This window comes from Saccostrea cucullata, unplaced genomic scaffold (genome assembly GCF_032062105.1).
Source record: "Saccostrea cucullata isolate Sc308-1 unplaced genomic scaffold, CSIRO_AGI_Scuc_v1 ctg5321, whole genome shotgun sequence".
Taxonomy (NCBI): domain Eukaryota; kingdom Metazoa; phylum Mollusca; class Bivalvia; order Ostreida; family Ostreidae; genus Saccostrea; species Saccostrea cuccullata.
Genome location: NW_026920019.1, coordinates 44,855 through 98,209, shown reverse-complemented (window position 1 = coordinate 98,209; position 53,355 = coordinate 44,855). Strand labels below are relative to the sequence as shown.

General features: G+C 32.5%; 3 protein-coding genes across 3 annotated transcripts; all 3 read right to left on the bottom strand.

Moving 5' to 3' along the window:
- Positions 1-414: 414 nt before the first annotated feature.
- On the bottom strand, positions 415-24,476 carry LOC134241776 (uncharacterized). The gene is made up of 14 exons (XM_062723798.1): positions 24,407-24,476; positions 22,414-22,611; positions 22,031-22,259; positions 11,188-11,307; positions 10,844-10,898; positions 10,687-10,737; positions 9,732-9,835; positions 9,052-9,129; positions 7,890-8,411; positions 7,277-7,348; positions 6,539-6,601; positions 5,004-5,072; positions 4,265-4,327; positions 415-524 (listed from the first exon to the last, which is right to left on the bottom strand). The coding sequence occupies exons 2-14, from the start codon at positions 22,456-22,458 to the stop codon at positions 430-432; spliced, it is 1,566 nt and encodes a 521-aa protein (XP_062579782.1). The 5' UTR covers positions 22,459-22,611; positions 24,407-24,476; the 3' UTR covers positions 415-429.
- On the bottom strand, positions 1,461-3,620 carry LOC134241711 (uncharacterized). Its single transcript, XM_062723735.1, has 4 exons — positions 3,344-3,620; positions 2,730-2,801; positions 1,973-2,053; positions 1,461-1,489 (listed from the first exon to the last, which is right to left on the bottom strand). Exons 1-4 carry the CDS (start codon positions 3,597-3,599, stop codon positions 1,461-1,463), a joined length of 438 nt encoding a protein of 145 aa, XP_062579719.1. The 5' UTR covers positions 3,600-3,620.
- Positions 24,477-33,161: 8,685 nt separating the features above from the next.
- LOC134241731 (uncharacterized) lies at positions 33,162-33,726 on the bottom strand. Its single transcript, XM_062723759.1, has 2 exons — positions 33,340-33,726; positions 33,162-33,306 (listed from the first exon to the last, which is right to left on the bottom strand). Exons 1-2 carry the CDS (start codon positions 33,695-33,697, stop codon positions 33,239-33,241), a joined length of 426 nt encoding a protein of 141 aa, XP_062579743.1. The 5' UTR covers positions 33,698-33,726; the 3' UTR covers positions 33,162-33,238.
- Between the last annotated feature and the right edge of the window lie 19,629 nt (positions 33,727-53,355).

The window sequence follows — 53,355 nt, the reverse complement described above, 5'->3', positions numbered from 1 at the left end:
TCAACCATTATTCGTGTAATTATTTCAATAGTGGTCGTATTTCAATAGTGGTTACTAACTATGTTTGCTATTGAAATGCACTTCAACCACTATTAATATAATTATTTCAATAGTGGTCGAATTCCAATAGTGGTTACTAACTATGTTTGTTTTTGAAATGCTCTGAGGGACTCTCAACTACTATTGATATAATTATTGCAATAGTGGTCGTTATTTCAATATTGGTTGCAACACTGCTAATCATAAATTTATTGTTGAAACTTGTAGATTTTCTAAATGATTTATTTTACATTATATTGTATCTATTTTTGCATGTATCAATTGTATTATTTTTCTTTTAGCATGACATATTGTATTATATAAGGATAAGAACCCAGTGAGTTATTTAGAACTTGTTTCTGATCCTTTTGATTGATATCAATACTATGTTCAAAACAAAGTTAAAAATTTACCTTCTTCCATATCCAACATATATTTCAAGGTTCCAGGTTTTTCTGGTTTTATGTGTTCTACTTCTTTTGCTCCTATCATTTAATTATAATCGTTATCAAAATCCAATATTCAAAGTACAACAGCCTAACTACCACAAATTGAAAAACGAATCTGAACGATACTCGATATATACAAAATAAAATGTAAATTGGGTTTTCCTGTTATAGCACATCTTCATGCACACAATCAGATCTTTTTTTAAGCATAACGCACTTGTTTTACAGGATGTAGCAGAAATGAATAGAAATTCAGTTTTTGACTCGCATTTGTATGCTACATGTACAGGTTTCTCCTTTTTAATTATTTTCATTCAATTAGTTTAAGGTTCATAAACCCTCTGTTCACTCATATGAAATTTTTCTTCAACTCTTTTGATTTTCCAAAGGAAATGTATATGCCGAATGAAATACAAAAAATAATAGCATGGCTTGCGAGGCAAAATTTGACAAAAAGGCACTTAAACTTGACAGATTTATAAAGAAATAATAGAAATTTGTGTAATTAAGAGTTATCTCTCTTACCAGAGTATCAATGTACCTTAATTAGAGGAATGCGTAAATTTGCAAAATGACCCTACCTTTGTAAACTTTGAGTTCACATGCCTTCCATGTGACTGTCTTTGGATGTATTTGAAAGATACCTAAGAATGTTTGGTTCAACAAAATTTTAGAAATGCAATTCCTAAAATGTTTGCCTCTTTCGGAAAAATCATTTAACAGTTTCTCCATACTCTTCTCATCAGCAAAAGAAAAAACGAAACAGACACATCCATTGATGATTTGAACCTTTGTTGCATTATATCTTTGCTGGACTGAGGATATTAATTCAAACATTTCCACTCCACATTTTATTAAAGTTGTTGAAGTTGTAAAGATTATAACAGAAAACAAATAAAAGCTGAAGAGTGAAGACCAAACATTTGAACATCAGTCGAAACCGGTCAACAAAATAAATTAACTGCTGCATTCTCACAAAGCTTTGGTGATCTGTTTTATATCTTTTAAGTGATATTTTATAATCCAGATGTCTATGTCATTATTCGTGTAATTATTTCAATAGTGGTCGTATTTCAATAGTGGTTACTAACTATGTTTGCTATTGAAATGCACTTCAACCACTATTAATATAATTATTTCAATAGTGGTCGAATTCCAATAGTGGTTACTAACTATGTTTGTTTTTGAAATGCACTGAGGGACTCTCAACTACTATTGATACAATTATTGCAATAGTGGTCGTTATTTCAATATTGGTTGCAACACTGCTAATCATAAATTTATTGTTGAAACTTGTAGATTCTCTAAATGATTTATTTTACATTATATTGTATCTATTTTTGCATGTATCAATTGTATTATTTTTCTTTTAGCATGACATATTGTATTATATAAGGATAAGAACCCAGTGAGTTATTTAGAACTTGTTTCTGATCCTTTTGATTGATATCAATACTATGTTCAAAACAAAGTTAAAAATTTACCTTCTATTGTGTTATTACCCAGCCCTGATTCAGCTGTAGCTTCTAACATTGGTAGTGCCTCTAGGTCGTCTAACTCGATATCTATTTGAGAAAATTTCAAGTTATTTCGACTTTTATCTGTCTTCTTGCCATTTGATCTTTTTGTAAAGATTATAACAGAAAACAAATAAAAGCTGAAGAGTGAAGACCAAACATTTGAACATCAGTCGAAACCGGTCAGCAAAATAAATTAACTGCTGCATTCTCACAAAGCTTTGGTGATCTGTTTTATATCTTTTAAGTGATATTTTATAATCCAGATGTCTATGTCATTATTCGTGTAATTATTTCAATAGTGGTCGTATTTCAATAGTGGTTACTAACTATGTTTGCTATTGAAATGCACTTCAACCACTATTAATATAATTATTTCAATAGTGGTCGAATTCCAATAGTGGTTACTAACTATGTTTGTTTTTGAAATGCACTGAGGGACTCTCAACTACTATTGATATAATTATTGCAATAGTGGTCGTTATTTCAATATTGGTTGCAACACTGCTAATCATAAATTTATTGTTGAAACTTGTAGATTCTCTAAATGATTTATTTTACATTATATTGTATCTATTTTTGCATGTATCAATTGTATTTTTTTTTCTTTTAGCATGACATATTGTATTATATAAGGATAAGAACCCAGTGAGTTATTTAGAACTTGTTTCTGATCCTTTTGATTGATATCAATACTATGTTCAAAACAAAGTTAAAAATTTACCTTCTTCCATATACAACATATATTTCAAGGTTCCAGGTTTTTCTGGTTCTATGTCTTCTTCTTCTTTTGCTCCTATCATTTAATTATAATCGTTATCAAAATCCAATATTCAAAGTACAACAGCCTAACTACCACAAATTGAAAAACGAATCTGAACGATACTCGATATATACAAAATAAAATGTAAATTGGGTTTTCCTGTTATAGCACATCTTCATGCACACAATCAGATCTTTTAAGCATAACGCACTTGTTTTACAGGATGTAGCAGAAATGAATAGAAATTCAGTTTTTGACTCGCATTTGTATGCTACATGTACAGGTTTCTCCTTTTTAATTACTTTCATTCAATTAGTTTAAGGTTCATAAACCCTCTGTTCACTCATATGAAAATTTTCTTCAACTCTTTTGATTTTCCAAAGGAAATGTATATGCTGAATGAAATACAAACAATAATAGCATGGCTTGCGAGGCAAATTTTGACAAAAAGGCACTTAAACTTGGCAGATTTATAAAGAAATAATAGAAATTTGTGTAATTATGATTTATCTCTCTTACCAGAGTATCAATGTACTTTAATTAGAGGAATGCGTAATTTTGCAAAATGACCCTACCTTTGTAAACTTTGAGTTCACATGCCTTCCATGTGACTGTCTTTGGATGTATTTGAAAGATACCTAAGAATGTTTGGTTCAACAAAATTTTAGAAATGCAATTCCTAAAATGTTTGCCTCTTTCGGAAAAATCATTTAACAGTTTCTCCATACTCTTCTCATCAGCAAAAGAAAAAACGAAACAGACACATCCATTGATGATTTGAACCTTTGTTGCATTATATCTTTGCTGGACTGAGGATATTAATTCAAACATTTCCACTCCACATTTTATTAAAGTTGTTGAAGTTGTAAAGATTATAACAGAAAACAAATAAAAGCTGAAGAGTGAAGACCAAACATTTGAACATCAGTCGAAACCGGTCAACAAAATAAATTAACTGCTGCATTCTCACAAAGCTTTGGTGATCTGTTTTATATCTTTTAAGTGATATTTTATAATCCAGATGTCTATGTCATTATTCGTGTAATTATTTCAATAGTGGTCGTATTTCAATAGTGGTTACTAACTATGTTTGCTATTGAAATGCACTTCAACCACTATTAATATAATTATTTCAATAGTGGTCGAATTCCAATAGTGGTTACTAACTATGTTTGTTTTTGAAATGCACTGAGGGACTCTCAACTACAATTGATACAATTATTGCAATAGTGGTCGTTATTTCAATATTGGTTGCAACACTGCTAATCATAAATTTATTGTTGAAACTTGTAGATTCTCTAAATGATTTATTTTACATTATATTGTATCTATTTTTGCATGTATCAATTGTATTATTTTTCTTTTAGCATGACATATTGTATTATATAAGGATAAGAACCCAATGAGTTATTTAGAACTTGTTTCTGATCCTTTTGATTGATATCAATACTATGTTCAAAACAAAGTAAAAAATTTACCTTCTATTGTGTTATTACCCAGCCCTGGTTCAGCTGTCTCATCTAACATTGGTTGTGCCTCTAGGTCGTCTAACTCGATATCTATTTGAGAAAATTTCAAGTTATTTCGACTTTTATCTGTCTTCTTGCCATTTGATCTTTTTGTAAAGATTATAACAGAAAACAAATAAAAGCTGAAGAGTGAAGACCAAACATTTGAACATCAGTCGAAACCGGTCAACAAAATAAATTAACTGCTGCATTCTCACAAAGCTTTGGTGATCTGTTTTATATCTTTTAAGTGATATTTTATAATCCAGATGTCTATGTCATTATTCGTGTAATTATTTCAATAGTGGTCGTATTTCAATAGTGGTTACTAACTATGTTTGCTATTGAAATGCGCTCTTAACCACTATTGATATAATTATTTCAATAGTGGTCGAATTTCAATAGTGGTTACTAACTATGTTTGTTTTTGAAATGCACTGAGGGACTCTCAACTACTATTGATATAATTATTGCAATAGTGGTCGTTATTTCAATATTGGTTGCAACACTGCTAATCATAAATTTATTGTTGAAACTTGTAGATTCTCTAAATGATTTATTTTACATTATATTGTATCTATTTTTGCATGTATCAATTGTATTATTTTTCTTTTAGCATGACATATTGTATTATATAAGGATAAGAACCCAGTGAGTTATTTAGAACTTGTTTCTGATCCTTTTGATTGATATCAATACTATGTTCAAAACAAAGTTAAAAATTTACCTTCTTCCATATACAACATATATTTCAAGGTTCCAGGTTTTTCTGGTTCTATGTCTTCTTCTTCTTTTGCTCCTATCATTTAATTATAATCGTTATCAAAATCCAATATTCAAAGTACAACAGCCTAACTACCACAAATTGAAAAACGAATCTGAACGATACTCGATATATACAAAATAAAATGTAAATTGGGTTTTCCTGTTATAGCACATCTTCATGCACACAATCAGATCTTTTAAGCATAACGCACTTGTTTTACAGGATGTAGCAGAAATGAATAGAAATTCAGTTTTTGACTCGCATTTGTATGCTACATGTACAGGTTTCTCCTTTTTAATTACTTTCATTCAATTAGTTTAAGGTTCATAAACCCTCTGTTCACTCATATGAAAATTTTCTTCAACTCTTTTGATTTTCCAAAGGAAATGTATATGCTGAATGAAATACAAACAATAATAGCATGGCTTGCGAGGCAAATTTTGACAAAAAGGCACTTAAACTTGGCAGATTTATAAAGAAATAATAGAAATTTGTGTAATTATGATTTATCTCTCTTACCAGAGTATCAATGTACTTTAATTAGAGGAATGCGTAATTTTGCAAAATGACCCTACCTTTGTAAACTTTGAGTTCACATGCCTTCCATGTGACTGTCTTTGGATGTATTTGAAAGATACCTAAGAATGTTTGGTTCAACAAAATTTTAGAAATGCAATTCCTAAAATGTTTGCCTCTTTCGGAAAAATCATTTAACAGTTTCTCCATACTCTTCTCATCAGCAAAAGAAAAAACGAAACAGACACATCCATTGATGATTTGAACCTTTGTTGCATTATATCTTTGCTGGACTGAGGATATTAATTCAAACATTTCCACTCCACATTTTATTAAAGTTGTTGAAGTTGTAAAGATTATAACAGAAAACAAATAAAAGCTGAAGAGTGAAGACCAAACATTTGAACATCAGTCGAAACCGGTCAACAAAATAAATTAACTGCTGCATTCTCACAAAGCTTTGGTGATCTGTTTTATATCTTTTAAGTGATATTTTATAATCCAGATGTCTATGTCATTATTCGTGTAATTATTTCAATAGTGGTCGTATTTCAATAGTGGTTACTAACTATGTTTGCTATTAAAATGCACTTCAACCACTATTAATATAATTATTTCAATAGTGGTCGAATTCCAATAGTGGTTACTAACTATGTTTGTTTTTGAAATGCACTGAGGGACTCTCAACTACAATTGATACAATTATTGCAATAGTGGTCGTTATTTCAATATTGGTTGCAACACTGCTAATCATAAATTTATTGTTGAAACTTGTAGATTCTCTAAATGATTTATTTTACATTATATTGTATCTATTTTTGCATGTATCAATTGTATTATTTTTCTTTTAGCATGACATATTGTATTATATAAGGATAAGAACCCAATGAGTTATTTAGAACTTGTTTCTGATCCTTTTGATTGATATCAATACTATGTTCAAAACAAAGTTAAAAATTTACCTTCTATTGTGTTATTACCCAGCCCTGGTTCAGCTGTATCATCTAACATTGGTTGTGCCTCTAGGTCGTCTAACTCGATATCTATTTGAGAAAATTTCAAGTTATTTCGACTTTTATCTGTCTTCTTGCCATTTGATCTTTTTGTAAAGATTATAACAGAAAACAAATAAAAGCTGAAGAGTGAAGACCAAACATTTGAACATCAGTCGAAACCGGTCAGCAAAATAAATTAACTGCTGCATTCTCACAAAGCTTTGGTGATCTGTTTTATATCTTTTAAGTGATATTTTATAATCCAGATGTCTATGTCATTATTCGTGTAATTATTTCAATAGTGGTCGTATTTCAATAGTGGTTACTAACTATGTTTGCTATTGAAATGCACTTCAACCACTATTAATATAATTATTTCAATAGTGGTCGAATTCCAATAGTGGTTACTAACTATGTTTGTTTTTGAAATGCACTGAGGGACTCTCAACTACTATTGATATAATTATTGCAATAGTGGTCGTTATTTCAATATTGGTTGCAACAATGCTAATCATAAATTTATTGTTGAAACTTGTAGATTCTCTAAATGATTTATTTTACATTATATTGTATCTATTTTTGCATGTATCAATTGTATTATTTTTCTTTTAGCATGACATATTGTATTATATAAGGATAAGAACCCAATGTGTTATTTAGAACTTGTTTCTGATCCTTTTGATTGATATCAATACTATGTTCAAAACAAAGTTAAAAATTTACCTTCTTCCATATCCAACATATATTTCAAGGTTCCAGGTTTTTCTGGTTTTATGTGTTCTACTTCTTTTGCTCCTATCATTTAATTATAATTGTTATCAAATCCAATATTCAAAGTACAACAGCCTAACTACCACAAATTGAAAAACGAATCTGAACGATACTCGATATATACAAAATAAAGTGTAAATTGGGTTTTCCTGTTATAGCACATCTTCATGCACACAATCAGATCTTTTAAGCATAACGCACTTGTTTTACAGGATGTAGCAGAAATGAATAGAAATTCAGTTTTTGACTCGCATTTGTATGCTACATGTACAGGTTTCTCCTTTTTAATTACTTTCATTCAATTAGTTTAAGGTTCATAAACCCTCTGTTCACTCATATGAAATTTTTCTTCAACTCTTTTGATTTTCCAAAGGAAATGTATATGCTGAATGAAATACAAACAATAATAGCATGGCTTGTGAGGCAAAATTTGACAAAAAGGCACTTAAACTTGGCAGATTTATAAAGAAATAATAGAAATTTGTGTAATTAAGAGTTATCTCTCTTACCAGAGTATCAATGTACCTTAATTAGAGGAATGCGTAAATTTGCAAAATGACCATACCTTTGTAAACTTTGAGTTCACATGCCTTCCATGTGACTGTCTTTGGATGTATTTGAAAGATACCTAAGAATGTTTGGTTCAACAAAATTTTAGAAATGCAATTCCTAAAATGTTTGCCTCTTTCGGAAAAATCATTTAACAGTTTCTCCATACTCTTCTCATCAGCAAAAGAAAAAACGAAACAGACACATCCATTGATGATTTGAACCTTTGTTGCATTATATCTTTGCTGGACTGAGGATATTAATTCAAACATTTCCACTCCACATTTTATTAAAGTTGTTTGAATGTTTGGATCTTGATCTATTGTTCTGATAAACTCAATAAGAAGATCCGTTTCTTTTGCATCTTCTAGGTCATTAATCATGCCTTTGACATGCTGTTTGATTTTATCCTTAGTCCATGTTTCGGCAGGATTTACCAGACTCTTTGTGAGAAAATTCATTGAGCATTTCAGCATTACTCTTTTGTTCTTTTCCGTTGTATCTACATCTATCTTAGCCATCGCCTGGTGGTTACTGTCTGAAATAAATAGCAATAACTTAAAAAGTCTAAAGAAATTCTGTCAGGGGTTCTTTTCTCTCTCTTTTTTTCCCTTAAATTAAAGCTGCAACTTTTATAAAAATTTTATAAAATTTTCCTTGTTATTGAAATGTTCATAATTATGTTGCATTGCATTAAAATAAATGATCAAATTAATAGTAAGTGCATATTTGAAAATCACAATATGAAAAATTTCCACATTTTTAAAGCTTTGAGCACATGTACATGATGTGTTAAGAAAACAATATTGATTATTGTTTGTTTTCATACTGCTACATGTAATTTTAATAACAGCTTTTGAATAAATACCTAGCTGATGCAAAACATGGAAATTTGACTCCACAAAGTTGGTATATAATTGATTGGAAAGAATCACAGTATAAATCTTAAAGGTGCATAGACAAAAATTTGAAGTTAATATTTTCTGTATAACATTACGACTTACATATTTTAATAACATTTCACATGAAAATATATTCAAAAACTTATTTTATCGAAAAATTATTAAAACTTCCAATTTTTGGACACATGCAATTGTGTACATTTCAAGGGTATGTTCAATTCCCTAAACTCTGTACAGAGTACTAAGCGCGGAATGTTAGTGTATATCTTGTGCTACTTGTGCTACCATCATCTTGTAATTCATTTTCACCTCTTGGTTGCGGTAGGTTTTGATTAACTGGATTGGCTTCTGGGGCTGCAATGATAAGTAAAATAAAAACATCAAGAATTCTGGAAACTGATGCTCACTAGTACGATCTCCATTCTTATGCAACAGACAGACAGACAATGGAAAATAGTATATACTGCTCTAGATCTCCTTTGAAAAAGGGGTATAAATTAAATTCTTAACACTTAAAATATATCCTAGTGTAAAAAAAAAAAATTAAAGGTTCCTTTGCATTATTTATCATTATCTTTTCAATAGAAAAGAATAATTTTGAACTTTAAAAAAAAATATCATTATCAATGTCTTTTAGCTCTATTGTTTGAAACAGACCTGAAATAAAGGGTATATATTATTATTCTAAGTTAAAGAAATTAGAATGAAAAATTTGTCTGAACACAAAAAGAAAAGAACAATGTTTGATCAACCCTTTGAAGTTATTAAACATAAAATAATGCAATAGCTGAATAAAAAGTATTTTCTTCTATTTGAAAAATCTATCTTAAAGTAAATATTACAAGACCGCTCTTTAGATCTAATACCTGATGCTCTGTCAATATCAGCTAACACTGATAATTTATAATTGTATGTTTGAAAAATTCAAATCAAATGAAGAATTTTTTTCAACAAACCTCGTCTTCTTCTTGGGCGGCGCATAAAGTAAATTAGTAACAGTACAGTAGCCGTACCCCCAATTATGAGAATCACGACAACTATTACTATGACGACCGAGTTCCTGAAAGATTGAAACACAAGGTTAAATCTTTAGGCGAAAGATACTTAGTGTATAGCAAATAAGTAATTCAGAGGATCATTGATTTTAAAAGTTTAAAGCAATGAAAACATTTCTCTGACTATTTTATTTTTTTTTTAACTATTATCAAGAATGTTATTCTAATATACAGCTCTCATTCACGGTTATCTTTTATACTTATCAACCTGCCCTGTCAATCTAATACTGAGTATGAATCAAATGATTTTCATTAAAAGTTTAGAAATGTTCAAATGCAATAGGACAATCTCATCTCTCTTCCTCTACCTACATTTGTATCTTTTAACATGTTCAAAGGGGCATATTAGACACAGTTTCAGCTAAAATTTCAAAATTTATTTTTCCATTTTTACAAATATTTAACAAGGGTCTTTCTAATATTCCATCAAAAATGTGAACGCCAGTTGTCCAGTTACAAGACAGATTTAGAGCTCCAAACAAGCCTAGTGTCATGTTTTTGTTTACACAGGTTAATATACTAATATATGTTTGTTCAAAGTAGATATTTCAAATAAAAGTTAATTTTAAATACGAATCGACAGTTACTATTGATTTGCTGAACTTCATTTTGATATTAATATGACATTTTCTAAAACAAAAAAAAAAAAACCCCGAGCCTTGTTTACATTTTGAGGAACTTAAAGTTTTGTATCTTGTTTGTTAATCAACAAGTGATGTTCAAATTTTTACTAATCAATAGATGGTGCCTTAGGTAGAAATTGTAAACATTAACACTGGGGTTGAAAAATCAGTTGAAACTGTGTTCAGGTCCCTTTAATGCTTAGCCTTACTTCTTTTGAGTTTCTATAACTTACATGTCATCTGATTGCTCCTTTATTTCACCTTTGGTGATGGAATTGCTTGTTCTATTAAAGTAGTAGATATGTATCATCAATTTGATTTTTTTTCAAAATTATTTTAAACTTATTACTATACATCATTTGAAATATTGCATAAATAAAAGATTGATACCTTTTTGTGGCCTCTGTAGTATAAATCTGTTTTTCTGTTGGGATGCAGTGCCGATCTGCTCAAAAATATAGTTTCATTTGTGAGATTATATTTGTAAAAAATCTTTCCATAAAAAAAAAACGCCAATGACACTAGTTAATTAATTATTATCCTTTTGTCCTGCCCAAAAATGTTGATATTTCTCATATAATATTTTGCATTTAAAATATCAAAAGGTTTGTATTAAAAAAAAACTTGAAAAATGCTAATTTCTCTAGCTGCTTTTACCTTTTGAGTTAGCATATATTTATCAATAAAACTATTACTACGATATAACTGAAGATAAAATCAAAATAAAAACATACACTTATATGAAGTGGTAGAGTGGTAGGAGAATGGGCATCCTGCTGTGTCATTCCCACAAGTCATGTTGTCTACCCTCATAATGCTCTGGAGAGTGGTGCTGAACATAGCACAGGCATGTCCTAGAAAGAGTGTGAGACAACATAACAAATGAAAATTATTGTTATTTAAATATGCAAATACACATAATTAATAATATGAACAATTTGGTCACCCGAGACTGATACACATGAAAATTCAATCAGTGGTTTTGGTATATTTGTTACAATCATGTTCTGTTAATTAACAAGATGATAAAAAAAGGACTTTCTCAAGAAATTCAATCATTTTTTTTATTTCAATTGCAAGCTTATGACAATTACAAAGAACTTCAACCGGAAAATTCCGACAAGAGACAATTGACAGTTTATATGAAGATAAATTAATTAAAACACGACTGTATATACCCCTCAATAATATACAATAATCACTGTTTTGAGGTCAATATGATAATTTAGCAAACTGAAGTTTGGAATTTTTAAAAATCTTCTTAGAAAAATCGTTGCATTTTAAATGCTGTTTGAAATTTGATATTTTTTTCCAAAGACAAGCAAGGGCACCGCTAGGCGGAGCAAACCCTCGTGACAGCATCTTCACTGCTAATGGCAATATCTCATGAGAGATAAATTCTCTCGAGGGACGTTAAACATGTTAAAGATTGATAGTACAATGTATTCAGTTTAATGTCCCTCTAACAAATTTTTTGCTCATATGAAGGCCTTGTAGCAACCTCTAATGATAAAACGCCGCTTAATGATACAAATAGCATTAAGAGTTGCAATTGCAACGCTAAATGCCATAAATTATTGCATTAATAGCTGACATTATCAACCGCTAATGCTAAATCGCCGTTAAATGACAGAATTATATCATTAAGCGTCACAAATGCAGTGCAACATCGACGCTTAAAGAAACAAGCAAATATCGACATATTCGACGCTTAATGATACACACTGATGTATCATTAAGCGTTGCAGTTGCAACCCTTAATGATATAAAATTTCGAAATCGCTTGTAATATCTAAGAGAAACACACATCCACCTTTCCTGAACAATGCGATATCACTTGTGAAATTACTTATATATGCCCTTGTGCTATATAAATAGTAATTATTTAAGTTTTACTGTGTTTTCTATCTAGTCAAGGGAGCGTCTTAAACCCCGGATGTTTAAGAGATAGCTGGAAGAATGAGATACAAACAAAGGGATAAATAAAATAATATTCAAATCCTTTAAAAAACTGAAAATCTGAGAATACAGAGGCAAACAAGCAATTAAATTCCTTTTAAATTTATACAATGATTTGAATAGTCAACCTGAAATATATATATGTTTTAGATTTGATACAGCTTAACACATATCACTGTTAACGTTTCAGATATACGTATTGAGATTTTCACTATTGCTTCGTTTCTCCAAAATCCGAAAAAGAGAGACATCAATATTGACATCTTATGTTTAAAGACCCAATTTTTTTATCGTACGGTTACCTGAGGAGGGGGAGTGGTCAAAGAAACAGTGATGTTATTTACCTGGAGACCCCCAATACCCAAGATGTCAAAAATCTGTGTATATGTAGCATTACACAGGAAGTCTGTGTTCGGTAATCAGGGGTCAACATTACGTGTTTTGTGTCTGGTTTTGAGTGAAACTACGTAAAATAATTATTTTAATATGGAATTTATTTGTAAACTAAACGCTTTTATCGTAATCATGATAATGTTTTGAAGGGGGAAAAAAATAAGATTCATGTATATCGTTTTAGAAAATGTTTTCCTTACAAGAAAAATTCACCAGTAAAAACTACAAATCTTTTTTTAATCTTCAATAAAAGAAATCACTTGATTAAAAAAGTCTGACAATTGAAATAAAAAAAATACTGATCCACCTATTCGTCGTGCATGTGAACATGTATTTACCGCGATCGGAATGTTTTTTTTTTATGGCCAACAATGTTGTTAAAACTTATCCATATTTTTTATTTTTCGTGTGTTAACAAAATTTTATTTTTAGAAAGATTTCTTTTCAGAATCGATTTCTATAGTTATCTTCACATTTTCATTACGTATATAAGCTAGAGGAAATTTGACATCAAATTTCTGTGCTACATCGTGCGGATTGTAGCCGTAGTGCAAAATAAAACATCTTTTAAAAACTATGCTTTGTCGTTTATTAGTGCTGAATATTTTTCTTCTATCCCATTTCTAAAAAAAAAAATAATTTAGTTCGTCGGACTTCTAATTACGGCGGTAATTAGAGCCGGTTTCTGTGGACGCGGTCTTTTTTTCTACAGATAAACGTGGACGATATAACACTTACAAGTAACAAACAGAAACAAACAGAAATGAAGATAGAAAAAGAAATATTTTATTATGTCAATCTACTTTCAATTATTTTTTTAAATAAAATTCAAACATATTGGAGTTTTCTAATCCGCATGTATACTATGCGGGTACATGAAAGCGTTTGACGCGTGACCAGGTAATTGTTTTCAAAACATGCAAACTCAGATTATCAGGAAGCACAGGTAGCTGAGCTGTCAATCAAATCAGAAGCTATTGTTTTTTTAATGATTGACAGGCGGTAAATTATTGATCTTGAATCAGGTAGATTTTGGGGGCGTCAACATAAAATTGGGTGTTTAAGGATATATAACAAAAAATACAAGTACATGGAATACATACAATATTATATATTTTGTTGAGAAAAAGGTTCATTTACGCTTTAATAGTGAGCCGTGTTACCTGAATACATCACTGTTGCATGATTATTTTATAATCAATTTTGAATTCTATTATTTATCAAATTACAATATACATATGAGGTTGAAGAGGCTGTTTTTTTTTTTATTCTTAATGACGCATATTTCATTTATAGTATATTTTTTTCTCTTTCGTTTACATCTGACTAGTATTAAAATGAAATAGATTAAAATGAATATAGTTCTTTTTTTCGGTACAAGAGAGACCCTCTCTATTAATACTAGTATTCATTAGAAGCATTTTTTTTCACTGCAAATGGGTATTGAAAGGTCGCATGAAAGGTCCGACTATGTTTTACTTGAATTGGTTAATACTTTAATAAAGTACAAAATATTCTCGTCTCATACAACTACGGCCAGATTGGGAGAGGATCGTACATTTTGACAGTGGTTAGCGACGTTCCAAAGTTTTCACATTAGCAAATCATAGTTTCAAAGTTTTTACACTGCTTCTCTAGTTAATTATATTGAACTATAGTAAACTATGTAGTTTTCTATAGTATTTCTTGTTAGGGACATGTCCGCTATCTAGCATCAGCCGTGAGTAAAAAAAAACTGTCTAAATTTCACACTTATTAGCTCACCTGAGCCAAAGGCTCAAGTGAGCTTTTCTGATCAAAATTTGTCCGTTGTCTGTCGTTGTCGTCGTCGTTGTTGTCGTAAACTTTTCACATTTTCATCTTCTTCTCAAGAACCACTGGGTCAATTTCAACCAAACTTGCTTCAAAGTATTCTTGGGTAAAGGGGATTCATGTTTGTTCAAACAAAAGGCCACGCCTTTTTCCAAGTGGAGATAATCATGAATTAGAGAAAAATAATGGTATTTTTTTTAAAAAAATCTTCTTCTCAAGAAACACTGGGCCAGGAAAGTTGAAACTCATGTGGAATCATCCTCATGTAGTGTAGATTCAAGTTTGTTCAAATTATGACCCCCAGGGGTATGGTGGGGTCAAAATGGCCGATCAAATTTTTACAAAGGAATATATAGGAAAAATCTTTAAAAATCTTCTTCTCAAGAACCACTAGGCCAGGAAAGATGTACTTCATGTGGAATCATCCTCAGGTAGTGTAGATTCAAATTTGTTCAAATCATGACCCCCGGGGGTAGGGTGGGGCGAAAATGGCCGATCAAAGTTTTACATAGAAATATATAGGACAAATCTTTAAAACTTCTTCTCAAGAACCACTTAGCCAGAAAAGATGAAATTCATGTGGAATCATCCTTAGGTGGTGTAGATTCAAGTTTGTTCAAATCATTGACGCCGGGGGTAGGGTTGGGCCAAAATGGCCGATCAAAGTTTTACATAGGAATATATAGGGAAAAAATCTTCTTCTCAAGAACCATTGAGACAGGAAAGATGATACTCCTGTGGAATCATCCCCAGGTAGTGTCGATTCAAATTTGTTCAAATCATGACCCCCGGGAGTAGGGTGGGGCCAAATAGCAGATAAAAGTTTAACATAGGTATATATAGGGAAACCTTTTAAAATAGTCTTTTCAAGTACTTCAAAGCCATGCTTGTTGAAATTTATAGGGAATCATCCTTAATTAGGTAGTGTAGATTCTAGTTTGTTCAAATCATGATCCCCTTGGGGGTTAAAATTCAAGCCCCCTTCCCCACCCACCACCCCCAGTAAACTTTCATTTCTGATCTGATATGTGCATTTTCCTAAACAATTGCTCAGGTGAGCGATGTGGCCCCTTGGACTCTTGTATTAAGCAGAACCGACTTACAGACGAGTAGAAATGGCACATGTATACCGAAATAGACCATTCTTTACTGACAATTGCAGTGGAGACAGACTGAAATCTTTCTAGTTAGGAATAGAATTAACAACTTTTGAAGAATATAAGACATTATTGTTTCTAATTATTCCAAACATAAAGTACAATGCTTTGAAATGCTTGGACTCTTGGTATTTAAAGCATGGCATCCTTGGCATACAAGGAAAGAAAGAAACACAGACGTCTTTCTGTATGCTGTCTAATTGGCAAAAATAAGCACGAGCTAGAGTTTTTATTGCAATGACATTTAATTCATTTTCATTTTTTATCGTTATAAAAAAAAAACAAAATTTGATTGGAAATAATAACTTGAAGACCCTGGGTAGCACATGTAATATAATGATAAAAAGAAACGTAAGTTGCATATAAAGCAAGTCTGTGGTGAAATTTTCTAAGTAAAGAGGAAAAAAATAAAAAAAAAATAATTAAAAAATCCCTAATCTTCCCCAAAACATTAAAGGGGCTTGGACACAGTTTCAACTGATTTTTATAAAACCAATTTTAATGCTTACAATTTCTACCTAAGGCATCGTCTATTGATTAGCAAAAATTTGAACATCATTTGTTAATTAACAAACAAGATACAGAACTATAAGTTCTTCATAATGTAAACAAGGCTCGTGCCTTGTTTTTGTTTACATATAGAAAATATCATAATTATAACAAAATGAAGTTCAGCAAATCAATAGTAACTGTTGAATCGTATTTAAAAGTAATTCGTATTTGAAATTATCTACTTTGAACGAACATACATTAACTTGTGTAAACAAAAACATGACTCATACCTTGTTTACATAACAAAGGTTTGGAGCTCTAAATCTGTCTTGTATCTCGACAACAGACGTTCAAATTTTTTATGATCATTAGAAAGACCCTAGTTAAATATTTTTAAAAATAAAAAAATTAATTTTGAAATTTTAGCAGAAACTGTGTCTATGCCCCTTTAAAGAAATATTTAACGTAAGTAGGGTTCTTCTCTGGTGTCTGACTAGATGGAATATTCAAAGTATATTTATTTATATTTATTGATATATCATATATTTAGATGTAAGAGGTTTATAAGACTATATTTTTCTTTCCTCATCACAATTATACAATTTGAAATAGAAATGGTAATCTGCGGTTGAAAACTAGCAGGACTTTATTTTTGGCCTAATGGCGGCGCATGAAAATCCCTTTTTTCCTGCACTTAAAATTATTATAGAACAAAACTAGATGAAATTTTCAAATGTAAGTTATATATATTAATAATAAGGGACTAAAGTTTCAAAATATATCAAATAAATAAGATTTTTCACACATACTAGAACTATGTTTGCTTTTAAATGCTTCAAATCCAAGTACAGATTTGATCCAAAGATCCGTAAAAAGTGTTATCTTAGTAAACGATCAAAACTATTAGTTTTTGTATCATTTTGTATTTTTATGTGCCAACTTTACTATATGTGAAAATTGGAAGAATTTAAATATATGTATAGGAAGCATATAAAAATAACAAATAAATCCTAAAAATTTAAGAAAATTAGAGCATATATCCATTTTATCTAAATTACCCATATATACCTATATGGCAGTCTCTTTTTGTGCAAAAATAAAAAAAATAATAATCTTTTGAACTACAAGTAGGGATTGCATTATTGGAAACAGTAATTTTTAGCTCTACTGGTCAGAGACTAGAAGAGCTTATGCTATAGTGATGCGTCCGTCCGTCTATATACGTATATAGCTAGCTGTCTGTCTGTAAACAATTTTTTTTTAAAACGCTAGTCCTCCTACAGTTTTGGTCTGATTTCAGTATAAAATGGCACACAAATATACTTCACTAAGATACATAGGATATTTCATCGGTTTTTTGATTTCGATGAACAGTGTTGCCATGTTTATTAAAAATAGAATTTTCTGTGAAATTTCTTTAAAACACTACCTTTCCTACATTTTTTGTCTGATTTCAATATAACTCACACAAGTAGACTACACTAAAATACATAAAATAGTGCATCAGTTTTGATTTTGATGAACAAGGTTGCCATGATAAGTAAAAATAGAAATTTCTGTGAAATTCCATTTAAAACGCTACTCCTTCTACAGGTTTGGTCTGATGGTGATGGCTTCTTTTCTCATCCTTTGTTATAAGTACAAACCAGAAGAGCTACATTCTTGACAGAGATATCTGGTTTTAAATTAATGTTAAGGTCAGACGACACGTTCCTCAAAAATATATAATTTTTCTTAAGAGATTGTCATTGCAGAATAGGTACTTAAACAAGATTCCTCGCAAAAAATAAGAGTACCTTACCAGCCATTTGGACAAGATACCAAAGGTTCATATTTCTTATATAACCCTTATGAATAATACTCTGAACGGCCTATCTCACCATTTTTGGTGTACCTATATTTTAAAACATTTTGAAAACAATGTAGAAATCAGAAGAGAATGCCAAATATGAATATTATTTATCTTATTCCAAGAGATACAAAACATCTTATAGATCTGTATCTTATAGCATATTTTTAAGGAACGTGTCGTCTGACCTTAATTTCCAGGATATGACCTTGACCTAACCCTTGCCTCTAATATTAAACGGTCAAATTTATTCTAACTGATACCATCACAAATATTGTCCTCTTGATTCTGTGATCATTTCATTAATTTTTAAATACAAGAAATGCGAGAAGAATCCTACCTTAACCAACATAAAATATCTATTAATGTAAATAACCCCTACCCCATCCCATCCCGACGCTTACAAACAATCTTTGTCTCATTACTTCTCCTTAAATTGAACACTTCCATTAAACTACAGCGTAGTTTGATCGGCGTTTTGTTTTATTTTGATGAGAAAGTCGGTGATGTTACATTAGACGACAAAGTGAAATAAGTTTTTTTTTCACGGCTGGTGTAGAAAAACGAACATATCCTTAAAAAATACTACAGTTTACTTAAGTTAACTATAGTACCAAAGTAAACATTTAGAACTTAAATTTACTATTAATAGTGAAAACTTTGGAACTTTGTAGTAAAAACCTTGATTTACTACAATGAAAACTTTGGAATTTAATTAACAATAGTAAAAACTTTGAAACTTTGATGTAATGACGTTTTGACTCCTATTCCTAATATTTCATTACATTTCAAGGTTAAGATTGAGAAAAAGGTTCCAACATTTTTTTTGGGAGAAGGACCATTTTTCTAAAAGAATAATATACAAGAAATGAATACTAGTATATGCATTAATAGAGAGGGTCTCTCTTGTACCGAAAAAAGGACTATTCATTTAAATCTATTTCATTTTAATATTAGTCAGATGTAAACTTAGTCTTATATATCGAAAGAAAAAAATTATCTCTGTCGAGACTGTAGCTCTACTCGTTTGTACTTACTAATAATAAAGGAAGAAAAAAGTAGCAATTGGGGCATAAAACTTTATAAAAGCAATAAAAAGAATAATGGTCCTTAATTAAGTCTATTTTTTGTGGCAAGATTGCAATAAAACTATAACAGTAGTTATAGCTTTCAATAAAATTTTACAGAATTTTTAATATTAGTTACCATGGCAACATCAATCAACACACTCAAAATACGAAACTGATAATAGTGTATGCCAGTATAGTCTACTTGCATGCCAAATTATATTACAATCTGACTAAAACTGTAGGATCAGTAGCATTTTGAATGAATTTCACAGAAATTTCTATTTTAGTAACCACGGCAACACCATTGATCGAAATCAAAAAACTATATCTTTAAATGTAGTCTACATGTGAGCTAAGTTATTTAGAAATCAGACAAAAAATGTTGGATAAGTAGCATTTTATTATATTATTTCTATCTTTAGTAACAAAGGAAGAAATCAAAAACCAATGCAGAAATTAAGTATCTTAGTGTAGTCTATTTGTGTGCTAAGTTATATTGAAATCAGACCAAAACTGCAGGAGTAGTAGCATTTAAAAAATTGTTTATAGACAGACGGACAGACAGACAGGCAAATATACTACAAAATGAAGTATGCGTCATTTAGAATTTTAAAAACATAAGCTTCATCAACTTCATTCGACATGGTTTTCATAATTTGACAATTATATACATGTACTAGTTTTCAAAATTGATTCTTAAATAATCATGCCACAGTAATGCATTCAAGTAAAACTGATAGCAAATAAAGGATGATGAACCTTTTCTCAAAATAACATATTATTCAATGTATTGCATACATTTGCATTCTTTGTGTTTAATATCCTTAAACATAAATAGTCAATATTGATGTCTCTCTTTATCGAAATTTGGAGAAACGAAGCAGATTAAAAATACAATTATAGTGAAAATTATGAATTTATTTCTCGATACGTATATCTGACACGTTAACAGTGACATGTGTTAAGCTGTATCAAATCTAAAATACAAAGTCTGGAATATTTAAACATATTCTATAAATTTTAGGTTGAGTATTGAAATCATTGTATCAAATTAAAAGGAATTCTGTATTTTCAGTAATAAAAAAAGGTTCTTTTAAAAGGATTTGAATATCATTTTATTTATTCCTTTGTTTGTATCTCTTTCTTCTAGCTATCTGACTATCTGTCTCTTAAACATCCGAGGCTTAACGACGTTCCCTTGACTAGATAGAAAACACAGTAAAACATCAATAATTACTATTTATATAGCACAAGAGCATATATGAATATTTTGACAAGTGATATCGCATTGTTCAGGAAAGATAGATGTGTGTTTCTCTTAGATATAACAAGCGATTTCGAAATTTTATATCATTAAGGGTTGCAACTGCAACGCTTAATGGTACACCAGTGTGTATCATTAAGCGTCGAATATGTCGATATTTGCTTGTTGCATTAAGCGTCGGTGTTGAATTGCATTTGTGACGCTTAATGATATAATTCTGTCATTAAGCGGCGATTTAGCATTAGCGGTTGATGATGTCAGCTATTAATGCAATGATTGATGGCATTTAGCGTTGCAATTGCAACTCTTAATGCTATTTGTATCATTAAGCGGCGTTTTATCATTAGAGGTTGCTACAAGGCCTGCCGGTGGAGAGCTGCACATTCTTTTTCTATAATAGGAACTACCGGTCACGGTAGCCTAGTGGTAGAGCGTTCGCTTCGTGATCGGGAGGTCCGGGTTCGATTCTCGTTCGCGGCGCCGCGTCATACCTAAGACGTAAACAAAGGTAGTGACTGTTCCTTCGCCAAGCGCTCGGCACTAGAGGTGAAAGTCACGGGTCTTTCGGATATGACCTTAAAAACGTAGGTCCCGTGTCCCGGTAGGCGTTGGCACGATAAAGAACCCTCACTGCTCAATGGCCCTGAGTGCCGAGTATAGGTCTAAATTTGAAGCCCTTCACCGGCATTGGTGACGTCTCCATATGATTGAAAAATTCTCGAGAGGGACGTTAAACAATATACAATCAATCAATCAATATAATAGGAACTGTCTGAACTGACGACCATTGAGCAGTGAGGGATCTTTTTATGCACGCATCTACTGGGATATAGGCCCTTGGTTTACAGGGTCTCATTCGAAGGACCAGTCTTCACGTTCCACAAAGAGATTCAAACCCGCAACATAAGGATCAACTCCCTTACCTTTGACAAAATCATTAGTGAGGTGTTGTTGTTGATCCATTTTTTACAAAATGCAAAAGTTTTAAATAATTCAATTTTAAATAATACACTGTTAATATAAGATATTAAATTGTTTTTCAGCACTATTTATTATTTAAACAAAATTATTGGGGTGGAGGATGTCTATTTTTAACAAAAATCAAATTGCATTACAGCTTACAGGAATAACATGCAGCCCAAATTCCCAGACACCTGTTGGAATTTGGTAATAAAACCGCGATGTTCAACAAATTCTTAATCTTTTTATAATGCCACACAAGTATATGTAAACGCTGGGAGTGGTTAATGCAAAGGTTCTCTGTCAATCTTGCCAACAAATGATTATTGTCAATTCGTACAAAAAATGTCAGGGTTTCGAGGCAGTAAAAACACAGATATCTGAAGAAGAATTTCATTAAATGAACTTGAAAATGAATAGGCTTCATCCTTTCATACTGCCACACACGTACGTAAATGCTGAGAATGGTTAATGCAAAGGTTTCTGTCAATGCCAACAAGGTGTAACGAACACACACACTAACACACACACATACGCACATTCGCGATGCTATATCCCCTCCGCAGCTAGTTGTGCGAGGGGATAAAAAGCAATCAAAAAGAGTAAGTGTTCTCAACATACCTATTATAAAAAATGATGGCGCACATACTTCAATGGCACTATTGAGATCTTCGCTCAAAACACAATGGTATTCGAAGGATTCACAACTGCTGCTATCCACCAATGATGAACAGTTCTTTTGGCGGGCAGATATGTTATAAGATGCTTCGTCTGTGGGACAACGGGTAACAATGGAAACTGTCAGCAGGGATGCATTACAAGGTTTAGTGAATGTCTCAACTTGAGTTATCTGTCCAAATAAAAAAAAATATTAATAATATACTTGTTATTCGTATATTTTTTTAAAGATTTGTTTTTAACTGTGAAAAGTTAAAACTTCATAAATATAAAATTAAAACAGATGTAAATGAATAACTAATATAACTCCTTTAAGTTTGTATTACTTTTAATAACTGTAAAATGAGGAACAACACAGAATATTTTCCCATTCTAACACACAAGATTTTCTGTCATTTCTTTCTTCTTCTTCTTTCTTTCTCTTCCCGGTGTTACATTCTCATGATAATATTGATACCAACAGAAACAACACCAGTACCCGTAATTATCGGGTCATATTAATATAAGGAAAGTTCGGATCATACCTGCAAATACATGATAAATCAAGCGATTATACAAAAACCGTATTTCATATACAGACTTTGAGAGAAACATCTAGAGAAATGAGAATTTAACTAACTGTGCATCATCAAGTGTTTGTCGTGATTTGTAATCTTTCTGCTTTCTTGAAAAGATTAGTGAGTTGAGAAGCGCGGGTCGTATTTTTGTAAAATGGCAGCGGAGTTTTAAAAAAAAAATCAAAATTCTTCGAAAAATAATAATTTTATATATGTGGTTCATTAAAAAACCCTCATTTTTGATACTGGTCTATTCAGCCAGTTACTGTAAGTAACCGAGCAGTTAAGGGAAAATGATGAATAAGATGGTAGTATCCATTTCATTTATGAAGCACATGTATATGGAAAAAAGACATGGCCTAAAACAAAAATAAAGAATACATTTAGAAAAAAAAACAATTTACATGTACTTTCATAAACATTGACATTAAGATACCCTTTCTGCAGCATACATATTAAATACGAAAGTTACATACAACAAGATGCATCGGATATCAACTGCATGGAAATAATTTCTTCTTTAAAATGTTATATACTGCCCAATTTTGCTTAGTTTGAACGGTTACTTATACTCAAGGTTTTAAACAATTGGATAATATTAAATGAACCAATTAAATTGAAGATAAAAGGATTTAAGATTACTTAAGATGAAACGAAAAATAGAATGATCCCAAAACAAATATATACATAAGATAAATTATAAAAGTAGATTTGGTATACCATATGTACCAATATTTAATTAACCTTGAATATGTCAGACCATTTCATGAAAAAACATTTTCTTCCTGTTTGTATAACATACATTAATAAGGAGGATGTTTCATAATATCCTCTTTTTTTTATTTTCATTTTTTCATAACATAGAAAAACATAGAATGGGTAAGTTGACAATATAGGAAGTTACATGTACATGTATAATCACAAAGACAACCTGCACCCCTCCCCTGTTTCCAATTATAACATTACATGTAGATATCAGGCCCCTAGCAATATTAAGTTTGAAATGTGCAAGGTTGTAGGGGGATTGGTTTAACGTTTAAAAAGTTGAGGGGAGGGGGGGGGGAGCTGTCAAATTCCCGAAATAATTTGGAAAAAAACCCACTTCATTACATGTACCTTTCCAAATCCCCTAACTTTGCCAATGCTCGACCTTACATGGGGGGATCAAAAGGGTCAAAGGCCATCCCTATTTTTATTCTGAGTATATTGCTATCACAAATCTAGCAATATACTCAAAATAAAATAGGATAGCCTTTGACCCCCCCCCCCTCCCCCCAGTTCTGCCGCCAGGTCTGATAATAAATAAAACAGCACTCTTTTTTCACTTTTGAACAGGATATACATGCAATATCATGTTCTTTCTCTTACATACTCAATCAATCATTCATTTGAATCACAGTTTTACAATAGTATACAGCGACTACTAATTAATGTAATGGTTTGGGCAGTTGATATTTCAAACTGGCTAGTCCAGTCAGTAGAGCACCTGGCTGGGAAAGTACAATGGTTTGTGCCGTGCATATTGGGCGGCTAAATCGTTAGAGCACCTGACTATATAGTGATGCAGGGGTCCCAGGTCATACATATCCCATTTCCTGTTAATCTTAGATTTCGATCTAAACAAGCTTGTTCTAGGCCTATGTGCTGATAAAATTATTCAAAACATCGATATCTATTTTTAATTCAAACTATTTAACATCTGCTTTTAACTATCCTTAAAAATACACAATTTAAATGTAAGTAAATGAAAAATAAAACTTACCAGATTAAAAAATGTTTTTGTTGGGACAATCCTACTTTCGATTTTGATCATGTCCATAGACCTATAAAAGAGTTACCGCTCCTTCACTACGCAATCGGATTTCCGTCAAATCGCGAATTTTAATGAGAGAGAGAGAGAGAGAGAGAGAAAGAGAGAGAGTTGTATCTGATCTGGACCGGAAAAGCTAGCTGGACAATCTACATGTGATCTACAGCATTTCTAGAAAAGCTAGCTCAATAGTGAGGCAGTATATACATGTTTACAGATATTTTATTGCTCCACCCTGTTCAGTGGCGGATCCAGAGGGGGGGTTACGGGGGTTGCAACCCCCCCTTTGGATTCGCAAAAAAGAAAGAGAAAGAAAAAAATCCAATTTTTTGTTGTGTTTTTAACATAGAAACTGTTTAGAAAAGCTTAACTTTGTAATTTAAAAAGAAAATCAGTTGTGAAAACAATTAAAAAAAATAATACCCTTCCCCTTTACAAAATAGGATTTTCTTAATTTCCTTTCTTTTTCAAACACTTTCTGGTATGTTATCAATACTTTTTCCCAGGTTGATCATTCTCCAACTATCCTATTGAGCTATTTAACTATGTGTATGAGTACAACATATGTTATAATAACTTTTTTCCCCTTCAACCCCCTTTGAAAAGTCCTTCAATACCCCCTTTGAAAAATTTCTGGATCCGCGCCTGCTGTTGAAGGGCTGTTCTGTTCTTTTTAATGGGGGTTGTGATTTTTAAAAATGCAATTCTGCAGATTTCTTTTTTAAATGCTACATGTATAAAAAGAAGAAACGCATAATCAGAATAATTTGAAATTCTGAGTTTTCAGTTTAAACCTTGTATTATTTAAGCGATTTTAGAGTGTGTTGTGATAAAAATCAATGTTGCAAATTGAAAAGTCAAGTTGAGGTCATTTTCATGCCCCCAAATTCAAGGGGCATAACAATATTGACTGTGAAAAGTCTCAATGTTAGTGGGTTTCCAATGTACGGATATCTTCAGGCGCGGATCCAGGATTTGGAGTTAGGGGGGGGGGGGCGCCAAAATAGGCAAGGGGTCTGGGGGCCGCCTAGCTTGAGGCCCCCAGTGGGTCCAGGACAAAGCCCTGATGGGGACCCAGGGGGCGAAGCCCCCGGAAGCTCCTGGATTCTAGAGATTTTGAAGGGTTAAATGAGGTCTACCAAAGCTCTGATGGGGGCCCAGGGGGCGAAGCCCCCAGAAGCTCCTGGATTCTAGAGATTTTGAAGGGTGAAAATGAGGTCTACCAAGTAGACATATTTGATTTACGCTAACTTTGACAATTTGGGGGGGGGGGGGGCGCGCCGGGGGCGCCCCCCCTTAAATCCGCCACTGATCGTGGGGGAATATCATCTCATTTAATTCTCATGCGAACAATTTATGCATTTTTATGCTGATTTTTTCATCCAGCAATTGTAGCAGCAGTTTTTACAACAAGTTCTGAATCGAATGAGTTAATGAAGGGGGGGGGGTGTCTGACGGTCCTGCCTGGTTGTGGTTACCTGCGGATGGCCAGATAGTGGTCTTCAGAGGTTAGTTTTAAGGTTGCAAAGCCCACTGATTTATTTCAAATACAGTTGCAAGTTCCTGTTGCGTAGCTCCATTTAGTATCATCGTTAGCCTGGTTGTATTCATCTTTGTTTGGGCGTGGCATTGCAGTATTAACACTGCAATCAAATCTTAAATATGGGTTTAATAGAAATGTTAAAAGTTTCTCTAAATCCAAAATATTAATGAAAATAGACATCTGATTTAGAAGAAATCATGAAAAACACTACTTTCATAAACATGTTTAATCAAGGGAGATAATTCAACACTTGGGTTTTAAAACCCCATGTTGTCCTTTAAACAGGTCACAGGTATCCAATGATATAAAAAATAGTTGTTTCATGTACATTTTAAAAATTTCTTTGACAAGTAAAACAATATGCGTTTCTTTTTTTGTTGAGTATATATTACGATTTTCTGTAATTTAACTATATTACCAAATTTATAATATAAAAATAATATTACGAAATTCTGTGTTAAATTAATTTATATCATTTTAAATATTATTTTTTCAGGTGCATATAGGAGGATGACCCTAAAGAACAGATGTAAACTTTTTTTTTGGAGGGGAAGGGGGGGGGGGGTCACACGAAAATTTAATCTGCTTTTGGTGTTTAAATAGTTTGGATTTGTGATCCAAAATTAAAAACATTAAATTTTGTACAATACTAAGTTTTAATAATAAAAAAAAAAATTCAGATATTTACCACAGCATGAAGGTTTGATAATTTTCTTTTATGTATTTACTGCACACATGCAGGTTTTTTTTTTGTTTGTTTGTTTTTTTTTTTTGCTGGTGCAATTAATATTGAGACCCATTTCAGCCTTTGATTTAGCACTAAATTTGACTAAGGGGTGTTCCGTCTATACATAATCAATACAGCGGCCTCACAGTGTGACCGTTCCGAAGGGAATGCTTACTCCTCCTATAGGCACCTGATCCCATCTCTGGACTTCCAAGGGTTCTGTGGGGTTTTTTTCCTGGTCACAATTTTGTATTGTATATTTGTAATTTGTATTGCATTTTAGATTATTTTAGATCAATAACACGTTGCTGTCTTCACCTTTTTCATTTCACTGGACCAGTAAAAAGCTCCAGTCATAAACACTCGTAAGTCGTTATACTAGTAACTATATCACTATGCAAAAAAGATTACACTTAGCTATACGTACGCATATTCGCTACCAAGTGCAATTTTTGTTTTTATTTCACTATGGTATAGTCTTTTCGTCCAATTCCTTTTGGATGGGGGGGGGGGTTACAGTCTGAATGACATTACATCTTTGTCTATAACATACATGTACTTCTATAGGAATTATTATTAAATAACATTTATCCCACCTTCGGTGTTTCGGGGGTCCATGTTTGCTCTGCTCCCATGTTGTATTGTGTTATGGACTTTGATATTGAATACTGTTCGTTATCTTCATATCCTTTACAGATTAGCCGGGATTACAAGTGTGTGCATTGAGAAAGCTGAGAAAGTTGATTATACTGTTGCAAAAAATAAATAATACCAAGCGAGTGTGTCGAATAATTGTCAGAGGATCGCACGAAAATAGTAAAATGCACTATTGAATATCAAAGTCGCCTTTTTGTTTTTTTAAACGTATAAATAAGTCAGTGCAAGTCTGATCAAAAGTATCCGGAAATTATGCCTAATAAAGCCCAATAATGTTGGTAAAATATTTGCGTTTTTCACAATAGAAATCAACGGAAAATTGTTCAACCAATTCATTCAGAAGCTTTTGTCGATTCACAAGGGGGTATCTTTGCAGAAATATATAAATATATTACTTTACATTTATTTATTAGTTAACCATATGGAAAAAAAATGAAAGATCGTCTTTCCATATCCATAGGTATTTTGAAATCTAAGTATACTATTTTAAAGTCTGGTGACGTTTCAATAGATGAACATCTTCTAGCCCCTTATAAAAAGAGTTGTATTTATTCAATTCAATTCATTTATTGACAACACCATCATACATTGGCATATAGTCATGAATACAACAATTAACATACATAAAATAAAATATCAAAGAAAGCATATCAGGTTTGTTGAAGGTTTTCTTTCCTAATATCAAAGCACTTTTTCAAAAAGTTACAAACTCTCCTTGCAGTTCTAATACTTGTAGGATTGATAATGTCAATAATAGGGTTTTCCTTCATGTAACATTGTGCATTGAATATATCGTAATATTGTAATCTACATTGATCATAACTAGGACAATAAAGTACAAAATGGTTTTCATTTTCAATAAAAAATTTACAAAAATGACATACACGTTTTTCTCTAGGAATAGGTGGCCTTGAGTATCTCCCCATTTCAATATGTAGGGTATGAGCACTAATTCTTAGTTTTGTTAGTATTGTCCTTTCAGATTTCTTCCATGGTAATTCTAGATAGTTTTGTAATTTATATTCATTTAAATCAATTATATTACTATAAAAAGTTAATTTCCCAGAATTTGATTTAGAGATGTTCTTTACTTGTTCACTGATCTTGTTTCTATAATGTTCCTCTAATTTATATTTTAAAGTTTAATGTGATATGTCCAATGAGGGTAAAGACAATTTCTGTTGTAGAGTATAAAGCTTTCTTTGATAAGATATTCTAGATCCCAGTGTTTTATCTTCCTTATATGCAGACACCACTAACTGGTCATTATAATCATTTTCTCTCTCTAAGTTTTTCAGTCTTAAATAAAATCTATACATATTTTCATAACACAAATAAAATAGTGGGAACTGTCCCAACTCATGTAGAACAGCAATATTAGATGATTTTCTATGAACACCTAAAATGTGTTTAAAAATCTGGTGTTGTATTTTTTCAAATGGAAAGTGATCTGAGGATAATAAATCACATTTGTAGTCTGCTATCCAGATTTCAGAACCACAAGTTAAGATGGGAGTAATCATAGATCTATAAAGTTTAAGCATTGTCTTTACAGAAAAATTTGTATTAGCTGGAAAATTGGTTTTTATAGCATAATTAGCTTTTCTAGCTCTTTCTGACAGTTGTTCTGCTGAGAATTTCATTTTTCCATCAGATTTAAACACTAGTCCCAAATATTTATACTGATTTGTTATTTCTATATGGCTATGATTATAGTAAAACCAATACTCATTTTCACAATTTGTACTTTGAGAAAAAATCATAACATTTGTTTTTTCCATGTTCACACACAATTTCCAATCATGACAATATTTACCTAAATTATCTATTCATTTCAGACTGTAAACCACTAGGTGTCTCAGATACAAGAATAAGATCATCAGCAAAAAACATGTGGTTAATAGGTAAATATGTTGGATCTGTGGCTGTCGTATTGAAATATTTTACAAAATCATCAATAAAAATATTAAAAAGCGTTGGACTCAGATTATCACCTTGTTTTACTCCTCCAGTGCTAAAAATTCTTCACTTCTTACAGGAGTAAAAGGTATTTGTATACATATTGTATAGGAGTTTCAAAAAATTACCACCAATGCCTTTTTCATTAATCTTATATAAAAGTGCCGATCTCCACACAGTGTCAAAGGCTTTGGAAAAGTCTACAAAACAGGCAAATAGTTTCTTTTTCTTTTTAAATACATATTTGTTAATAAGTGTTCTTAAAGCATAGATATTGTCAGTAGTTCTCTGGTTTTTTCTAAAACCTGTCTGATTTTGGTTAAGAAGGTTATTAGATTCAAGATAATAATTTAAGCGTTGTTGTAAAATTCCAGTAAGAGTTTTCCAAGGCAACTTGTAACACTAAGGCCTCTGTAATTATTTGTATCATTTGGGTCACCATTTTTATAAAGTGATGTTATGTGTGAAAGGTTCCAATCTTTTGGCATGGTCCCGTTTTCAAGAATTATATTGAACAATTTTGTGAGAACAGGCAAAGGTACATCACTTCCTGCTTTTATAAATTCATTAAAAATCAGGTCTGGACCTGGACTTTTATCTTTTCTTAATTTCAATATATTTATTTTAACTTCATTGTGAGTGAACTCATAATCTAAGGGATGGGGTTCTAGATTAAAATTTTCTAATCTGTACTTTTCATTTTCTTCAGGTGAATATTCTTTATTTAGCAGGGCTTTATAATGATCAACAAAATCTGAAGTGTTTATGGGTTCTGCTTCTGTCATTTTAATTTTATTTTCTTTGATTTTATTCCAGAATTTCTGAGATTTATTCTGTGTTAATGAATTTTTTTTCTTCGGCAATTTTATTGTAATACTCTAATTTAAGATGTTTTCTCAGTCTGTTGTAATTTTGTCTAGCATTTGAAAAAGCATGCCGCAATTCAGTATTGTTAGGGTACCGTGAGACTTTTTTTGCCTAGATTTCTTACTTCTTTTCTCAGTAATAAACAGTCATAATTTATCCAATTCGGTTTTTCTTTCTTTTTTCTTTTTTAGGTTTTTCTTATTTTTGTAGTTTTTTAAAGGTACACGTACACTTTTATTAGCTGCAGTAATTATAATATTAGTCATTTTTTCAATTAACTGATTTGTATCCTTTATACTTTCTTCATTTGCATCATCAAGTATTTCATTAAACATTGATATCTCCTTCAATATTTCTTTCCCAGAAAGATAATTTATATACTGTGTTTCATGGATGCTTGACCAGAGAAATTTCCCCTTCATAGTTTTCAAGTCATATTTTTCTTTACAAAACAGATCTGTATTCATCAGTATTCTAGTGTTAATAAGGCAATGATCAGAAAGCTCTGATGGAGGCAATATATTAAAATGCTGTATTCTGTGGTATAAATGATTTATTTAGATGCCAACATATAATCAACTGTACTAGAACCATTAACATTTTGGAAAGTAAAATATCCACAAGAATCTCCAAGAAATCTTCCATTAAGTATAGATAATCCGTATGTTTTGCATATGGTATTAATCAATTGTCCATGTAGGTTTGATTTTGTATCAAGCTGGGAACATTTACATGATATTCCACTTTCATACATGATTTTAGGTAAAGGGCAATCGGAAAAGGTGTCTGTAATTGTATCGTGTTCTATGTAATCTTTAAGCCCTCCTGTCCTAGCATTAAAATCTCCACATATTAATACTTCACCTTTGCATCTAAAACTTGCAATTTCATTTTCTAGAGTGGCAAAAATTTCCTCTGGTTTAGATTTTGATACACATGGTTTGATATAGCAAAAGCAAAAGTAGTGTGTTTTTGTTTCTTGACTCTGTTCCGAAATTTTTAAGTTGGTTTCAATCCATATGCTATTTTCACTTTGATATACCTTTCTGAAATTTTTATATATAGTAGGTTTAATGTATATATGTAGACCACCTGAAGGTCTGCCTTTTCTCTTGTATTTCTTTGAGTTGAGCACAAAAGGTGGAGAAAACCCAGGAAGATTTCTTGAGGAGTCTTTCAACATTGTTTCAGCTAAACATACAATATCATATTTTATAAACAAACTACTAAAAAAGTCATCACTTAATTTTTCATCATTAAGACCATGGACATTCCAATATGCAATATCAAGTGATAACATTTTGAAAAGGGCAACAAAATTAAAGTATGTACTGTATCTGACAGTGATACACAACTCTGTGTTTTTTGTTAACTAAAATATTAATTCGTACAATATTTTAAAGACAGGAAAACATCGTGTAATGCTTTATCTGATGCAAAACATCTTGTTACCTGATTGTGAGTGTTCAAACATGCAGTTTGACTAGAATAACTTTAAAATTTGAAACTGAACGAGGGATGTCACAACCCATTTGAAGGAATAAATTGCTTACAAACAATAATAAATTGCTTGCAAACAAATTATTTACACAAGGTAAAGAAGTTGTTCCACCAAGTCTCTAAGCTGAGTTTTTGTATATTGATTTTCTATAAGTTGTCTTGGGTATTTTTGTTCAACAGGCCTCTGGTATTGGGTGTAAGGCTTAATTTCATAATGCGGATTTAGGTGTTGTTTCCCCTGGTATTGGTCATAAGGTTTCATCCCGAGGTGGGGGTTCAGGTGTTGTTTGAAAGCACATACCAGGTTTTTTCTTCCAGCGTTCGAGAAGTGGGTGCCATCACTGGTATAATTTCTCCTGTGTTTCGAAATTTTATTCTCGACAATAAAGTAAACATGTGGATATTTTGCTGCACACACATTCTTTAGATTTCTGTTTACTTCCTCTGCTTTTCTGTTGTACTCTGCATCTCCTAGTCTCTTAAATACTGGTAGTAAGTGTAAGACACAGGTTTTTGGTACGATTTCCATCATATGATGAAACTTTGCAAGGACATTTTCAATGTTGCTTTCGTCAGAGAGATCGTTACACCCTACTCCTACAATTACTGTATAGGGGGAAAATAACTCGCGGTGTTAATATTCGCTATATTCACGGTGTTAATAAATCCGTGAATTCAAGAAACAGTGAATAATTTTTCAATAATTTCCATGTTTTATCTGGAAATTAGGGAATAGACTACAATAGGTTTATATACATGTACGTGCAGACCATGGTCATTTCAGTAATTACGAGTAGTACCGTACGTGTTATATACTTAATTTATTAATCACGCTTTCATTTAATTCAAATTAATCTGCAGATTATAACCTGTATTTGTCAAAAAGCTGTTTCAATGGCCAACGCTACATGTTTCTTCAATCAAAACACGGCGGTCATGTGTTTTGATTACCCGTGAGTCAAGTGTAACCACGTGTTTGTGTTACGTGCATTATCGTGCATATTAGTTTTTATCGACATTTTGGTTTTAAAAAATCATTCAAATAACTATCGAACTTATTTAAGATGTGGAAGGATATTTTTTCGTCGTCTTACATTAACACATTTATTACCGTCCAGTGGTTTTTGCCGCGTTGTATTAAAGATCTTGTACATGCACTCATCGTAATAGCATATAGGAAAGTAATTTCACCTGCACTTGTTTTAATTAATTGTCAATTATTTATTAAATCTAACTATTTTATATTAATTTACCCTGTTGTTCGTGAGATAAAGACACAATGCTGATTAATGTCGTTTACATGTAGCTATGGTATGGATAAAACGGAAATAGACAAGGGAGGTAACTTTTATTATACATAAAAATTCGGCGAATTCAAGAAACCGCGATCGTGTCAGATGAGAGAAAAACGTGAAAATTACAACCCGTGAAATTAATCCCCTATACAGTAAATGTTTCGGGGTTTTTATGTTTTCGATGTGTTCAATTGCTCCCCTGATATTTTTCTTTCCCTGCCCAAGTTTTGTTATTTTTAATGTTTTATGTTTGTAAATCCATTTTGGGTCAAGTCCTTCCCATGCGAGTCCATTAAAATCTCGACTGGAAGGTCTTATGTTGTTTGTTGACCTTTACTCTTAGAATCATTTTTCTTTACTTCTGTTTGTTGAGTTTTTGATAGATCATCAGACTCTGAGGTTAGTTGGGTTCTAATCCTACTTGCGTCAGGTTTCTCCATTTCTGTTTGGCTGAGCATTTCGTATCTATTCTGTGTTGGTATCAGGCATTTCACTTCAGTATTTTCTTCATCAAGAGTATTTTCACCAAGGCGTTCTGCTTGAAGATTGTCTGTATTGCGTTCAATTCTGTTCGTGTTGTTTTCCACCATAGAGAGCTCTAATTCTTGAACTTTTTCCATCAGTAGAGCATTTCTACTCTCTAGAGATTGTGTCTTCAAAATTGTTTCTTGTTTGTTTTCATGAATTTTGATCATGTTGGTCTCTTTTGAAAAGTTTTCTTTTAACCTATTCATTTCTTCTCTGGCTTCTTTGAAACTGCTCATTTCTTCTCTGAGTTCCTTGATTTCATCTTCCTTTCTCTTCATTTCTGACAGTAAGTGGTTTACTTTATTTTCTAGTTCTTTATTTCTCGATTGTAATACACTATGATTTGCTTCGTTCTCTTGGTTCTTTTTCTGTATGGTTTCTTCTAATTTGTTTATTTTCTCTATAAGATTGTAATTCGACTCATCAATCTTTTTGTCAAGAGTGCTGAACCTTGAACAGAAATGAGATTCTATGGTTTGTAAGTCATTTGGTGAGTGATTTGGTAAGGTGGCAGTGTTGAGACGATTCTTGGTGATGAAAATGCTTTGTCGTCATTACATAGAAATGATTGAAACTGATCATACTCGACGGACACATCAAGCAAGTTTTTTTTATTTTCGTCTCCGAGTTGTCTTGTGTGGACATATTTTCCACAACAGATTTTAAGTGTGGAAATTCATCATCTACCCAATGGAGGTAGTTGTTTTCCTGCACGGTGATCAAGTGGGTAGAAAAATATACATTGATAGTAATGATTTTTTCCATCTCATCGCCTTTTATGTCAACAGATGACAATCTAACCATGACTTCATCTATTAATTCATCACTTTTCTCCTTCAAACGATCAGTCCACTCACATTTGAATTCTTTTCTTTTGCCAAAATGGTAGTGATATCTGTAAGCTAAACATTTTAACCAGTTCATTAAACGGTTTTTGTTGTGTACCCTGAAGGACACCATTTTTGCGTTTGGTTTGTATAGGTTTTTGTCAATACGTTCTAGTTCAGCATGAGCTCTTTTTCCAGAAGGCAGATTTGGTGAATCTGGAAATTGATAATGTGCCGTATTTAGGACGGAGTTCCAATAAAAAGAGTTCATGATCACGTCTTGGTCCGCTTTGTTGACTTTATTGAAAACCGCCATTTTTGCCGCCGATATGTACTAATTTTGTTTCGTCGTTTTCTCAATTCTTTTGGGTACCGGTAGTTGGGACGTATAATCAGTTTTTTTTCATTTATATGTATGTTATTCGATCTTCTGCTACATTTTAGATACCGTATAAATGGAAATTTTAGCGAGACGCAAATTTAGCGATTTCTCCTTAAAAACTGGTATTTTATTTTTAGCGAGAAGTAGTTTTAGCGAGTTTAAAATGCTCATTTACGAATCTAGTACAAATAACACGCGATTTATTTTTAGCGATATTCAATTTTAGCGATCTCAACAGCCTCGCTAATAATGCCAAAATTAAATCCTCGCTAAAATTTCTACTTATACGGTATGTTCACTATCATCATATCAGTTAATTTTACATTTTTTGAATAGTGTATTTACCACAAATTTTTGGCGTGTTTCTTCTCGGGCAACTAGTTTACAATTCGATCAATATTAAAATTAAAATTCACACTTTAATTGAATCTAAAGGGTGTTAAATGTAGGATATGGAATCGAAAGGGAGTGTGCGTGGTTCTTTTCCATGGCGCCATGGCCAGTCTTTGAAACCTTTCTGATGAACTAGTGATATTGTATGTCGAGTACAGATTGTTGGGAATTCTCGGATTCAGATTGCTGGACTCTGTAGGCACGAAATTTTATTCTATCATAAAACGCTAGTATATGGGGGGGGGGGGGGCATTTGATGTCAAAAACGAATATGCATTACATAAGTTCATGTACATCTAAAACAAGTGGCACTGTTCACAGTATCTATTGCTCCGTGATAGGGAAGTCGAGGGCTCGAATCTCGGCCGCCACTGACCTAGTCGATATAAAATGGGTAACAACCGCTCCTCCGTCATGTGCTCGGTACTTGAAGTGAAAGTTGTGGATCCTTCGGATGAGACGTACCTTACAAACCGACGTCCCGTGTCACGGAAGGCGTTGGCACGATAAAGATACCTCATTCTCAATGGCCCTGAGTGCCGAGTCAATGTCAAAGTTTGTTGCCCTTCGTCGGTATGAGGTGACATCTCTACATGAGTGAGAAATTTTCGAATGGGACGTGAAACAATTTATTTATACTTTCATGTTAAATACTAAAACCTGATTGGTTTAGACGCAGTTAACAATCCGTTCGATTACCCTGAGCCTTAGCAACACACGTGAAAACGGGTAACACAACGGTAATGCCACATGCGTGGAAATTATGCGCGTACGGTTCACAGTAGAATTCTCAAAACGTCAGTTGCGCGTTTAAAAGCACCGGAATTAACTTGACGTTAATAAAAGCTTGCGTCCGATATAGCTTACTTGGAAACAACAAACGACAGACGATACATGCTTGCGAGTGTAGGAAACATGCTTGCGAGCCAGAAATAACGAAACTTTATATGATAAATGACTCTAATTCGAGTATCAAACAAACAATAAGGGGATTAGTGAACCGGTGGGTGTGAAAGCTTTCTATACATGAACGTAAAGACGATCGACGGTTTTTTTTTTTGGCTGACGTCCTCAATCAATATGACATTCAGTATAATTAAATAAATGGTGCTTGTTTTGGAGGGTAACATTTGAAATTGACACCCCTCGGAAAACCATTGTCAACCTCCACTGACGCGTCGGTTGACAATGGTTTTCCTTGGGTTGTCAATTTCAAATGTTACCCTCCAAAACAGGCATCATTTATATAATACAATCAGTCAATGTAAGATATATGGCTTTTTTCCGTGGAGGAAAAGCGGTATTTAAGGCGAGATATTTTCTCGCATAATTCTGACAACATCAAATCAACATAAGCTAACGAATATGAGATATTCTTCATTGCAATATTCTTCCTCATCACCCTTCGACAAATATTTTATAAAGTCAGTCTTTGTAACATTAGGCCATTCCAACTTTTTTCTATGTTTAGCGTCCGCGTGCGCCTTGGTTTTTGACACCCCATGTCAGAAAAAACAAATAGAATCAAGAAAAAAAATTAATTATTCGGGTCAAAATTTGTGATTTGCGGTAATATCTCTAAATATTTGTATAATATTTCATTATTGGAATAGTTTCAGTATTTAATACCTTGATTTTGCTGAGGTAAATAACTTTCTTTATGAAAAATAGATAAATGAAATCATATCTTTTGAATTACGTCATTCTTATTACTATAAAATATGTTGTTTTATTTACTTGTGTGGTTTTTTTTTGCGAATAGGTAGCTAGGTTTTTGAAATATGGGTGGACGCTAAACAGAGAAAAAAAAACTTGGAATGACCTTAATTGAAATTTTAATTTGTAGCATGGTATTGAATATTGTTCTGTTTGGGACTGGTCCTTTATTCACGCTTTTGGCTCTGTTTTCTTAAATCTTTGTAAAACATGCATCCTTGAATAATGTAAAATTTTGTGACATCCGTAGCACTTCTGGTTAAATGCAAAACATAAAACGTGTTACACACTGCTCAACGCGTTATCGGCTACTCGGTTGTTATCGGACACTCGGTTGATAACAATATTTGACAGGTTAGTAAATTATTTCAATAAACCCTGTTTAAATAGAAAAAGAGAATATTCATTGTGCTTTTTGTAAACAGAAATGAATACGGATACAAAAAATAGCCTCAATACGTATTAGTTTAGCATTTGTAAGCCTTTGGAAGACTTTAAAATTCAAATTTGTCATAGGGTGAATTTACCATGCATCGGACACCCTTGTACTTCAACAAGTTCTAGCGATATCGCTACCGACGGAAAATTAAAATTATCAAAATGGAGTTTAACACTTAGTATGTGATTAAAATATAAATTTGGGACACAATTATATGCCTTTTATTGTGTATCAATAAAAATCGATTTCTTCTAAATAACTCAAAATTCACCTTGGATCGGACATTATTCACCGTGCCTCGGACAGACGGTATTTGGACCGAAAAAATTTCATACCTTTATTACAATGCTTTAAAATCCTTGATATGGTAAACTTTAATATTTTTTCTAATAAATAACCCTCAACTTAAATTTAATTGACACAATTGTAGAACGATTCAAGATGCCTCACTTTGCCTTAGAAAGGCTTTAAAATGCTTGTAATTCTGTAATTCGCTTCTTTTTAATTTCTCATGGGTTAAGATAGTCTGGTTTGGTAAATAAATTGAGTATGATTCTAGACGTCACATATCGATAACTTGTATTTTGACTGAAAATTTAGAGTTTTCATTTTCTATTTTCGCAAAAACAGCTGTCAGTTAGGCTCTGTATAAAAAGTAGTGATTACCTTTGCATCGGAATGTGTCCGATGCATGGTTAATTTGTGTCCGATGTTCGGTGAAATTAGCATACTAGTAAAAACCAGCTCTAATAAGAATTAAACAAACATTGAAGTGAAATTTCTTTATAATTTATGCAAAATTACCAACCCCTGACAAAATTCACCAAAGTCCGACTCGTTCCGTGGAGTCGAATTTAAAAGAACAATAACTCTAAAAATTGTAAATTCAAAAATTTCGGGTTATCCCCCTTTGATGATATAAACTATGACGTAACTTCAAGGTCATTCTCGGGGTATTTTTATCACAACATGATAAAAACAATCGGTATCATTAAAAAAATTTATTAAATCTTCATCTTAAAGACAGAAACAAATAAATACACAGAACTCTTAAGTTGAAAGAGATTTTATTGCCTAAAGTTACCGGTCACGGTAGCCTAGTGGTAGAGCGTTCGCTTCGTGATCGGTAGGCCCGGGTTCGATTCTCGATCGCGGCGCGCGTCATACCTAAGACGTAAACAAAGGTAGTGACTGTTCCTTCGCCAAGCGCTCGGCACTAGAAGTGAAAGTCACGGGTCTTTCGGATATGACCTTAAAAACGTAGGTCCCTTGTCACGTTAGGCGTTGGCACGATAAAGAACCCTCACTGCTCAATGGCCCTGAGTGCCGAGTATAGGTCTAAATTTGAGGCCCTTCACCGGCATCGGTGACGTCTCCATATGAGTGAAAAATTCTCAAGAAAGACGTTAAACAATATACAATCAATCAATCAATTGCCTAAAGTTGTCTGAAGCAAGGTATGTGTCCGATGCATGGTGAACTCACCCTATATGTATTTTGCAAGTTTTTCTCCGATTGGCATTGTAGTAAATAGCTTTTTTTCTTTAAAATCATTATCTTTACCTTGCGTTTATGATTGTCCACAAGAAGACTTCCACAGAATCTTGCGAATATGTAATTAAAGAGCAAAAATTGCCCAATTTTAACTTTCAGTATGTTATCGGAAATACGGTTGAATAATGCACTTTTTTTATCGGATAACACGGTTTTGGTTATCGGTAATAAAGGTTGTCATAAATTAGGGAAAACGCAAAGAAACGACAGAAATCCATATGAAACTTGAATATTTAAAGTGGCTGGCACGAAATTCAAATTTTTCGCTATAATTTGCCTTTTTTAAGAATATAAAACTTTTAAAAAATGAGTGCATTTTTGGCACTTCTCACTGAAATCTGCATGATCTTGACCTGTTCGAAAATAGGGTATATGTTTTAAATTTCATTTCAAGGTACCGAGGTCGCCCGCGTGGCGCAGTTGTTAAAGTGTCTGCTCTAGAGTCGCCAAGTAAGGAGTCGATCCTTACGTCGCGGGTTCGTATCTAACAGTGGAACGTCGCAGTAGGTGCTAGCACTAAAAGATCCCTCACTGCCCTGAGTGCTGAGTATATGACAAATTTTGAAGCTCTCCGCGGGCAAGTGATGGCGTCTCCATATGACTGGAAAATTCTCAAGAGGACGTTAAATTACATACAATCAAGGTGCTGAGCGCATGGCGACGGAATACTCCAGCATGCTAGAGGTTCACGGCGAGATACTTTTGACTTGGCGCCGCGAAACCTCTAGCATCCATTGTAAAAATTCTCGCTGCTGAAACCCCAAGTGGAAATAAATCATTTAAGGTAAGTCACTCCTGAAATTTGTTAAATCATGGATTTTTTGAGAAGTATATCTTAAATAAGTACTCATAAAGTGTAACTCAAAATCGCAAAGAAAATAGGGGGTCAGTGTGCATCCTCCTGATCTAAGGTACATTTAAGTTGACCTTTTTGCACTTTGGTTAATTACTTTAACCCTTATTATATTTGATCAGATGTAAGCATGGCAATAAATATAATCTTATTTTACGTAAAATAGTTTTAATAATATTTATCATTAAACAAATCTTGCAAATAAATGCGCGTAAATTATTGTGTGACCTTTTTTGCACCAAAAAATAACAAATTTGGGGTATTAAAAAACTTAATAGGCAATGAAAAAATTTCTTATATCAAACTTTTTATGACTTAAGTGCTGATCAGTCACAAGTATCGAGTAGTTTAAAATAATGAAAGAAAAAGGTGGGGTCAGTGGCAAAAAATGGTGTAAATTTGATCTTGACTTCTTTAATATATTTTCATTTTTTGGAAAAGTTTGTGGAGGGAAGGTGTAAAAATATAAATTAAGACCTATATTAAATATTTTCAGCAATATCAAAACGGAAAATATTCTCCGAGTAAAAGTATGTGATGCTAAGTTTCCATTACATTAAATTTAAAAAAAGGTGCAGATTTGCAGACTTTTCTGCTAAACATCCTTCCACCAAAAGAAATAGTCCCTCATAAATTTTGCTTCTTTGTAGATTTTTTAGCAGTTATTTCATTGAATGTTAAAAAATTTACATTGTTGAATTTAAATATGTTATAAAAATTGAATTTTAATAAGTAGTTTTGAATTAAAAGCATCTGCGTGAACTTTTCTAAAAAGCTGACGAGTGACTTACCTTAATTAAAAAATAAGGCCTTGTATATCAACGAAGGTACGAAATAATTAAAAAAACTCATTATTTACAATAAAACTTACACATAAAAGTCTCTAAACCTCTCGTATTAGCAATAAATCCATTATTTTTTAAATCGAAGCAGAAATTGAAACGAGTCGTCTTTTTAAAATTCGGAAATGTAATGCAGAAAATCTGACGAAACGAAACTAGTTTAACGCGACGAAAATTTCGTTTTCTGACTAGCAATGCGCTAAATTAATGTGAAGTCAAATCGAAAGTGCTTCTGGTGACAAATTGGAATGATGACAATTTTCATTAATTAACAGTAATGCACAATGTATAAAAAAAATTTTATGATTTTTTGTGACTTTCATACCCCATGCAAACACGTAGGTACCTGAAAATTACTTGTTAATAGTTAATTTCACGCAAAATACGTTCCGCCCAAAATCTAAGGCGGAATGAGTTTGTTAGAAATGGCCTTCGGATGTAAGAGTCCGAGGTATATAAGGAGCGTAGGGACGTTAACCGAGGCTCTTACTTGTAGGAGTAGGCGACGGAACAGTTGCTACCAATTTTTATCGACTTGGGTCAGTCGCCGTCGAGAATCAAACTCACAACCTTTCGAACACTAATACATTTATAAGTTTGGTAAATACATGTATAGCACTTAAAGAATTTAAACTCAAGGGTGGTTAGAGGAATTTCCAAATAGGTAGTTAGACCAAAATATATGACAAAGAATTCATAATTTTGAGGAGAAAAGAGGTTGACTTAAAAAAAATACAAAATCATAAACACGGATCTCTTAAAAAGCAGAGGTTGTTTAACGTACCAAGAAGGAATAAGAACCCCCTGATGAATTTCAATAGTGGTTACTAACTATGTTTCCTATTGAAATGCACTCTCAACCACTATTGATATAATTACTAGTATAGGATTTCAATAGTGGTCGTTATTTCAATAGTGGTTGCAACACAGCACCCCTTCCTCCTAAATACTAGTAGGTATTTTTAACGGTTGGAAAATGAGTAATATTTCTTCTTAAATTAAAGTGTTTCTAAGTATAGGCTACATTATAGATGCCGAGTAGTATAGATTATATCGTTTTCATGGGGCGTGAAAATCGAGGCCTCGGAGCGCCCTCGATTTCCACGCCCCATGAAAACGATATAACCAATAGTACTGCCTACTGCAGTGATATATGAAAGGGCGTGGAAAGTATTATCGCCTATGTGATATGGGATATATCACCACAAAAAGATCAAAGAAAATCATTGCAGATATGCGACAACATTTTTTTTTCTGGACCATGCTTTTTTTGTTAAAGGATAGTCTCTTTAATCTACTACATATCTAAATTACATTGTATAAAAAAGAATAAAGAATTATTATTTTTCTTTCATGTTAAAAGCTGTCTGATAATGATCAAGTATTAAAAAAGTCCTATAAACTGGGTGATTCTTTTTTATGCTTCAAAAAAAAATTTGTTAACGTTCTTCTATTGAGCAACATAAGACTGACTTCACAATCACAGGCACTTGTTTCCTATACGGGGCACGGCACCCCTGCTTAAGCCACACCTGCTATAAGTGTAACTGTGACATGATAATATATTGACATTACTGGACAAAAAAAAAAGTTCCCTTGGCATCATGGGGGAAATTGAACCTTTTTTCAATAACGTATCCGGTATATGGGAAGTCTAAAGCAAAATTGTAATGATTAATTAAACATAATATATTTACGTCTGAAACCGCCTGAAGCGGTTTCTAAGAGGATGTCTTGAATGGAAAACTAGAAAAATGATTGAACAGATGTACAGTTCTATTATAGATTTATAATTATTTATTTTATTTATATACATTCATTTCAAAACAAACTTTTGCGTTTGCTATTTTCAAGGATTGGCAGATTATAATGGACTTTTTCCAATCCATTTATGAAGTTAATCAACCGTGTTGACGATAACGTGTTTTCAACTAACGAGACATGTTAAAAGACTGATTACTAACTATGGAAAGCCAGAGCTGCCTTAAGGTCAATTTTTGATGATATGCAGTTGTTCAATCATTATATGATGTGGTTATATCATTATATGATGTGGTTAAAACATTATATGATGTGGTTAAATTATTATATGCAGTTGTAAAATAATTATACGGTGTGGTTAAATCATTATATGGTGTGGTAAAATCATTATATGATGTGGTAAAATTATTATCTGATGTGGTTAAATCATTATATGATGTTGTTAAATCATTATATGATGTTGTAAAATTATTATATGATGTGGAAAAATCTTTATATGATGTGGCTATATCATTATATGATGTTGTTAGAACATTATATGATGTGGTTAAGTGACTATGTGCGCTTGTGTATCCCTTGTATAATGTGGCTATATCATTATATGTAGTGGTTATATCATTATATGCAGTGGTTATATCATTATATGCAGTGGTTAAATCATTATATGCAGTGGTTACATCATTATATGGTGTGGTTTTTCATTATATGATGTGGCTACATCATTATATGGTGTGGTCACATCATTATATGATGTATTTTTATATGATGTCGTTGTATGAGTCATTACCACTGAGGCCAGTAAAATGAAATGGAATGTGCATGTAACCCAATACGACATTTAAAATTGTCTTTGGAATGTAGGCCAATTTACCCCTCCACTCTCAGATCTCGCTAACCCATATCTGTCATTGAGTCCCCTCTAGGCCTGCTAATGATGTTTAATAATTCCTGTTTCCCATATTCCTTAGAAAAGATTTATAGCATGCTGCATAGGTTGAATAAAAGTTACATACAGACTTGATCGCATGCTTATATCAAATGTGCTCATTTTGTGATATTGTCTGCATAGACAAATTGTATAAAATATCCCAAAACTTCCAATTGATCAATTTGTTAATTTAATGTTTTTGAAATACATTGTACATCTGTTTCATTTTAATTTAATGAGTTCCCCAGGAGTTACTGGAGATTGAGATGCACCGGGTATGTGTAAAACACGAAACGAGAAACAAGAAACGAGAAACAATGAAATAAGATTCAGGTTAAAATAACTAATGAACTTTAAATGTCAACAAAGGGGGCCTGTACTTTTGATTTAATTTTGTTAGAAAACAGATGCAGAGTGAAAAGAAAATCTAACTTAGGTGTGATTTATTAGCGACCCGCACAACTATCTGCACAGAAAAACCCTAAAATGTTGTCAGATTTAATTAATACAATACTGTTATCTAAAAGAAATGCTTACTCAGTTTTTGCTTGAAATAATAAGTTGTCATCAAATGATACAATTTTTGCTTTTAATGATTCTGTTGTCATTAATTGATACCTTCACTGATAAACTAATTTAATGTTTCCGCTGGGGTACTATATAATATGTGATCCAAGAACTCCAAATATACCTCTGTCAAAAGAGATCCACTGCTACAGATCATTTACGTTTTAGTACCACAATGTCAAAAAAATCTTCTTGAAAAAGTTTTATGCAGAAGAAGTGAAGAAGTGAATGTTAAGATTTATTAAGAAATGAGAATTATTTTCTCCCTTGAAATCAAAGATATGAGTATGAATTATATTAATGTTTTGTTTATTCTTTGATTATGAAACAATCAGGTAATAATTTGAGGTGAGCTATTAAATCATGCTCTTTCAGCTGATATCTAATTAAATCTGTCATGGCTTTATGGGTTTAGCAGTGCAAGATCGCTGATATTTCACTCGGCATCTGTTTTCTAACGAAATGAAAGCACAGCAAAAGCCCCCCCCCGCCCCTTGGTTGACAATTTTAAGTCATTAGTTTTTTTTTAATTCTGTTGTTTCTCGTTTCTTGTTTCTCGTTTCGTGTTTTACACATACCCAGATGCACCTTATCCTTAACCTTATCTTGGTGAAAGCCAATTTAGCCCGATCTCTGAGTCTCCTAGAACTGGGTTAACATGTTGACATTTATGTAATGGCAATATGTAATGCAACGGCTAGAGACAAGGAAGGGTTTTTTTAGAATGGAGTCTGGAGTTGAATCAGATTTTGAATGGTTTATGTATTATGCCTCATTGGTCAGATAGATTTTGAAGTCTAACATCAAAATCATATAAAAATGAATTTCTGAAATGAAAACAAGAAATCGTATTTCAAATTTTTGCTGAAAGATAAGATTAGCGCTACTTGTTGAACCTCCAGTCCACAAGTTATATAATGCTTTTTGAAACAAAGCTATCTCCCAGACTCAGCAAACTTGGGTTTTATTTCACATTTTTAATTTAGTAAAATGTCTACTCCAAGTATGTCCAGCATCGATTCTATGTTAGAAGAATTGAAATTACAGTATCTTATTGGCCAATTTCACGAGGAAAAAGTAGACATCAGCGACATTCAGAGCTTGACAGACGGTGAGCTTAGTCGTCTTGGAGTGACAACCATTGGGGACCGGGTAAGACTGAGAGAAAAAGTGAATGAATTAACAAAACGTGATTGCTCGTCACATCAACAAACCCCTTCCACAAGCAGACCATCAGCACCAGAACAGAATGAGCTAGGTGTGGATCATTTAAGGAGACAGAGAAATTTGCTATTTTCTAGATCTAGCACTAGTAGAAAAAGGAAGGATGTGGCAGATCCAGATAAAGGTGTGCAAGAAAACAAACGTTCATACAGAGGTTGGACAGTTTCAGTGATGTGCTTGTCTGATAAAAACAGTACCAGAGTCCCCACTGCGGATGAAAAAGAACATTTATTAAAAGCAGGATTGGGCCTGAAAAATGAAAAAAAATAAAAAAAATTCTATGTGAATTCCATGCTTTAGACCACACATCAAGCTTTCTGTTGATTTCTGCCATATATATGTAGTGAAGTGCTTGCAAATGTGTGCTGTTCAAGCAGTCGAGTATTCCTATATCCTCCATGTGGTAAAATAAGTGGTAAAAGTAACTAAGAACACATTCAAAGACATCCCGCAAAAGCCTTTCTATCCTTCGGTTATGTGTACTTCTGCCTGTAATCATTCCACCAAGTCCTCTTTTTGCTAAAATATAGTCTGCTACTCCAACATTTTCTAAACCTTTGTCACTGCGAACTCGTAGAGGTACACCATACTTATTCACACCTTCTAAGAAATGTTGGAGAACAGTCTCTGACTTGTTGTTGTCAGAACAATTTAAAAACATAACCATTCTACTAAAACCATCAATACCACCCACAATCACAAATCGCCATCGGATTAGTTTATGGTTTGTGTCAATATGCCACAAATGGTTTGGTCCCATGACGTTATAAACTCTTCTGTGGAGCCGTCTCCTTCTTCGCTCTGCTACTCCCGTTTTGTCTGTTCGGTGTATAGAATCTCTGATTCGCCATCTCTGAATGTGTAATCCTTCTTGTTCTAGGATTTGTTTCAACATTTTTTCACCACATAATGGAAATCAGTCTTTGCTTTTAGCACTTTGATATCCAGCTGTTGATCTGTTATATCACTAAAATACTTTTTACTTAAAGAATACTTGTTCATTCGCCTGTATATTGTTCTCTGTGAAACCAACAAAAGGTTAGCAATTTCAGATATCTCAAAACCATTTTCCAGAAGATTTTCAAGTCTGCATTTAGGAATGTCATATTCAAGTGCCCCTCCATCCATTGTAACTCTGCTTGGTTTACAACTTCCATACTTCACACACTCAGTACGCAACTTCATCATGTCAGAACTGTAAGTAATTCCCAAAGTTTGCAGTTCAGCCATGGAGAGTTTTCCAACAATGTCTGGTGTTATCTTCTCCTTTTCAAAGTTTGAGTAAACTGTCTCTAAATGAATTTTTTTGAGAACTTTTGTCATTGCAGAATCCGCCATTTTGAAAAGACAATATATTTGTTGATGGCTATGTATATATATATATATATATATATATATATATATATATATATATATATATATATATATATATATATATATATATATATATATATATATATGACGAACTTCATATTAGTTCTTTTTATCTCATCATATAATGAAGTGATCACTGCATATCGTGATATAACCACATCATATAATGACTTTACCACATCATGTAATGTTCTAACAACATCATATAATGTTCTAACAACATCATATAATGATATAGCCACATCATGTAATGATTTAACCACATCATATAATTATATAACCACATCATATAATGATTTTACCACATCATATAATGATTTAACCACATCATATAATGTTTTAAGAACATCGTATAATGATTTCACTAAATCATATAATGATTTCACCACATCATATAATGATATAACCACATCATATAATGATTTTACCACATCATATAATGATTTAACCACATCATATAATGATTTAACAACATCATATAATGATTTAACAACATCATATAATGATTTAACTACATCATATAATGTTTTAACCACATCATATAATGATATAACCACATCATATAATGATTGAACAACTGCATATCATCAAAAATTGACCTTAAGGCAGCTGTGGCGTTCCATAACTAACCCTTAATTTGGATTTTTACTCTCAGCTTGCTTATCTAAATGTATCTGATTGTCCATAGAATAAATAGACCAGTTTGTTTGATAGAATAAAGAAATTTTGAATTCTACAGAAGTAGAAGTGTGATGACATATTCCTAAATTTTTGTAAAATATAATTTGAAAGAGTTGTAGATCTTTTGAAAGAGAGTGAACTGGTTTGTGCTTTCTGCTGCTGAAAGTATAATCAATTATCTGTCATAGATCACAAACATTGTTTGCTGAAATACATATTTATCGTTGAAATATGAAATTTAAAATTACCTACATTTTCTAAACATTCCTTTTCTTGCACCGAGTGTCCGATAACAACCGAGTAGCCGATAACGCGTTGAGCAGTGTGTTATGTCATTATGAAAATTATCCGAGTCGAAGTTGTGCTAAAATTGGATGCGGGGTTTTCCCTCTGATACATGGCACTGTAGTTTTGTCTCCGCGACGTTGATAGCGTCACTTTGATTGGCTTTTCGGGAGGCGATTTTTCAGAAATTGACGACATTGACCTATCACAGGAAAGCTTACATTTTGAAGATTAACATTGTAATTGTGGCATCTTAATGCAATGTGCAGAAGTTCATGTATTTCCGTTTCGAAGGAAAGAGGTCAATTTTATTTCGGTAAGTAATCGGAATACTTTTAGGCAACATACACTATTAGAAAGCTGATAAAATTTTGCATCTGAATTTTGTGGTTCTGTAATCATTTCGGAAAATAAGTCACCCGGATTCCACTCACCCCGACGCAACTTTTGAACAGTTTCTAAGTACATGTACCTTTAAATTTATGCATAATCACAAGAGAAAACAGAAAATGTGAGATAAAATAATATAAAACTTAATGGAAAAAAATCTTTGAAAACTCTTTTCCTACTACATATAAACTTTAAAAACGGACGCTAATATAAATCATTAAATTTACAAATTTGATTCTGTAACCAGGATTTCCTCCGAATTCTGAAATATTGTAGAATAATCTGAAGTTCTAATGTGATATAGAAAATGTTTATTTATTGTTTTACTTAACGATATTTAAAGTCTTAAACTTTTTGTGCCAAGTATATTTTTAGTTTCTACATACATAGCTTACAATACCAGACAAAAAATGGGCTTCTTTTGGCGCTGCAGTACATTTAATATGACCCGTTTGCACTGAAATTTGTGTCTTAATTAAAAATTACATCTTTGATTATGATTAAATCTAATGCAAACGCCGTACTATTTTATGAAAAAACCATGGAATGAACTTACACTATCGAATGATTTAATAACATTTCAGTCACGATTGATTTCACAATATGAATTACTATATTTTTTCATCTATAGATCTTTAGAACATAACCTACTTATTCAGCCAATCAAATGCTTCCATTTCTCTCGAAGAATTGATTCTTCATGGTGAAGAATTCTTCTATTTCCGACAAATTCAACGGTGTCTGATTGGTTCACTTGACAGTTATATGGGTGTGTCTTCATTGGTCTTTGTTCAGCACACAAAAAGAAACTATTCAAAACCCACGTGCTGTTTACAATCATGACATTTAAAGCTATATATGCCGTATTAGTGTTAAATTTTAAAAGTAATAAATATATGTGGTGTCTCATCAAGTTATATAAGTTATAAACTTTCTGCAAATAAGACAATTCCACTCCATCACTTTTAAAAGTTATGAAATATTATTTGGTAAAAATTATTTTCTCTCCGTGTCGGATAAAAAACGCCTTTTATTGAAATATTCATGATCACGTTGTCTCGCATGTTTACAGCAAACAACGGTCCAATCTTGTCAATGAACCGAAAAGCATGATGGTCTACTACGTTTTTACTACAAACACGTGAGTTAGGGATTGTCAATTTTGAGAGCACCTCAGAGTTGGTTGCTTTTTGTACCGAGGAATAATCACGTGCAATTGTCTTTCAATGGACATTTTCGGTTGGGTGAACTTCTACAGCTGTCAGCGACTATGGATAAAGAAGTGTGGAAACCATGTTGCGCCAAAATGAAATAACCAATACAAACAAATGCAATCAAAATGGTTATTAGATATAAAAAATCTTGCAAGTAGGCTATTAGCATTGGCTCGGGTTAATTCGAAAGTGAAATTTGGAGTTTGGCAGTAAATTGTAGTAAATGAATAAAATTTAGTAGGGAAAGATATTGGAACCTATTTTACTTGTCAGATTTCTTCGAGCTAGTTGATTTTTGTTCTAACTGTTCTATCCCCCCACCCACTTTAAAAAAAAAAAACGATGCTACCTACCTGAATTAATATTTCTTAATGGTGTTCATCGAAATGCATGGTTATGCCCTTAAACTGGAATAGTTTTTAGAGGCCTCGAATTCCTTGACCAATTTTATTTTATTAGCCCAACTATATTTCTATGAAGGCAAGATGTATGGTATGTAAGTTTCATCTACATATGTTATGTAGTTCATATTAAAAACTAAAAGGGATAATTGACGATATCCCATTCAGGGTGTAAACATAGCATTTCAAATTACTTTCCATACATTGTATTTGACATAAAATATCTTTTGCGCATAATGCGCTCCATACTGAAGATCCATTAATGTTCACCCAACCGAAAATGTCCACTAGCAGTACAGCACGGGGAAACTCTAAACAAACGGACCTGTTCAATGGAGTGGGGAAAACTTTAATTTTCATCATTGTTAATCATTTGTATGCAAATATGAGCATGGGATTAGTAGATAATAATGTACATAATGCATCAAGTCTTTCTGAGAGCGATTTAAAAAACTAGCCTTTTTGAAAAACACATGTAGTATTTTTAAACAATAAAATGCTTTCTTTGTTTGTTGTTACTGGAATGAACGGAAGCAGCTGTTGCAGAAAAAATACATAATTTTTTTTCTGCAATAGCTGCGACCGTTCATTCCAGTAACAACATTCAAAGAAAGACATTTTATTGTTTATATTTATATCTGTTTAAATTTTCATTTTAAGTAGGATTAAAAATATTAATTATTGTGTTAATGATGCGAACGTCTTTGTACGTTTCATTGATGGAACAGCCACTGATCAATAAATCTGTACAGGTGATATGCCTAATGTAGTTTATGCAGGAATGAACGCAATGGGTTTTCTTAAGAAATAAAGAAAAAAATATTCAGTGGATGTAAATATTATGTAGTAACCCATAAATACATTAAATGCAACTCATTGAGCTGATTGGTCTATTTGTGTTCCTCACTGAACAGACGTCACAAAAAATATTTTCCTCGACCTGATGATTCTCGTGATGCTTTTCCCGCGCACATGCGCAGTTCCAGGATAAACGTCAGTCCTTTATAAATATGCATGAGAATATCGTGTTCATTTCCTGACCAGTTCTTTGTTAATACCGAATAAAATTTCGTCGAATTTGCAAGAATGTTTCATTTTTGGTAGCTTATCATACTCCATAAAATTTTGTTCGGTTTCAGCTGTGCAAAAATACTGTTTAACACGGCATACATATCTTTAAACTTTCCAGGCCTTGCTACATTTTTTCCCCACTGTATTTTTTTGTCGCTTTTCTGAATTTTTGAATATATTTTTTTCACATTTCGGTACATACAGAAAATACAACCATCGTCATGTATTATCAGAGACGAACCTTGTCTTTGAAGACAGATTTAATCACAATGTTCATCAAATTTTTATTTGATATTAGAAAGCCATACCCACTCCTGCTGACTAGGGACTTGTCATCTTAACACAATCATTTTTTCAAAAATGTAGATATTACGATTCTTGTTAAATGGGTATTCATAGGCGTCGGAACCAGGGGGGGGGGGGAAGCCCCCCCCCCCCACTTTTCTTGCAAATTTATACATAAAATATAGGCATTGAAAATAAGGGTTCACTTTTTTTGTTGGTTTAGCCCCCCCTCCCCCCACTTTCAATTTGCTTCCGACGCCTATGGTATTCATTAGTTCAGTAACTTTAATATCTTCACCATACCATTTCCCCCCAGTAAATCAAGATATTTCATATAACCCCGTGCTAACCTGAATCAGTTGGGAGTCCATTCTGATGAAACCGCGTGTGTTCGACATTGATTGCGTGCTCGATATGTACAACGAGCGGTCTAGTTAGCCTTATATATGACACAGCCGTGGGAGGAGTTTATTTTTAATCCATGCATTTGATTGGCTGAGGTTCTGTTCTAAGTCAGTAAGATCATATGAAGAGAAATCTTCGTCACGAAGAATGGGCTCCGCGAACACGAAGAATGGGCTCCGCTTCGCTCCGCCCATTCTTCATGACGAAGATTTCTCTTCATATGATCTTACTATTACATAAGTCCCAAGCCGTTTATTTTTAGATGCATAAAATCCCAGGTTTTATTTTTAGAGACAGCTAATTTAACTTACGGAAACTTAAAATTGATATGAACTCTTAAAGAATTGCGACATTTTCACATTGTACAAGTTGCTGTCTCTGAAATTCTTCATTCCCTTTTTTCCGTACATGTAACAAAAATATATAACTGCACGAGAATATTGAAAAAACATGTGTATATACGTAACACACCCACAAGCTTTTGAATAATATTTCCATAAAGTGAATTTTTGTATTATTATTTTTTTAACACGGAAACGCCTTTGCATTTAAACACATCTATTTGTGTAATTTTCTCTACGTTCTGTATTTGTAACAATGTTTAAGAGCAATAAATGGTATGTGATTAAACAACTGCATGCACAAATAGTGTGCCAAAACATACCTGAATTAACGGGATTTTAGGAAGTGAGATATTTATGTCAAAAGAATTTTTCTCACTAACAAAAACATTACTTATCTATTTAATAATAAAATCAATTTAATAATATATAATAATTTATATAAAAATACTATAACATTAAACCATTAGATGTACATAACATAATAAGTTAAGAAACAAAATTATGTATAAGTTTTCTTCTTTTTTTGAGTCACATGATCATTTTTCATTTCAGGGAGATTGAAATCCCACCCATAGAATGTACAGAGGTATTTAAAAAGGACTATATGCTAATTTTCAGACGCAACAAAAAAAAGGGACTTGGACGCACGTTCCCTATCTGAAAACATGAACCCCACCATGAATTAAGGTCTTGATGGGAGTAAAATCTCAAGCGATGTACCACAATGAAAAGTGTTTTAAACAAGAACGGTTTTCAGATATAGAAATCGGATTTTCCAAGCTCTTTATGCCTGAAAATGTGACATTGTCACTTGAAAATTACATGAAATGTACAGTAGCTACAATATTAAAAAACAGACACACCAAAGTCATTCGAACAAATCATAGTGTATTGATGAAGAAAAGAAATGATTTTGCAATAATGCATGGACAATTGTTTCTGATTAAGATTCTTGAATCATTGAGTCTTGGAATTATGCATCAATCGTTACAAGAAAACAAAAATGAAAAGTACTTCAGAGGAAATACATATATCAAATCTTTTGATTGGAAACAAGAGCAAGACCTCTGTTTCAATGTAAAAGAAACAATGTGGATTTATTTTCTTCTGGTAGGGTTTTTCCTAAATACTGATGAATACAATACTATGCTTCAGAGACTTAGTTCATCGCTGCTACCAAGAACACTTCCAAATTATGAAATGCGGTTAAAAATAGAGAAGGAGCTGTTGACTTTTATTTTGTATCCTATAAATTGTGTGCTTTCCTTGAAGCAGGAAGACAAAACTAATTATGACGCTCACTGCCAAAATATTGAAATTTGTTTTCAACAGAATACATTGATTATGAATACTGTATGCATGGTGCTACAGCAAATTGATGCTAATAGAGCTTCTTTACTACAAGCTAAACTAGTTTCATTTTCTGTATTGTCAGGAAACAGAAAAAAATCACTCACAACTATTAGGGGTGCAAGATCAAACGATTTAATGTGTCGAGATTATATTCCTGAAATGGTAAACTTATGTAGTCGAAAGAACAATGCAATGAAGCATATAAGCACGTTTTCAAAACAATTTTTATTTGACGGTAAGGGCCTACAAGCACATAAAATAAGAAGGAAAGGCAAGAATTTGAAAGATCCAAATGGATTCGTACTTACAAAAAGGGTTTTTAGTTGTTCTACTACTTCGGAAAGATCAATAAAAAACCGTGAAATAGAGAGGAAAGGAAGTTATCGTGATTTCGTTAAAATTAATAAATTACGGCGTCATGATGAATATCAGAAAGAGAATCTTCCAATTTTTGTGAATACTATTGTGGCTCATTTTGATGATAAGAATCCATTAAAATGTGCAAATCGGCGACTTTCTTCTACAGGATTTAAACT

Coding starts and splice junctions, on each gene's coding strand:
- LOC134241711 (XM_062723735.1), bottom strand. CDS start 3,599: ATGTTTGAATTAATATCCTCAGTCCAGCAAAGATATAATGCAACAAAG. Junction 2,054..2,729: donor TATGTTGTATATGGAAGAAG/GTAAATTTTTAA, acceptor TTTCTCAAATAG/ATATCGAGTTAGACGACCTA. Junction 1,490..1,972: donor GGGTAATAACACAATAGAAG/GTAAATTTTTAA, acceptor ATCACTTAAAAG/ATATAAAACAGATCACCAAA.
- LOC134241731 (XM_062723759.1), bottom strand. CDS start 33,697: ATGATCAAAATTCATGAAAACAAACAAGAAACAATTTTGAAGACACAA. Junction 33,307..33,339: donor AAAGAAAAATGATTCTAAGA/GTAAAGGTCAAC, acceptor AAGACCTTCCAG/TCGAGATTTTAATGGACTCG.
- LOC134241776 (XM_062723798.1), bottom strand. CDS start 22,458: ATGGGAAAATATTCTGTGTTGTTCCTCATTTTACAGTTATTAAAA. Junction 10,899..11,187: donor CTCTACCACTTCATATAAGT/GTATGTTTTTAT, acceptor ATTTTTGAGCAG/ATCGGCACTGCATCCCAACA. Junction 10,738..10,843: donor ACTACAGAGGCCACAAAAAG/GTATCAATCTTT, acceptor CTACTTTAATAG/AACAAGCAATTCCATCACCA.